Source organism: Rosa chinensis, chromosome 1 (assembly GCF_002994745.2).
Source record: "Rosa chinensis cultivar Old Blush chromosome 1, RchiOBHm-V2, whole genome shotgun sequence".
NCBI lineage: Eukaryota > Viridiplantae > Streptophyta > Magnoliopsida > Rosales > Rosaceae > Rosa > Rosa chinensis.
The window spans coordinates 6,333,870-6,390,754 of NC_037088.1; the positions used below are offsets into that span (position 1 = coordinate 6,333,870).

The 56,885-nt window shown below is 36.4% G+C and overlaps 4 protein-coding genes, 1 long non-coding RNA gene and 1 pseudogene across 7 annotated transcripts; 2 read left to right on the top strand and 4 right to left on the bottom strand.

The window, feature by feature from the left end:
* Nucleotides 1–3,936: 3,936 nt before the first annotated feature.
* On the bottom strand, nt 3,937–7,046 carry LOC112173921 (structure-specific endonuclease subunit slx1). The gene is made up of 3 exons (XM_024311608.2): nt 6,778–7,046; nt 5,819–5,925; nt 3,937–4,373 (listed from the first exon to the last, which is right to left on the bottom strand). Exons 1-3 carry the CDS (start codon nt 7,005–7,007, stop codon nt 4,180–4,182), a joined length of 531 nt encoding a protein of 176 aa, XP_024167376.1. The 5' UTR covers nt 7,008–7,046; the 3' UTR covers nt 3,937–4,179.
* A 679-nt stretch (nt 7,047–7,725) lies between these two features.
* LOC112199173 lies at nt 7,726–9,290 on the bottom strand (annotated as a pseudogene).
* Nucleotides 9,291–9,379: 89 nt separating this feature from the next.
* LOC112199180 lies at nt 9,380–11,249 on the bottom strand. Its single transcript, XM_040518685.1, has 4 exons — nt 11,066–11,249; nt 10,787–10,801; nt 9,516–10,688; nt 9,380–9,414 (listed from the first exon to the last, which is right to left on the bottom strand). The coding sequence occupies exons 1-4, from the start codon at nt 11,247–11,249 to the stop codon at nt 9,380–9,382; spliced, it is 1,407 nt and encodes a 468-aa protein (XP_040374619.1).
* A 1,084-nt stretch (nt 11,250–12,333) lies between these two features.
* On the bottom strand, nt 12,334–12,798 carry LOC121052184. Its single transcript, XR_005808318.1, has 3 exons — nt 12,735–12,798; nt 12,531–12,637; nt 12,334–12,413 (listed from the first exon to the last, which is right to left on the bottom strand). It is a non-coding gene; the product is annotated as an uncharacterized LOC121052184 (long non-coding RNA).
* A 7,864-nt stretch (nt 12,799–20,662) lies between these two features.
* Nucleotides 20,663–27,547, top strand: LOC112199190. 2 transcript variants are annotated; one of them, XM_040514768.1, is made up of 8 exons: nt 20,663–21,317; nt 23,126–23,243; nt 23,798–23,908; nt 24,173–24,249; nt 25,477–25,513; nt 25,732–25,806; nt 26,440–26,555; nt 27,313–27,547. In XM_040514768.1, exons 1-7 carry the CDS (start codon nt 21,247–21,249, stop codon nt 26,455–26,457), a joined length of 507 nt encoding a protein of 168 aa, XP_040370702.1. In that variant the 5' UTR covers nt 20,663–21,246; the 3' UTR covers nt 26,458–26,555; nt 27,313–27,547. The 2 variants fall into 2 exon arrangements, with proteins under 2 accessions (XP_040370702.1, XP_040370704.1); XM_040514770.1 differs by lacking the exon at nt 25,732–25,806 and having other exon boundaries at nt 20,665–21,317.
* Nucleotides 27,548–36,113: 8,566 nt separating this feature from the next.
* On the top strand, nt 36,114–38,116 carry LOC112199195 (UPF0481 protein At3g47200). Of its 2 annotated transcripts, none has more exons than XM_040512488.1 (2): nt 36,114–36,259; nt 36,366–38,116. In XM_040512488.1, exon 2 carries the CDS (start codon nt 36,409–36,411, stop codon nt 37,954–37,956), a length of 1,548 nt encoding a protein of 515 aa, XP_040368422.1. In that variant the 5' UTR covers nt 36,114–36,259; nt 36,366–36,408; the 3' UTR covers nt 37,957–38,116. The 2 variants fall into 2 exon arrangements, with proteins under 2 accessions (XP_040368422.1, XP_040368423.1); XM_040512489.1 differs by having other exon boundaries at nt 36,116–36,233.
* The last annotated feature ends 18,769 nt before the right edge of the window (nt 38,117–56,885 follow it).

Below are 56,885 nucleotides of genomic sequence, written 5' to 3' on the forward strand. Positions count from 1 at the left end.
CTCTCATTGCTTAATTCTTGGAAGGCTGGTGGTTTTAATGATTTTTTCGGTATTGCCATTTTCATATTATCTAAAGTTGGTAAAATTATAATAAAATTATAATTTCAATTTAAGAAACTAGCGAGATTTTTTACAATAAGGTTGAGGCGCGGGTATCTCACTCTCTTTAAGGAGATTCAAGCCCTCTGCATATTAATACCGGTGCACAAGAAATCCCTTTAGGATACAACAGCCCAACAACATATATGGCTCACACCAATCTGCATAAATTGGAGGAACCCAAAACTCCACCGAATGAACAACTTTCTTTGGCCACAGAAATACACAAGACACTTTGCGAGATTTTTGATGGAAAGTTGATGGGTGAATAGCTGTACGTAGTAGTGTTTTGTAAAAGTTGGGTGTATAGATTTATGTTACAAATGGTGATATTTATAGGCTTATAGAACACCCCCTATAATAAATAGGGTAGTAATCAAATGCCATTGGTTACAAGAAATAAATACAAAATAAGTCAAAATAAACCATCATATGTTACACTATTAAAATTCAAAACCTTTCAAAATAATTTCTGACACACAATTAAATTCACCCAAATTAAATTTAAAAAAAAACAAATAAAATATTAAAATGTCATAATATTCAATGTGGAATTAAGGGTGAAGACATTGATATATAGAGGGACAGTTGGTTACCGGACTCTTTTCCAAGATGCCCGAATTCGCCGCAACCTAGAGACGCTCCAACAAGGTTTCAGAACTCGAGTACTAGAACATGGGATGTGGAGAAGATTGCTAAATGGTTCACACCTGTGGTTAGAGATTTTAATTCTAAGTATCCGACTTAGTCGACATGCTCCAAGAGACATTTCATATTTCTCTCCAAATAGCGCTTATTGTGTTGCTAGAGATATATCTTTGGGGCTGGTCTTGGCTCCTCCATATATATATCACCCCCAGATCCATATAAAAAATTATGGGCAACTATCCGGAATGCAAAAGTGCCAAATAAGGTTGCTCTTCATGTCTGGAGATCTTGTGTCAACATATTGCCAACTAGACATTGTTTAAGCACAAAAGGTTATGTGGGAAATATGGTTTGTCCGCTGTGTGAGTATGTGATGGGGAAAGCCATTTCAGATTTGAGTCATCGGAAAAGTTGGGCCTGTATTTAGAAATCTCACGATCTTTGTTGCATTACAATGCGATCAAGAAATTGAAGTGTAGGTGACTTTGGAGGAAAAGCAAATGACTATGCTAGAAAAAGATACTAAATTTCTAATATTCGATCGCATCTCCAAATCCCTTATTTTCAACCACTGCTCTTTAGTTTGGTGATGATTAATTCACAAATAAGTTTCGCTGATTTTGTAATACACCTCATGTAGAGTTTTTGATACTTTTTTATGCTTTCTTTTATCTGGAATGTTTTCTTAAGTGATTTTTATAGCTAATATTTCAATAAATTTCTTTTAACATAAAAAAAAATAATTAGCTATGTTCTTTTTTTCAAAGTCATTAGCTGTTTAGCACGAGACAAGACTATATGGGAATGTTGCAAGAGGAGGCATTCAGTTATATATCATAAAATAGAAGATTACAGACATCCCCTAATCACCACCTGTTATATTCAGAGGCAGAAAATAATAGTCACTTATCTTCGAACAATTTTACTCCAATGAAAATCTATAAATTTTGCAATGACAATAGTAGCTGAGGAATTGCAACTATGAACCCATCAAGCTGTCTTGAAATGACTTATACCATTAAACAAGGCAGCTAAGGCAGCTTGCAGCTTTTTTTTTTTTTTTTGACAAAAACAAGGCAGCTCGCAGCTTGAGCAGCCAAAGCAGTGGCTGGTTGGCTGCTCGTGTAGCTCAGACAGAACTAGAAGCTTGTGCATCATGCTCAGCTTTCAGAGGTCAGGCAGCTCAAGCTGTTCAAGCAGATCTAGCAGCAGGAGCAGCCTTGAGTTGGAAATGTGGGGTTGCTCTATCTTCTGTCCAGTTATGAACAGACGCTGGATGTAATTAGATATAAGAGTACGTCTGCCATTTTGGAATGGGAGCAGACGATGTACAAGATAAATTCTTGATACTCGAGGGAAAACTTAATCGAGTCGAATCACCTGAAGCAACTCGAAAGAAGATGGCCTCAAACTTTGTTTCCTGCCATGGATGGGACCAAAACATACATTTATTCAAAACAAACAATCAAATTAAAGAGCCGTACGTATCACTCTCAACCAAAATTTTGAACATCAAATCAAATGACTGTAAAGAGTATAATTGGTAATGAAGAAAATGATCCAGAAGTGGACACATGTTAAGCTAGAATACCTTAAGGGTCTTAAGTCTCTGTTATAAGTCTCATTGAATCTCTTCCATGATCCATCCACTACTAGAATTTTGCGCATATACATCGGATCATGGCCGATGTAAAAAACAATCTGTACCGATGTGTTAGTGGTGTTAAGATGATGATTAACTCTAAAGCTGATGCTAATGCTGTTGATGGTGATGCTCGTGATGTGGTCAAGAGTAAAGGTAAAAAGAATGATTCTTGTGCTAGCATGGCTAGTAATGTTGCTAGCTGTGGCTAATGATGCAAAGCTTACTGGAAGGAATACGAAGTCAGCTCAAGTCAAGGTTCTCAGTCAAACTAGTCAAGCCTCTATAAGAATCTATAAATCCGCAAAAATTCTTGTATACACGGCAAAAATTCTTGTGGCAAGTTTTCTGCAGCCAATCCATGGATACCAAGAGCAACCCAATTACGTTGATGCTTTCCCTTTTCTTCTTGTGCCTATGTCTCAAGTCCCATATCTGCTTTGGAGCTGACACCATCACAGCAAACCAGTCTCTCTCTGGTGAGTGGTGACCAAACCATTGTTTCAGCTGGTGGGAAATTTGAACTGGGTTTCTTCAAGGCAGGTAATACTGCAAACTACTACATAGGCATGTGGTACTACAAGAAACTAGTACCGGACCAAACCATAGTCTGGGTGGCCAATAGGGTGCAGCCAGTCTCTGATAGATTTTCTTCAGAGTTGAGAATCTCAGATGGTAATTTGGTACTGTTTAATGAGTCCAAAACCCCAATTTGGTCAACAGAGGTCAGTTCAAGTTCAGCTTCTTCTATACATGTAGTTCTTTTAGATAATGGAAACCTTGTGCTAAGAGCTGGGTCTTTGCCTTTATGGCAAAGTTTTGATCAACCAACCCATGCTTTTCTACTCCTCAAATATAAATGAAGTAACTTAGAAACCAAATTGGTTGGTTTGTTGGTAAAGCCTCTAAAGCCTCATAACGAGGGTTTGAGTCTCCTTTCTCCTCCACAAACGCGTGGGACCCAGCAAGAGTCAGCCAAAGCCCGAAGTCAATTGGGTCACGCTTTGAGTATCAAATTGATCACCCTAGTGTCAATTTGCTATCTTGTGCAACTTTTGCAAAAATCTTAATCTTATTGAACTTGACAAACACGGAAGCTACGTGCGTGCAAACATGACAAAGGTGGTTTGAGAAAGCCTGCACGTGACATACAGTGCCTAACACATCGACCAAATTGGAAGTAGCAGCTCAATGTTTCCGGGGAAACAATGCGTTGGGAGGCAATAACACATCGACCAAATTGAATGCCACTTAAAAAACCAGACCAAACTTAAGGTCTAAGAACACAATTGTTACAAGCAACCAACCCAGTTTAGAACGGCAAACCAAACCAGCCGGGGCCCAAGCATAGAACTGCAAACCAGGCCTAGGCTGAATTGATGGAAGTTCTATTCATGAAAGGGGGTGCTGAACTGATGGAAGTTCTGTTCTGTGTGTCCATAACATGAATATGATAAAAGATACATGAGACGTTTAGTGGTTAACAATTTAACATATTACAAAATGCTGTACAATTAACTAAAATGTAAGAATAAAATTGAAGAAGGTTGAACAAATAATTAAATACATTCTCTTGATTCATTTAGTAAAAGAGTAATAATACATTCTAGTAGACCTCTTCTAGACAAGAATTTCCCCATCATCACAATCTGGTTTAAGTATTCGACCAAATTGTATGCGATTACAGCGCTTCATATAAGTATACAACAACTTTAGATTAGTAATACTCCCAAGAATAAAGTTCAATTGATTGTTCTCAGTGCTCGACATGGGGGTTTATTTTCCATACTTTATAAAGGGTTCAGTTTCCAGTCAATTTCTAAGTGAGTACAATCAAATATATCTTTAACTCTATTTAGAGCTGCTTGCCTATGTTGTAGTAGAGGAAGCGACAAATCACTTACTTGCTCTACCTTGTTATCGTCCTTTCTTTTGCGAGGCAAACTCCTTGATAAAGTTTTCCATTTTGATTCAAATGCACATGCTACACAACAATGAAGAATATTATTTTTATTAAACAAAAGTGTTAATAGCATGAACTGAGAAATGACAAGGCATCAGAGATCAAATAGCTGAGTATAAAAACAAGCTTTTGATCTTTACTTCTGCATAAATGTGTATCAGTCTATCAGAGCAAGGATCTTAGTCCAGGAACCGGAACAACCGGTATGAGTAGACATTAGACAAGGATATTAAACGAGTAAAGTTCATTAATGTATGGATTTCATTTTATGAAGGCAAAACTATATCCATGATGAAGATGAATCAAGGTGGGTGGATAGAAAATCAGATGGTAAAATCAATGGTTCTATTTCTCAATCTTTCCGACTTGCTCCTATGGAACTAAGGTTGAAAAGATTGAGAAAAATCAGTCATTGAGAACCACTGATGAAGGATTCCTCGACAAGTTAAGGATGAATTAACTTGGTCTGCCTCTGTTGAAAATGTGGAGCTCAGCTTTAAGCCATTCCATCACATGCCCAATATAGAAAGATAAAAGGGACATATAGCTATTGCATGAAAAAGAGTTTGTCTCTTTGTCATCAAAGGAACCAAAACAATAAAATCCTAATAGCACACTAATCATAAGGCACCCTAATGACTGCAGTTGTCTGCAATAAAAAAGTGGGTCAGACTCATAAGTTGATCACTGTAGTTCAAATCCCTATTGTCTGTATCTAATGGAAGATACTTTCACTAGATTTTAAATAGTTTCGTTAAGAAGATAGTCATATAAAAATTTTCTCCTAGATGGCATTTCTTCACCATCCTTCTGATAATCAAATGGTAAATGATCAACATTTTTGAAAGAGTGGCATTTAATATGAAAATAGAAAGCTTGCATGGGTTATAAGCAGTCCAACTTGGACGGTCATTAACATACCAAGAAAAATTCATACCAGAACTTATCCCACAGTAGAAAGGCAGCCTACAACATCAACGCTCATCCTCTTACTCAAGTACTTTGAAAAACTCTTACAAGTTATCCACTAAAAACCAGCTCAGAATCGATAAAAAAATTTCTTACACAATATGGATTCCGAGAAACACTCAGATATCACCTCAAGGTAACGACTAACTAAAGCTTCTTTACTGATTTCAAAATAAAGAGGATAATCAAAACTGACCAAGCACCCCTGTTGCAGACCATGTAAAAGATAATAGACTTCATACTGATACTCCAAAATATGAGTACCTTTGTTGGCCAAAATAATTTAACAGCTGGAGTACTAAACAATCAAATGTCCAAAATGGTCTGAACTCAACAAAAAATGATGGCTTCTTCATTGGTGGCCACAATATCATGTATGCTGGAATAACTCAAGATCATTGCTTTATAATAGGCCTTAAACTCGAATTTTTAAGTAAATCATAGGAATGTTCATGTGAGAAGCACAAGCTCTTTTATCAAAGTTTCAAACCAAATACCTTCATTTTGGTCCTTGAAACCATGTATTAGGCATGCACAAATCCATGGTCTTCCAGCATGGGATGCCTTTGCCCCACCTTTTAGTTCACCATTGTGTTGTTTCAGACTGCAAAAGAATTTAGAAACTTATCATAAAAAACCTGGCCAAACAACTGAAAATGATTGCCAGAAATCACTCGAGTCTATAGTGAAAACGCAGTCATAACAGCATAAGTATGTACTGTTCAATACAATTAGAAGATAAACACAATCAACAGGTGCACCTTAAGTAAATATGTGAAAAAGGTCTAAAAATGCTGAAGATAAACACAATCATAACAGGACAAAAACTACAGAGGCAAAATCTACCCAACATGATAACAAATGTCAAGATCAATATCATAACCACATCTCTTCTCCAGCCGCAACAAATTAATGCTGGTAATCACACAATTTAGTGCATACAGTGACTTATCCGCATGAACAGGTCAATAACGATCGTTTTATCAAACCGGAAAGCAACTAGATAATTTCTAAAACAAAGTTGGAGATATCTACTATCTATTCATTTCAAAACCGCCAGTTGGCATAATACATAACCAATGGAATGCCATTCACTGCTTTAATTGACTACCTTCTCATTCTTCTCATTAGCTAATAATCAAGAGAAGCATCATTGAGCACCAACCCAATTCTGAGAGCGAAAAAGAAAGACAAATTGCTAAAGAACACAGCCCATATAAACACCTGAAAACCCAAAACGAACAAGACCCAGGTAATACTCTGTCGTAAATCTATCAAGTAGCTCATGAAAAATGAGAACTTTGAAAGACCCAGATAGCAAATCGTTCCTAAACTTATCAAACAGCTAATGAAACGGATAAATTCGAAGGAACCCAGATACAAATCTGTCCTAAATTTATCAAACAGCTAATGAAAACAACAAAACTGAAAGACCCAGATAGCAATTCAGTCATACCGGCGAGAGAAATCGGTGGTGACACCAACGTAGGTCTTGATGGGTGCATTGGTGGAAAGGATGAGATACACAGACCAAGACCTCGATTTTGGTTTTGATTTTGAGGGAGAATTCGATTTTGCTTCTGATTTGATATTGGGTAGTGATGTTGAACATGGTAATAGAATTGAGGAGGGGTGAGGGTTTGGGAGCTTTACGGAAGGGAATGTTCTGGAGAGTCGTGTCATCATATCCGATCGGACCCCCTTTGCAAGTTTTGAACTTTTCGAATTATATATACTAGCCTTCCTGCACGCACGCGATGCGCGTGAGGAAGGGCCGCGCTCGCGCGTGTGTATTGTCCTTCCTTTCTTGCTACGCATGTTTGAAATGTTACTCATGAGTGCAGTATAATTTTTGTGTTGCATATCACCTAACTCTAACCCTATACAAATATTATAAAATATTGTATATATCTTGCGCAATCCATTAGTAAAAAATTTAAAACTCTGTACAAAAACATATATATAGATTAAGAGTATTGGAATTGATTAACTACCACAAAAATAAAAATATATTTAATGGAAAAGAAACAAAGCTTAAGAATACATACTCTGTATGTTTCTTTTTGTTCCACTCGTTCAAAATAAGTTTACTGAGATAAGAAGTGTTCATTTTTATTGATTGTTTTCATGCACCAACCACATGAAAATATGGAAACACATCTCCTAAAGCTTCTGTCTCAACCATTCCTACAAATAGAAAAAATTACACAAAGTTACAGATTGTAATGTAAAAAAATTCAATCAAATATGTATGTTTATAATCAATTAAAATGTTGATGTACCTATGAAGACGATCGATCATTTGTGTTTGAATGAAGCAAAACTTCTTTAAATACTACATTCTTCGTAAATACGCCATCTTCACCAACTATGGATCCTTTTTAACCAGAACTTTTGTGGTTGACTCTGATACTCCTCTCGACAATGCAACATATAATTGTCCATGACTAAAAACATGATCTGGGAGGTAAACACCTACATGTGGGATAGTCTGACCTTGAGATTTGCTTATGGTCAAAGAGAAGCTCAGTTTGACTGGAAATTGCTTTCTTGTTAGTTGAAATGGTAGCCCAGCATTTTCTGCACTTTTCAAAGGAATTCTAGGTAGAAAAACTCTAGTCCCAGCAAACTGTCCTATTAGTATCTCAGCATCAATCAGATTTTGGTACGAACCACGACACAACAATCTAGTACCGTTACACAATCCCAATTTAGGGTCAATATTCCTTAAAAGCATGATTGGAGCACCTACTTTCAAAGTTAACTTGTGGGGTGGCAGCCCACCTGCGGTTATTGAGTTCAGAAATTCTTGTTGGTACAAATTTCTCATGTCATCTTCAACAGAGTCAAATGAGTACAATGTAATTTCTTCACCTAGAAACATATTGATTATCTTTTCATTCAACACGTCCACATCATCGTTTATAGGAGTAATCAATGCTCTGTCCACCATGTATCTTGCATCATTTACATGATCACCCAAATTGGGGAAAACTTCATCAATAATTTGATTGATAGATTGGTCACTTTCCCATGGAACCACCATGCGTTCTGGTAATCTCATCATTTCGTCGTCAATGACTTGTTTACTCCCATCGCCAACACGAAGTAGAAATTCTGCAAATTGGTGGTCATTTATGGATCTCATATTCTGTCTCAATCTTAATATCTTTGTTTGTGCCCAAAATGTTGCTTTCACAATGGAGGCTTGAATGAGTTCAGACTTCGTTCCTTTAGGAATAACAAGGAGAACTTGACGAAAATCTCCCCCAAAAATCATTATCTTTCCACCAAACGGTAATTCAACATCCATTATGTCTCGAAATGTTCAATCAAGTGCTTCAAACACATGTCGATGTGTCATAGGTGCCTCATCCCAAATAATTGCAGTGGAATCTTGTATCAGTCGTGCTAGAGCAGACTGTTTACTTATGGAACACATGGATGATGCATCTACATTGAGTGGAATCTTGAATCTAGAGTGAGCTGTCCTCCCGCCGGACAATAAATTTGCAGCAATTCCAGATGATGTTGTGGCTAAGACTATATGATTCATTCTTCTCAACTTTGCTAGCAATGCACGATATAAGTACGTTTTCCCAGTACCTCCAGGATCATCGATAAAAAATAATGCACTTTCTCTTCCCTCAACTGCGGCCATTATGGTGTTGAATGCAATCATTTGGTCGTTGTTAAGGTGGTCAATTGCATCAATATCTTCTTGCGGGATATTTATAGAAATTTCGTCTTCAATACATCTCGGTATTCCTAGACTATCTTCTGGCTCACTTGTCATTTCAGGCAGATCAAATTCTCCAGTGCCCTTATTAAATTGTTCTAGCATTCTATTTAGATCTTGAAGTAGCCTGTTTCTGACAGAAATATCGACAATATCACTTGAAGAAGAATAATCTTCAATCATGAAAGGATAAAATTCATCCCACAATCTTCGAACACCAGTTGGTTGACTATACACCAAAATTGTGACAAATAATCTTCTCAAAGCTGATGGCATTCTAATTGCAGAGGCCTCTAACAGACATTGTCGGATGCTATTGTCATCTTCCAGCAAACCTCGTTTCTCTGCCGCTTCCTTAAAAGTAGTTTGCAGAACTCCATTAATAGTAAGCAAATCATGAAATGATCTCGGTCCTCTTATATGATTGAGAATGACACGTAGGTAAAATTTCTCACCTTCAGAGGGTGAAACACTGTATATTCTTCCAATTACCTTGTAGTTGTTCCTTCTTTTCACCCAAGCTTTTTGCTTACTATCCCACCTATAGTATTGAGGGAATTCTCGATACAGATATCGTCTTGCTTCCGGATCCATACGGTTCATGGTGAAATATTCAATAAGCATAGACTTCTGTGCATGCTCATCTGCTAGAATGTCTTCTACAGTCTCATTTGCATCGAATCTGATTTGTTGCATGTTTGGAAGATGTATTTGTAATCTGTCGACTGTTGAATATATTCTGTTCATTACAAATTTAAATATCCTCCATAAAGCCTCTGGTGCACAAACCCACCTTGCATCGACAAATTGTCTTATTTCATTGAACTCCGGGTCAGATTGCACTTGAACTGCAACTCTATCAGGACCTTTGTAGACATACTTATATAAGTATTTGACACTCTTTATGCCCCCACATATTTCAACATTGATGTGACAATCATACCGTAGCAACAACCACGGGTTATAAGGAACAACCCAACTATTATCCACCATTGTGTCTCCAGATCTACGTAGAGGGACTGGTAAGCGACTTGCTCTTCTTCGATATATAGGATATGCATCGTTTCCTTGCACAGTGAAATTTGCAAATAATTTTGGATAACTTTTATTGCATCTCCCATTCTTCATACATGAAGACTGTTGGTTTAAGGTTCCACATGGACTGTGAATCATATGTTTTAACACCAGATCATAAAGTTGAGGCTCTTCATCTTTATCTGGTATTTCTGCTCTAACAATGAGGTCATAATCTTCAGGGTTATTAAGCTTATCATTTTCATCCAACATGACCAGCATGTGTACATGTGGTAGGCCCCGTTTCTGAAATTCAACAACAAAAGCATGAGCAATAACTCTTCCCAATACCCCTTTGGTGATGATGTCTTCTTTTAGTTGCTCAAGTTTCGAACGAAATACCCTGACCTCTAAATCTGGACGATCTTGTGATGTTTGTCCAGGGAGTAGCTCACTTTTAATTTCTTCCCAATTCGGGTTACACGTCATAGTGATAAACAAATCTGGTCTGCCATACTTTTGAACCAAAGCCATCACATCTTGGTACCGTTGGTACATATCACGTGGTCTTCCAACAAATGATGATGGCAGAATTGTCCTATGACCGACGTTACCTAAGAAAATGTGAATCTATATTAAATATTTCTACAATTGTACAATTGAAAAACTTACATATCTGATATATAGGTGAAAGTAAAATATTAATTCTTACCTGCATTGTTTTCCCCTGCAATAAAAGAGTCTTGAAACTGATATATAAGCAATTGTCAATTATTAACAAAAGTCGGAGTGTACTATTAACAAAATAATAAGCAATTGTCAATTATTTTAATTCCAACTATTAAGTTTAGAATTTTTGTTTCGTGTTATTAGTACACATATCCATACATCGTGTAACGGTAAACTCTAGCGATGTAACTTGTAAGTATTAAGAGAAAAAAATAAAAATAAAAACTCTTAACAGTGGCATAGTTAAGAAATACAAAAGTACCTGGAGCTAGCCTATTCCTATTACTTGGGCCCGCCTCTTGTCCATGGTCACTTATATTTTCCACGGCTAGTCGCTTTCCCCTAGCATGAGCTCGCCGCCGTGCCAAATAGGCTTCATGTTGTGTAGAACTCATCGATTGTCGCCATTCTTGATGGCTAGCACGTGCACGCTCTCTATGATCCATTTGTGTCGTGCCTGTTCCTATAAAAATATAATAAAATATTAATATTTTTCCAAAGCTGTTGCTCCGTTCATCTCTCTTTCTATACTTTTCAGTGGAAGATAACAAAAAGATCTTTAGCAAAAAGGGCTGAAAGTAAATTATTAATTTTCATATTATGTTATTTTCTTTAGTTTTTTTTTTTTTTGATGACATGTTATTTTCTTTAGTTTGAATTGTGTTGATACCTGACATTTTTATTTTTATTTTGTATTATAATAGTATCTTTTTTTTTTTTTTCGATCATAGTTTGAAAATAGAAAAGTTTGTGATTGCTAATTTCAGAAAACACATTCAATTTTAGTCTCCCTACTAAGTTTAACCCATTGTTGGGTCTGGCGGAGAAAACTGCTATATAGTTTGGTAACTATCAATTGGCAATAAACCTTAATTGTTCTTTTCTAGCCATCTTTATTTACAACTCATAGACAAAAGATATGATTCACTGATTTATAAAGAATTGCATTACTGATGAAATTAATCATATCATCACAGGTTGCAATGAAAATGTCTTTTTCAAACTCATGCTTACTTGCGGCGAATGAAATGATAAATCATTCTAAACACCATATTTAGATATATGGTTACTTTACCCACGACCAAAAACAATCTACTGGTCCATTGTCATCAACACCTTACTTGCTTTTAAACAATTAAATGATCGAGTGGTAACGGTATGTTACGGTAACACCGCATCAAAACATAGCTACAGCTCCTCTAGTAATTTTATGCTAGTTTCAGTATTAGCCATTTAGGCCAGTACGTACTTGAAGTATCCACATTCTGGGTTGCCCCTGATTCGTCTCTGTGAACCTGACTCAGTCTAGTATGTGAACCTGAGTCAGACATAGTGGTATGTGAACGCAACAGGAACCAATTTAACCGTCGAGTTGCCCAGTCTTTTGGTGTTTACTGCATGAAAAGACGTACACTATAAAAAATGCTTAATCAAGTAGAAAAATCGACACATGACAAAAATGGAACAAAGGATCTTAATATTATTAGGATTCTAAAAATGACCTGGGGCATAATTAAATAATTGAGATACCTTGAATATAGATGAACAGGTCCTTATGCTTCAGCTATTAGTTTTGCTTGGTGGTCATGATTTTGTCTGTAGTGTCCAAGCTGCCATTCATATATATATGTTGCAAGTAATGTGAATGCTGAAGCATCAGAAAAAGAGAACAAAATACAAACATATAAATGGATCCACAAACACCAAAACAAAGATCAAAAGCAAACCTTGAATATAGATCAATAGGTTATAGGTCGTCAGCGATCTGCTTTCAGTTTTGCTTGCTGACAATGATTTTATATCTACTGTCCAATCTGGCATTCATATATACATGCTGCAAGTAACCCATGATTATCGAAGCATCAGAAAAACGAAAGGGAAAAAAAAAAGAAATATATATATGGATCGACAAACCCTAAAGCAAAGCATACCTTGAATATGGATCAACAGGTCCTTATCGATCTGCTTTCAGTTCCTACCCCTATGAGTTGTCTTTCCACACAAACCAAAACTAAATATATTTAAAAGAAAAATTTTAATACATAGAAGGCATGAACTTATAAACACAGTTAGTACAATAACAACACCCAACATCTATTAGAGATTCACCAAACAAATGGACACTAGGCCAAAAAAGCTAACAGACAACGGACCAAAATCGTTGTGTGATTTGGACGATCTCCATTGTGTATCGGAGCGTTGTGTGATGAAAAATGGCACAACGGTGGAAAACCGCTGTATGAAACACAAACAGTCAACAGTTTCTTTGTTATCAGCGTTGTACCTTTCCTCGACAGATGCCAGGCACATCTGCCGCGCAGCCATGCGCAGCATGGCAGGTGCATGCGTCAGACAACAAAACTTATTTCAAGCTGTTGTTGGAAAGCCTAGTCAGACAACGTATTTTTTAATTTCACTGTCGTCTGATTTCTCCTCACACTTCAGTTGTAGAGTATGATTGTTGTGTGACTGGATTTTGGACAACAGAATTCAGTTTTTACAGTTGTCTGATCGTAAATGAGAAGACATAGTTTTTGTAAAACCATTGTGTGATATGTAAAAATGCATTGAGTATATGACCCAATTTTGTGTGTTCAGACAATGTTGGATTGCCATTATATAAAACTGTTGTACGATGCATAATAATGCTCCAATTTACCTAATGAACATTGATCAATTGGAATGAAAACACATTATAAATCAATCAAATGAGTGATCCAACCCATTCTATATACCTCAAATGTCAAAAGGGAACATTTCCCAATCATCCAAGCCAACATTCAAAGAAGAAAAATATTCTCATACATGCTGATCTAATTGGGACATCAAAAGCTGATACAAATACATATTGTTTCAAAGCATGCCTCTAATAAAGTCTGCATTGATGGTTGGCAAATTCCTTGAACAAATTCTTTAGCATCTTTGCTTTCATGTATTCTCGATTACCAAAAATGATAACCTTTAACTCATTGCTATTTGAAGTTCTACCCTCCAATGCTATCTACAAAACATATAGGAAGAGTACATTATGCAACTATACAAGAAAGTGCACAGCTTTATAAACATCCCAAAAAATTATGCAAGTAGTTAGGCCTAATCGTACCCATTAGAGTAATGGAATCACAATGACAACAGAAAAGCAAGACAAAAAATTTGGTATACTTATCAACATACAAAGTCATGGCTTCAAAAAATTAGGATTCAAAGAAGATACTCATGGCTTCATGGCCTTTAGTTCATAAAACTTCACTGCTACTAAGAAAGAAATGTAAACCAACTATCAGAGAACAACATTCAATAATATTCAGGGAAGAATGAAAAAATATATTGCTGAATGCAACATTTTAAGAAGAGATAGTCCACTGTTGCTTCTTAGTTCACTTTGAAGTTACTCAAAGACTAAGCTACATGGTGCAGGTGTAATAGATATAGCTTAATGACCATAACATATCCTTGTTCTATCATGAAATAAAAGAGGATGAGCCTAGAAGACTGATCTCTCAAACAACTCCATACGTGCAATACATAAAACTACTATACAAAGTAAATTATAAATTTCTCTAATCCTAAAGGCTCAAAAGTTAGCAAGTGCTTTTTAGAAACACCTAAGTCTGTCTCTTACACACATAACAAGAGATGAAATAAAAGATGGGAATAAAACATGATAAGGTCTGAGTAGTAATACGTACCTCATTGAAACCATGACGGGCCTCGATCACAAATATGGAGTAGAGAGAAAATGGTAAATCTGTGATTTGGTCCAAAGATGCGAACTTTCATTATCTTTGTAATCCGATAAGAATATAGATATATGTATGATCTACGTAGGAAATTATTGCACTGAAAATACCAAAGGGATTGCTCATAAATTCTCAGAAGTTATAAATCTATTAGCATTCATGTATGTACCTGTTCCCAAATCATCACACAATGTAAAAAAGAAAGCTTATGCTATATTTCATTGTTGGCATTCAGGCCAGTTAAGACAAGAAAATCTCCTGATTTCTGCAATACAAAACTTATTAAACAGTGACAGTGCATCATCAAGAAGATCTCCAGTTTTCCACAGAAAGAATCCCTATTATTAATAACCTTCCAAAACCATGGCAAAATTTATAGAACAAAGTTGCTGAGTCCATAAGTAAGGTCAGAAAACAAAATGGAAGTTGCTGAAAGTCAAGAAGAAGCATCAGTTAAGATTACCAAGGAGAACTGATGGCAATAATAATCACATGCATATACCTTATTTCAAGACAATTAGTATCAAAAACCAAATTCACATCCATTTTCTTCAAGAAACGAATCTCAGACACAAGCAAATAACATCCAGATCAAGATTCACTCTAAAAAGAGAAAAGAGAGTTAAAAAAGAGAGAAAAAAGAGTAAAAAAAAGAGTAGGAAAAAAAAGAACAAATTTAAAAAATAGAGAAAAAAGAGTTAAAAAAAAAAGTAGGAATAAAAAAGAACAAATCAAAAAAATAGAGAAAAAGAGTTAAAAAAAAGTAGGAATAAAAAAGAACAAATTTTAAAAATAGAGAAAAAAGAGTTTAAAAAGAAAAAAAAAGAGTAATTTTTTTTTTGGGTCAATAAGGGTGAAATAGTCATTTTACTGTTGAAATAGTGTCACATCAGCAAGATAACAGATTTGTTAACGAAAAATTGATGGCAGAGACTTTTTAGATGAAATTGGAAAGTTCAGGGATTTTTTAGGTGAAATTGAAACGTCAAGACCCTATAAGTATAGGGAGTAAACAGTATTTTGTCCTTTTATTTTCTTTGAAATTCTCATTCTTTGACATTTTCCTTTTGTTAATTGTCATATTAATTTGATGGTTGTTCCTTCTGAATTTACGTAATAGATAGTAGTTAGATATTTTCAACCTAAGAAATATGGTTAACTCGCAATGATAGAATACCTTTTTTTTTTAATTTTTTAGGGATACAATGGAATACCTAAGAAAGAGGTTGATGTGAAAAATGAGTCAAATAAGTACGTTGATATGAAAACTCCTAGAAGTGAGTTTTTTTTTTTTGGATTGAAATGGTACTTTATTAGCTCCAAAGATTACATCGATGAGGTGTAATATCCTCAAACTGAGGACCCCCAGAACATAGACAAGCTAACTTCCAGCAATTAACTCAACATAGAAGTGAGGTTAACTAAACATATGAGTCTAATTTTTAGGTTGTAATTAAAAAAAAAAAAAAACTATTAGCTAGGTGAAAAACTTAAACCCCTACCTTTAAGTCAGGTTTTTAGGATGAAAAATAAAAATCTAGTGCAGTATTTGCAAAACACAACGGATAACAAAAACTAATATAATTGACTGCGTTTCAAAACACAAAATCTACCTTTAAAATAGAAAATTTAAATTTCACATTCAATTTTTTTTAGAAGAAAATTTAATTTATTTAAATCTATAAAACTTTTGAATTCAAAAAAAAATGTTGAGAAAAGATCCATAATTCACGCAATAATGATCTACTCCTACTGGAATAATGGGACTAATAAAAATATACAATTACGGTATTTAAAGATGACATTAATTTTGCTAGTTCACTAATGTTTATTAGTTCTAAATAGCAGCAATATGTGTAATTTTAGGAAACAAAAAGATAATATTTTATCCTAATTGACAATAATTAGCTGTAGATTGAAAAAAAAAAATATATATATATATATATATATGTGTAGATTTTTTCGTTAAATTCGTCTACAAATTCTAAGGGCGGTCCATATTGGTATAAGCATATACTCCAATAATAATACAATGGAGGATCATAGCCTCATCAAATTTTATATTATACTCAAAGCATTAGGCTCGAGTCTTCATAATTAGAAGCTTGTTCTAAAAGTGGAGTGAACAGAGATTCCATGCACTCATAAAGAGAATAGACAAAAATCCGGACATAATTGGAGATCAAGAAACAAGAGGTTTCGATCTATTTGATTGTATAACAATCAGTGGAGGAATTTTAAATCCAAAACATAGTTTCGATCTTGTTATAAATTGACAATTTACTATCAAATTAATAGATCAAATAATAAGATGGAAATCAAATTGAAGTCGTCAAACTCATAAAAATACATACTTCGATTATGTTGGAAACATAATTGATTTTGTTGATACCAATTCGTGAGTACCATATGCCAAAATAGAGAGATATTCATATAGAGTCAATAATTAATACATGCATTAACATAACATTATAACAAAATAATCAAAAATTTGTTGTAGTCTAGTTGGTCAGGATATTTGGTTCTCACCTGAAGGATCGAGGTTCAAGTCCCGGCAATGGAATGTATTTTGTTATTTTTTCACAAAAGAACATAATCATATGAGGTAGATATGACAAAAATAATCATAAGTAATAAAGGTTCATTATGATTGCATAAAATAAATAAGTATCAAATAATGGTAATAGAATGAGAAGGCCTCCTCACCTAAGGAACAGTTTTTAAGGGACTATGAGGGACAAGTGAATCTAACGGCTGAAAATAAATGCACAATTTTAAGTTATTATAATTTCTGCTTTTATATTTAATACATGTAATTAAGATGCACTTGTCCCTCACAATCCCTTAGGTGAGCAAATCTGATAGAATGAGTTACTTATAACAAATAGAGTAGCCAAAATAGCACTATTTACTAGTTGGTGCTTGTTAGAATACATGTCTTTTATAGAGTCTCCTGATATTATTTCGAGATGTTCTCTAGATGCTTATTGTGATCAGGGGTTTAGGCTCAATGTCCCCCCCTTGTTTTCAGCAGTTTCATTAATCAAGGCTTGAGGGCAGCCGCACCAGCCCTTTCTTTCAAAAAAAAAAAAAACAATAATTATCGGAGAATGGTAGAGACAAAAAAAATGCCTAAACATAGGCTTAAAATTAATCGGTGTCAAGAGCACTACCTGTAACATCCCGTATCTTAAATTAACCGTTCACTAGTCATTTGGACGGTAAACGACAACTACTTCCACTTTTTACTCTGTTTTGATACTTTTAGTGGCCCTAAAAGTTGACTTTTTGTTCAGGTCAAAATTTGAGAAAATTTCCTTCATGAAAGTTGTAGGAGACGTTAAACCAAGCGCGTGCATATATGGTATGTAAAAACCGGAGTTTGTATGCGAAAGTTATGACCGAAATACAAAAGTTACTGTTCATAATAAGTTTCTATAAAATGGTGGAAACTACTGTGGTAAGTTTCCATTTTCGGAAACTTACCAAGCTCTTTCTCTCTCCTCTTCCCCGATCTCTCCCTTCCTCATTTTCGCCGGTTTCTTCTTCCCCTCAATTCTTCACCGTCCGGCCACCAACCGGTGGGCAGCCGGCCACCACGTGATCGCCTCTTCCCCCTTTTCACGCTGGTGCCCTTGGATTTCGGCAATTTGGTCGGAAAACCTCGAATAGAAGCAAGGTTCCTCACAGGGGCAGTTTGAGCTTTTCCAGTGATTCAGCCATTTCCGACCACCAAATTGGGACAGTAGGGGCACCTCAAGCAGGTGATCATTTCCTCTAAGGCCATTCACTTCAATTTGTAGTGTGGAGGTCGAATCGACGATTGCAAATTCTAGGGTTCGGAGGTTTTTCTGTCGGCCAATTTCGAGTGCTTTAAGGTAAAATTGGAATGTGTTGTAGTTGAGAAAATTGTTGGGACTGTTGTGATGTTGCTGCTGCCAAAATTTAGTGACCATCGGAGGTGGTGGCCGCCGGCGCGTGGAGGCGAGTACGGTAGGTTTTTAATTCCTGTTTTAGCCCAATTAAATCCTATAAATGTTGTGGAGCTTGTATGTAAAGTTTGGTGGAAATTGAAGGAGTTTTGTATCGATTGTGTAATTCCGAAGTATGGGATGTCAATCATTGAATTACGAGAATCTGACCGTCGGATTTCTCTCGGTTTTGCCCTAGAACCTTTAAACTAATGAGTTGGTATTAGGGGTGAAGTTGGATTAAATTGGAAAAGAAATTGGAAGTTTGATTTAGGGGGATAAGATATTGGAATCGTATTTAATTGCCGAATCATTATTCACGAATTATATTTATATACAGGGCGACGTACCGAGCTATTGCTCGACGAAGGAACTAGTACGCGTGATCGCCTAAATAGTACTGTGAGTGGACTTTTGTTTTTAAATAATGATGCATGCATTTATTTCTTAAAGTAATGCTCTAGTTATTTATCATATTACATTTCGAGCATAGGATTTAATTTCGGAGATTGATTTCGCTTTATCTCATATAATTGCTTTCGATAATGATTTGTTTCTGAAGTTGGTTATGATTTATAATATTATTTGACGAATTATTTATTTCTGAGGTGATTTCCGGAATTATACTTTTAATTATATTTCTATTCGTCGATTTGAGATTTTTAAAGGATTTTCGAAATGGGATTTCGATGGAGTTATATTTATTATTTATTATCGACTTTCGGTTTTGGCATTGGGAATGCCTTGATGATGATCTTGGAATTGGTTTTGTTTCGATTTATGGAGATTATGATTTATTATTATTTCTCACCTATTTTATTTTGAACTTGAGATTATCTTGGCGTGTGGGACACGTTGTTGGAAATTCATTTGCGAGAGTTGGGGAAGCCTTATGTATCTATGGATTTATTTTGGTTTTCGGATTTTCTTTTGCCATACTTTGGGTGGCTATTATCATTGCTAGCATTGATGTCCGCCTTTGTGGTGCTGGTTACTGTCTTTGTGACAGTAATGCTGAAGCCCAGTATCCTAATCGCTACACTTAGTGGCGTGTGGGTATATAACGGGAGTATATGGGAGAACTTGAGCCTGGGAGGCTATCACCCGAGCCTGGGAGGCTCATTCGTATGACTATCTTCTTCCCCTACTTTTATATTATTTATGGGCTAGTGGGGTCTAGTCCGATGATACGATACTCAGCGGGTTTGATTTACAGTTTCCAGTTTCCTGATTTTAAGAAATAAAGTTTTATAAACATTGCATGCATCGAGGTTTTATAAGTTTAAATACGTGGGAAAGTATTCAAGTTACTTCTTTTAAATTATCTTGATTATTTATTTTTGTCCACTCACACTACATGTTTTTCAATACTTTTCCTTGGGCCCTTCGGTTTCAAATGCTCAGTTTGCAGGCGAAATTAGTTGAGGTTGGGCGTACATGGAGTTGAGGCATAGACTACAGCATGGCTTCCGCGTTTGCCTTTGAATTAGGTTTACTTTGTTTACCTTTCTATTAGAATTGCTCTGATTACCTGTGGAATTAATGTTATTCAAATTGCGTTTTGTGTTATTTCAATTGGACGGTGTTGTGATTTAAGGAGTAGGGTGGCTCCAAGAGAATAAGGATGAGTGATTTAGAAGTGTAAATTTCATTTCTACAGGTTTTGGGTAGTCCATTTTTAGGGGAAGTTCTGTCAAATTTTTTGTAGAATTTTCCTCTAAGGTGAGCCCCCACTATGCCAAAAAGTGCATCAGACGACACACTTCAGACGACATAAGTTTTGTTTTATGTCGTCTGAGTTTTTCAGACGACATAATTTTTTTTTCTGTCGTCTGAATATACACTAAAACCATACTGGTTTAATTTGGAAAAATGGTGAGCATTCAGACAACACATTTGTGTAGTTGTAGAAGGTGGTGATTTCCTATCTCAAATTTGGATAAATGGTGAGCATTCAGACAACACATTTATGTAGTTGTAGAAGGTGGTGATTTCCTATCTCAAATTTGGAGGGATATCCAAAAATTGATTTGGTACTTTTCCCTCTCAAATAACCAAGCCCTAGTTGACTAGAAAATATTGTGACATTCAGACAACATTTAAATGTTGTCCGAGTGTGGAGCTTCTTTTAAAATTTTCTAATTATTTTGACCTGTGCTTGTAGAGATCGACCTCGACCCTTCACTCATTCTCTCTCCTTCTCACTCGGGCTCTCTCAGCTCGACCTAGAAACCGTGAGGAAAACTCAAACACGAGCCCTCTCTCCTTCTCACTCAGCTCTCTCAGATCTCGATTCTCACTCTCTCGATTCTTTGTTGGCTAAGATTGAACTTCTTCATCATATTTCTATCAAATCTGGCCACTTCAGTAGAAGATCTACCAACTCTCTTCTCCTTCTCTCTCGCTCCCTTGTCTTTCCAAACCCTACTCTCCCTCTCCCTCTCCCTCTGTCTGTGTCTCCGAATCTCACATTCTCTCTCTACAATCCTCTCCGTCTCTCTCTGAAATTGACGGAGATGAAGTCTATCTGCGCCACAATTTCTTACGGGAGACGATGGAGCCGCCCCAGTAGGGTCTGGCAAGCCTCCGTGAAAGCATATAGCCGCCAAGGAGAACGAGTCTCCGCCTTCAGATCTCCTCTATATGGCCTTGGATTCGAAGCCTTCGCCAGCGGCCAAGTTGAATAGTCTGTTGCCGCCACGGCCTTGAGATGCTTCCTGAGAACTCCGTCCATGGAGCCTTTGGAGAAAGTTGAGAACTTTGGCCGTCTTGCTCATTGGTTTTTTTCTCTGGCCAAATCAAGGTACAATTTTATTCACTTACACTGTGAATCTAGGGTTCTATGGTTGAGTTTTTCATTTTTCGATCACTAATTTGGGCGATCTATGGTTATTTGTTTATTATACTTGAAAGTTCTTCAATTCTTCCCATGCTTTTCTTTATCAATTTTGATGCGATTAGTCTGGGTTTTCTGGGTTGTGTTTGAGGGTTCGTGTGTATTGCTATTGATCAAAACAGGGTTTTAACTATCTATAGTTTCTGTAATGGGTTTGCTTTCCATTGTTTAGTTTCGTTTTAGTTTTAGTTTTAGCAGCACTGCATAACTGGGTTTGAGTCTCTATATTTTCATATCTGTCTTGATATTGGTTTACGGAAAGTTAAGAATTGAGATGGGTATTTGATGGGTTTGGGCTGAGTGTGAGTATTTCTTGAGGATTGGGTTCGCATCATCATTCATTATCTGTGGCTTTTTTCTCCATATTATCTATATGATCCACTATAAACCTCTTCTTTCAATTGAATTAAAGCTTCAATGGGTTTAGTCATTCATCAAATAGAGTTTGGGGGCAATAATATGATTACTGGATCAGTTCAGCATGCATTTACATGAGGACAATTAAAGACTATGCCTCTATACATAACAATATTAAAGAGGGCGTGCCCTATATTTTCAGTTTTGAGTCAGGGCTCTATAAAGCTCAAGACCTGACATGTACTCGAGCTGTTGGGACTAATAAGTTTGCTAGTGTGATGCAATTGTCTGGTTCTTTTAGTAATGGAGCTACAGGCTATTTTGTTCTTGAGATTTTCAAGTCTCGATCCAAAAGTTATATTCTATATATTCAAGGATCATGAGTTACGTATTCATATCATCATTTGAAGGCTTAAGTTCCCAGGCCCCAGAAAAAACTCTGTTTCTTTCTCCGTAGATTGAATTGCCATCTTCCATATGGAATAAAACTTTCTTTTGCTGCATGAGTGCATGACTGTTATATTTTTCAGTTTTACATTACAGCAGATGAAAATATTTCATCATTTCTCCATCATTGTAGCTAAATGTTTAGTGCACTAAATTATATTCTGAATGGAAATAACTGCTCTGTTATCTTGTTTATGGCTAGAGAAGTCAAATTTGTTTCTCTATATGCAGTGGTAGTTTTTACATATTGAAGTGACTATTTCATGTTTGGATTCTAATGAACCAGCATTATACTTTCATGAGTATGTATATATGCTGCTCTCTGTATGGGTATGCATGGGAGTTCATGCTTTGGACTGATGGAACTCTGAAGTTGTTAAGTATGGTTTCATAATTTTCTGGACTTTATTGATGAAACTCCAAGTAGTGTGCATGTCCATGTTTTTGGGAATTCATGCTTTTTTATTGATGAAACTTCAAGTAGTGTTGGTGGGTGAATGTGGGAATTCAGGCTTATGAATATGAAAGTCCAAACTAGTTTAGTATGATTTTCACAATAACTTGGAATCTATTAATGAAACTCCCAGCACTGTGTGTAGGAATGTAACTGATTCGTGTTTTAGATTATCAATTCTTAGTATAATAACTCACAATTCTCTTTCCAGACCTCTAATTTCTTGGTTTGCCTTTTTCTCTGTTTAACTATTATGTTCTTCAGTATGGAATATATTGTATATCAATAACTTTGTTTGGATATACTCTATTTGACCTCATTTTAATGAATGCTTGACATTTCCAGCTACATGTTTTGATTCTTAAATGGTCTGCATTGATATTTGAGTGCGGTATATGCTCTGTTCAACCTTTCGCCTAATCTTTTTGCTCGTGGTTTTATGACCTTATGCCCTCAGAATAGATGCTGAAGCCTGCAGCATAAGGGAGGAACTTGATAAACTGATGACACTGCAGCAGCCTTTAAGTGGAAGTTGTAACAATTCATCGGAGACAGCAAAAGATGCAACGGTAGAGGTATACTTGATTTTCCTGCATAGGCAAATGAGCATAAAATCCATATAAACAGATCCGTACTGCACAAATGTTGTTTAAGATAATTTTTATACATGATCCAACTGAATTTCCATTTTAGTAAGGCACCCGATTTCTGTGTGCATGCTTGTTCTAATTTGTCTTCCAATTTTTCTATGCCTCTGTAATAACCATTTAATATTAGGTGCTCCCATTTATCACATCAAAAGGCACAACATACATTTTCGCTTGCTGTATTTTATCTCTTTATTCACAACTAAGCACTTCTGTTGGTCCTTTTGTTTGAATAGTGGACCATGTTCAATCAGTTTTCTCAAACATGGTCTCAGTTAAATTTTCAAGGAAGGAAAAAAGTTAATGGACTCTTTGGGTTCAGTATGTTTCAGCTGTGCTAAACTACCTGTACGGTTCAGGCAGTTGAACCTGACCATTAGTGATATTTGTACCTGATACAGTTGTGTTGATATAAATTTATTTCTTTATATAACTAAAGAAGTTGTGACTCATCAAAACTGAAAGCTCTAATTTCCTTGCAGAATTTAAAAGCAGCACTCGTAGAAATTCAACTATGTTCCAGGTTGGAGTCTCTGTTACTAAAGAAGAAATCCTTGAACAATGGGGACTCACCTGAGCTGCACACTGAAAAGGTCCCAATTTGATGTCATTTCAGCTATCCAGTAAAAGGGCACTAGAACAAGCATTTCTTGGTTGCAATGGATAAAAATAGTACCAAATAGGCAAATATTAAGACACTAAATTTGAATTATACTATAATAGTTAATCTAAACGCCATACTTTTCATTTATCTGGAAACTGAGTGATTCCTCTGAGGGGCACTGCATGTGCATAGTTAATAATGAACAATCTTCTTTTTCCATATTACTATTGAACTCTCCTCTTTTAAATTGCAGGTCGAAAAATTGAAAGTATTATCAGAATCTCTTGCTAATTCCACCTCACAAGCAGAAAAGCGCATTTTGGACCACAGGTTTGAAACGGCCTTTTAAAACATATTGCCTGTATCTATTTGGTCTAGTTCTTTTTTCTGTTTTTTGGGACAATATCTATCTACTCTAGTTTATGTGTATAGGTTTCCATGTCTTTGAGAAGATAAATGTGTGTCCAAGAGTATTAGGTTTTCTTTTGTTTTTTTTGTTTTTGGTCTGCCAAGAGCATTAAGTTCAAATGAGTCAGCATAATTTTTATTACTTTATTTATTTGAGAAAACAGATGTGCATATTTAGATGAACTTTAAAGGGAAGATTAATTTATAGGATTCTTCTATCAAATATGGTGTTGAGTACATTTATCAGTTATATTTCATTTAAGTATAAAGGGATAGAGATAGTGCACTTCAGTTCAATACATTTGGTGCATGCGAGGATGTGCATCTTCAATAAGATATTTGATTAGTTGCTCTCTGGTATGGGTAATGTGAAAATTTTGGCCATAGTAAAACACCGAGTCTGGATTTTGTTTGACTTTGATAAATCTGGTTTTATTCTTTTCTTCAATACTTCAAGCAGATTTCAAAAAGAAGAAGCACTTAACTTTCGTGTAGCTAAAGCTAATGAAGTAAGCCAACTTGAGAAGGTATGCCTATAATTAAAGATATTTGTCCAATTAAGGAACTCTTTCTTTTACAGATACATTGTAAGTCATGGATAAGCTATATGAGTTAAAGGAAATCTTAAATAAAAAGTTGCACCGCATGAGTACCCTTATATAGTTATATCTGTAAATCAAAATTTAATAAGATGATATTTACTTGCTTTAGTATTTGGTGTATTCAGTTGAAGGTTTTCATATATATGTTCTTTTTAAATTTAATCATGATAGTTTTGCACCTTACATTTCAAATTTTCATCATACTTTAAGATTAATGTTGGTGGCATGTGTCCATCATAATATTTTGTTTAATTGCATGTACCTTTGATTCTATCCGAGTTCTTCTATTAACAATATGATAAAGCTCCATCTTTTACTAAATTGTCAGCAAACTTCAAATTCATATGTTTGTCAACAAACATGAATTTTTATTTATTTTAGTATTGTTTAGTAAATGCTTAAGTTCATCGTTTTGAATGGAAAACTCTGAAATCTTAAGTTTTTACTTTGATTTTATTCACATTTTAATGTTTAGTACTATTTGGTTTGGTTCTCCAAATTTGTTAGGATTTTATACTCACTGACAGTGTTATTGGGTTTCAGATAGGGAAAGCTTTTTTGAAGCAGCTGAAAGTGTTCCTGAGGTGAATTTTTTCAACTTATTTCTCTGTTATTTAGATTTGGTTGTATGGAATTCAATTGTGATTTGTGTTATCGATTTTGTGAGAGTTTTGGATGAAAGAAAGCAGGGAAATAATTGTGAGGGGCTGACACTACATACTACATATAATGTTTATGTGGTTGGCAAATAATTGTAGTGTTTGAAATTTTATCTGAACCATTGCTACTGCTTTTGTATCAGAAAAATTACTTAGATGTGTATCGCTTTGAATCATGGGGAGGTTCACTGCTACCAACATATGCTGTTGGACAACAGGTTTGCTATTGATCATCCAACTAAGCTATGCATCTAAATTTATGATTAGAGTTTATGATTAGTTCACTGGAAGAGGAAGACAAACAACGATACGGTTGCAAGTAATATAAAAAAGATTTGGTATATAGTGTCATTATATGATGAACTAGATTTACATAGTTGATCAGAAGTTGGGATTTTTTGTCTAATTCTTCAAGTCAATTACCAGCCTTAAAGTACTAATTCGGGTATTGCTGTTTTACCTCCACAAATGCAAATGTTTATGGGTTTAGTTATGCAATATGAAGTTTTCACTGAAAAGGGTTGTGACAGGAAGCAAATTAGTAAACCTGTATTGGTGATGGTAGCTTAGCTTTTTGGTTTTAGATAACCTCGGAAATGAGCTAGCTTTCAGCATTCTTTTTGGTCTTTCTATCATCCATCTTCCCCTAGATTTACTTAGTAATTCCTATAGTACCTCAAAACCTTCAGATAAGCACTTGTAATTGTAAAAGGCATGTTAGGCTATGTTAGTTTTGACTTGTGTAGCAACTGCAGCTTATTTAGGCTTTAAGGAAAATGGAATTGTCTTCAGAAATCGAAGACAATTTAGGTAATTCAGCTTTTCTTTTACTTGTATTGTTCTCTTTACAGATGAGGACCGAGTTCTAGCAACTGTGAGGGTTCAGCCATCTCATGGTTAACTAACGACATTTGTGGAACATCCTAGAATGAGCAGGCTGATCCCCAACTTCTTTTCCATTCAAATGGTAATTTATTTTCCACCCACTTTATTAACTGATCAGTAAAACTATACATTTCTACCTTAGTTATACCATGCTAGCCTTAATTTTCACTACATGCATATGGTTCTACCCTAGAGGCACATGATTTTGAATACAGGTATCTTAGATTTTAGTCTTATGAGGTGTTAGTGGAGCTTATTGAGATGTGGTTATGTCTTCTGAAAATACTGGTTCTTCCCTAACTTTATGTCTTTTATATGTCTGTAACTTGTCTGAGTTTCTTTTTACGTACCATTTGGCTGTACTTGTTTGAAATTGTTTTTGGTTTTGGTTATGTTTGTTGAAGTTCGCTGCAATTAGTAGATTTTTGTGCTTTGTTTTGGTTGTTAGGTGTAGTTTGCTGAAACTATTTTTGGTTTTGGTTATGTTCGTTGGAGTCTGCTATTTAGTTTTGGTTTTGGTTAGTACTGACTCTTGAGTTTAAAGAGTCATTTTTGTCAGAACCTGCTGGGTTTTTTTTTGTTTTGCTTAGGTGGTGTTTTGTCTATAGCATCACCTCAGTTATTTCCTTTTACTGAAACTACACGTGTGAAAGTTTATCTAATTATATTTAGTGTGGCTATACTAACTCATAGTTTGATGCCCTAGAATCTATCAAAGATGGAGGTAAAGAAGCTCTTTAATAACATCAATAGCTCAGAGTATGTGATAGTTATCTAGACATAAATGTACTAAAAGCACTAGCAAATATAACTTCATTCTATGTGCATATTATCTACAGGGTTATGCATATATACTCACGCAGCCTGGAATACCTTCCGTTTTCTATGACCACTTCTATGATTCGGGTGATTCAATTCATGATCAGATTGTGAAACTGGTACAGCAGTGTAGCTAGGTAGTTCCTTTATTAACTTGTGTCTAGTAGATTCTTCATTCATTAAGCATTTGGACTTGTCTGCAGATTCAGATTAGTAGATATGGGACATTTTGAACTGATCGATGCTCATGATTAGGTTGTGTACATAAGACAATGGTGGATTAATAGAAATTGCAATGAATGATTTTGGATGTGGGTTTCATACTTTCATGAATGGGCAATTTTAATTTCCAGAATGCATGCATACCAATTGTAACAGGGAACTACTAATATGTGTTATCTCAAATTGCAAGCTACAACAAAAGCACACCAAAATGTGTGGTTGCAGTTGCACAAAAACAACACAAAACCCAATTGGAATTCTATTGTCCTTTTGGCATTGGTACAATAGAAAATTGCAAGCTCCAACAAAAGCACACCAAAATGTGTGGTTGCAGCTAAACAAAAACAACACAAAAATCAAATAGAAGTCTATTGTCTTTTTGGCATTGGGACGACAGAAAATTGTAGTCTAAAGGGCAAAACAACAACATAAGTTAGACGAAAGTGTTGGCTAAAACGTATAATAACAACAAATAAGTGTGGTTGGAATCAATCACAGACAATATAAAAAGACCTCATAAAAGACCTTTCACACAACACTTAAGTGTCGTATGTATGTACCCTAGAACGACACTTAATTGTTATCTGATGCTCTTTACGACCACATATAATTGTCGTTTAAAGTAAATTAGCACAACCTTTAAATGCTGTTGTATGAGAGAAGACACTACACAAGAGTCTTCATATTTCTTATTTAAGGGCATTCAGACCACACAAATAAGTCTTGCAAATATGCTTTACACAATAGTATTTAAAAAATACTGTGGTTGTTTTGTTTATCAGACAATACAAAACTGTTGTTTGAATGCTTTTAAAGAAACAGATCACAATGTTCCCAAAATGCAAAACTCATCAGACGACACAAGACTTTTATTTTTTTATGTCGTCTGAAAAATCAGACGACAGAACACTTCTGTCGTCTGATGCCCCCAAGAGACGACACCGTACTAGACGACACATTTTTGTTCGTTCAGACGACAGAACAGTTCTGTCGTCTGATGCACTTTTTGGCATAGTGCCCACAGGGCCACTTCAGATTTCAGGGGGAAATTCGGGGCAGGTCCTGTCACTTCTGCTGATCATATCATCAACATGTTTTCCATTGTCTACCAAAAAAACAGAGACGTTGAGCTTGTTATTTTCAATTCTCCACATAATATTAGTTGGGAGGTAATCTGATTCTCCACATAATATTAGTTGGGTGGTAATCTGATGTATAATGGAATTGAAAATCAGTGACAGAGTTAAAGTTCTAAAGGTGCAAAATGTGTCCATTCATATCGTGCTCTAGGTAGAACAATGGTTTTCTGGTGAGCAAATCGATCAACCAATGCTTGCCAAATCTCAAGTGGGTTTTTCACCGTAAGGCACTCATCTTTTAGACTCTTGTCAAGATGATGACGCAAGAAAATTATAGCCTTGGCGCGATCTTCCACAGATGACTTATTGTCAACTTTGATGGCATCTCTAAAATTGTTAGCCATAAGGTGAATTTTGGCATCAAGAACCCAGCTCAAATAGTTCTTGCCAGAAATTTCAAGAGGATCAAAGTCCAACTTTGTTACATGCGTCATCTTTCTACAAAGAGAAAAGACGAGATATATCAGGATCCATAAGTATTAGAACTATATGTTCTATGAACAATGATAAAAAATCATATACGAAACAAAGGTTTCGAAGTGTTCATAAATATGAACAATGGATATTATAAGGAAAACGCGAGAAAAACATTCGTGTGATGTCTGTAGAACCTTAGGTCTAAGACTACTCGGTCAGCTGACTTGAGTCTTGAGCAATGGAACATGTAGTTCTCATTCTTGTATATGAAATATAAATTTTCAACAATTATATGAACGCATACAAAAAATTGATATTCATCTATAGAGAAAAAAAGAAACTCATAGATCATTTGCCTTGGTATAAGCAACTATGTTGCACCATAAGACTTGCATATCATCATGGAGTTCAAAGAAGAAGAAAAAATAAGAGCAAATGCGTGCTGATAACGTGTTATAAACTAGAGAATAACATAGAGATAGAATAGAGAAATGGAATGTAGGAGGAGGTAGAAGTGTATATTATTCATTCTTATTGACCCTTTTATATAGGAGTTGGTTTTACATCATTAGGACATAAAAGATGAGAATTTATGTGGACAGCCACATATTTATAATATTTACAACATTTTCAATTTTTTTAAAGGTGAAATCTTCAAATTTTAGACTCGGTATGACGAGTCTATGGTAGTTTTTATTTTATTTTATTGAAACTGAATAATTTATTACTTGAGAGAATTAATCTGCCATAGATAGTACATCATTAAGCCACTATGGGCTATTACATATCCAAATGTGAAAGTCAGGAATCACAAGCGCATGCTTAGCAATTACATGCGCTGCCTTATTACAATTACGTAGAGAGAACATATATTGAATAGAAGTAAAATAATAGAAATAAGACTTTACTGCCTCCACAAGAGCCCCATCCACATCCCAATTTTCATTGGAAGAGGATATACATGACATACAGACATAGCTTCCTTACATGACGAGTCTATGGTAGTTATTGGGAGATTTTTAAGAAAAGGGATCTTGACCAAATGCACCAAAATTGGCCAAATTTATCACACTTACTCTAGCAACAGATTTTTATTCCCACTAACCAGATTTCAAAATAAATGACAAATTTACCCTCAACTTAATTAAACAATTACATCAAAGCCTCTCTCTCTCTCTCTCTCTCTCTCTCTCTCTCTCTCTCTCTCTCTCTCTCTCTCTCTCTCTCTCTCTCTCTCTCTCTCTCTCTCTCTCTCTCTCACGATGTCAGCGTTTCAGCATGATCTCTTTCCCCTCTCTTACCCATAGTGTCAAAACGGCGTTGTCGTCATCAATGAAGAAATTTCTCCGACAGGCCGGCGGCAACAGTAGCTCTACATGGTCCACCTCCTCTACGTCGAACATGTGGAGATCAATAAGGATGGGAAGCCAGTGCGTCTTTAAGTACCTCGACATTGATTTGAAGAAGTTTATTGATTCCGATGACCGATGACGGGATTCAGGCGAAAGTTGGCCTGATTCCAACGGCCGATGACGGGGCTCCGCGCGAAGTCTTCTTTAATTTCTCTCTCTCTAAGTAACAAAGGGGTGAGGGTAAAATGATATTAAAAAAAAAAAAAATGTTAATGGGGTATTTGAGCAAGTTCATTCATTGAGGTCACTGCGTCAATACTATTCATTGCTTTTTGTCTTTCATTTCCACCATTTAGGTCATTGGGTCAGATACTATTCATAAAAGGTCACTCTAGGTCACTTTCTGGGTCAATTTCGTGATCTGCCAACTGACATTCGGTGACATTTTCTGTGTTATCCATTTCTACTTGGTTTCAGATCCGATTTGCAGCCAAGTATTGAAATTCAATTTAGTGTGGAAATTCGCTGAATGATTCAGTCATAAATTCGTGCTACGCTCTCCAATTGAAACTGAAGGAGTTTTGAATTGGAGGGTTATCCAGAGAGTTATGAAGGAGTTTTGAATTGGAGAGTTATTCAGATAGTTATGAAGAAGTTTTGAGTTTTGAATTGCAGTGAGTTATTGACAAAAAAAAAAATTGCAGTGAGTTGTCCAGAGAAATAAATAAGGGTTCTGTTTGTCGTTTTGTAAGATTTGTTTTACCGGAATCAGTTCGTTAAGTTGGCAATTACATCATATTACAGAAGTCATGGACGGAAATGAACCACGCGCATGGGGTCCATAGACGTACCCTTTAGAGTAGGCTTATTGATTGCGCTTGGCCGCTTGCGTCTGTCATCATATTTGTTCTCTCGTGCATCACAACCCCACGTCACTCGGAAGCAATCATTTTTCCATGGTACGATTAGTTATTGATGGCCCTACCAATTAATTTTTGTACATAATTTTTTAGTTTTTGCACAAAGACAACGTGCGATAAAAAAAAAGGAAAAAGAATCTCTAAATTATTATGATACCTCTAGGCCTCGTCAACAGGCCCGGCCCGGCCCATACATAGCGAGGCTGGGCCTAATTACATTTTTAAATAGTGTCGGGCCGGGCTTCATTATAAATCATAAGATCCAAGCTCATCATTATAAGGCGGGCCTTCCTGGCTTTTTCAGGCCGGGTCGGGCTTTTCTATATCATTCTGAAAACATATATATAATTTTAGTATTTTACATAATTTTTTTTATAAATCTATATTTATATATCATACATATACTCCAAAGAGCAACCTCTATAAATTCAAAGAAAATGGGAAAACCGATCGTTGGATGTGATTATTACAATAAATTGTGCTTGTGGTTAAAAATTTAGTCAATTTCACCATAGTTTTCAACCCGATCGGATTGGTCAACCGTAGTCACTTATACATTTTCTTGGTTGACCGATGACGTGACAACTGCGAAACGTGCTTATTTTTTCACATCACGTTTGTAAATATTCCATCGATGGATGTGCGTGGACATAAGATAAAAAAAAAAAAAATTAATTACAAACACATAGGCCTATACCAATTTTCCTTCTAAAGTTGTATGACTTATACATTGCATTTAAATGATTGAGGTTCATTCTAAAGCAACCATGAAGTGGAAAATGAATTCAGAGAAATCAACCGCTCGATTGAGAGATTGTAATGTTTTATGGTGGTTGTAGAAAATCCAGCCAATCTGGTTCTCGTTTCGAACTCTATCAACTAGGTCAAACTTAGTTACTCTTATAAACCTATATTTATATATCATACACTCCAAATGGCAACCTCTATCAATTCAAAGAAAATGAAAAAACCAAACCGTTGGATAAGATTATTATAATAAATTATGCGTGTGGTAAAAAATTTAGCCAATTGCACCATATTTTCGAACCCGATCGAATTGGTCAACCGTAGTCACTTATATGTTTTCGTGGTTGACCGATGACATGACGACCGCGAAACGTGCTTATTTTTTCACATCACGTTTGTAAATATTCCATCGATGGATGTGCGTGGACATAAGATAAAAATAAATAAAATTTAATTACAAACACGTTGGCCTATACCAATTTTTCTTCTAAAGTTGTATAACTTATACATTGCATTTAAATTGTTGAGATTCATTCTAAAGCAACCACGAAGTGGAAAATGAATTCGGAGAAACCAATAGCTCGATGGAGAGATTGTAATGTTTTATGGTGGTTGTAGAAAATCCAGCCAATTTGGTTCTCGTTTCGAATTTGATCAACTAGGTCAAACTTAGTTACTCTTATAAACTTATATTTATATATCATACACTCCAAAGGGCAACCTCTATCAATTCAAAGAAAATGGAAAAACCAAACCGTTGGATAAGATTACTACAATAAATTATGAGTGTGGTAAAAAATTTAGCCAATTTCACCATATTTTCGAACCCGATCGAATTGGTCAACCGTAGTCACTTATATGTTTTCTTGGTTGACCGATGGCATGATGACTGCTAAACGTGCTTATTTTTTCATATCATGTTTGTAAATATTTCATCGATGGATGTGCGTGGACATAAAAAAAAAAAATTTAATTACAAACACATTGGCCTATTCCAATTTTCCTTCTAAAGTTGTATGACTTATACATTGCATTTAAATTGTTCAGGTTCATTCTAAACCAACCATGAAGTGGAAAATGAATTCGGAGAAACCAACCGCTCGATGGAGAGATTGTAATGTTTTATGGTGGTTGTAAAAAATCCAGCCAATTTGGTTCTCGTTTCGAATTTGATTAACTAGGTCAAACTTAGTTACTCTTATAAACCTATATTTATATATCATACACTCCAAAGGGAAACCTCTATCAATTCAAATAAAATGGAAAAACCGACCGTTGGATGAGATTATTAAAATAAATTATGAGTGTGGTAAAAAATTTAGCTAATTTCACCATATTTTCAAATCCGATCGAATCGGTCAACCGTAGTCATGACTGCATGACATGTAGAATACTAGAATATATATGCACATATTCTATATAGAAATATGAGAACTTCCAATTTCACCATAAACCAAATTACAACAAATTCACACTCACACAAAGACACACACACACACACACACACACACATATATATATATAAACACACACATATATAAACATGTCTAAAAGTCCTGGATCTTCAATAATGATGATGTGACATACTGAAGATTTCCAAATATATGTGCTGGGCCTTCTAGATGGGGCTTTCCGTGCATATTGTAAAAGATGTTGTAGATTCCAGTCCAAGCTGAACTTTCTTAACTTAAATTGCCATAACTCCTTCTAGAAAAGTTAGAATCGCAAACCGTAAAATTCTTCAGAAACTAGACACATGGGGCTTTCCGTGCATATAGGGTACAGCTCCTAATTCCATCCGAGCAGTTCCTAGTAATTCAGCGAAGTTAGATTCTAGACATGAAAAAAGATGTTGCAGATTCCCGTCCAAGCTGAACTGCTTTCACTTAAATTGCCATAACTCCTAGAAAAGTCGGAATCACAAACCGTAAAATTCTTCAGAAACTAGACACATGGGGCTTTCCGTGCATATAGGGTACAGATCCTAATTCCATCCGAGCAGTTCCTAGTAATTCAGTGAAGTTGGGTGTTCTGCACAACAATTTCTGTGTTGCAAATTCTCGTTCAAGCTGAACTACCTTCACTTAAATTGCCATAACTCCTTCTAGAAAAGTCGGAATCGTAAACCGTAAAATTTTTCAGAAACTAGACACATAGGGCTTTCCTTGCATATAGCGTACAACTCCTAATTCCATCCAAGCAGTTCTCAGTAATTCAGCGAAGTTAGGTGTTCTGCACAACAGTTTATGTGTTAGTTAGCTCAGCTTAGCTTCTTTTCTTCTTTCTTTGAAACACACCTACAAAGATACTAAACTGACGTAAATGAACCATAAATAAGGAGAACTAAACATATATACCAAGAGAAAGAGGCATAGAAATATAAGAATTAAGAAAATATGAGCATATCAACATGACAACATACATATATAGATATATATATATATATATATATAATAGTTTACGGACTTTAATCGAGCCTGGCCAGGCTTTTGCGGGCCGGCCCTCGGCCCACCAAGACGGGCTTTTGAGAGTTTTTTGATTGGCCAAGCCGCGCTTTTGGCCCTCCGGGTCGGCGGGTCTCCATCGGCCCACTTGATTCGCAAGCTTTTTGATGAGGCCTATGGTAACAGTGTCGGTGCCTGTGGGGTTAATAATCTTTTCACTATCAAATCAGTAAAATTTTTAACATAAACAATAGTCTTAGAATATAATTTCGAAGGAAAATTCATTATAAACTCAATTCCTAGAATTCGATCGTTGCTATGCTATTTGAGAGTTGAAATTTAAAAGTGCAGGGCGAAAATGATGAGGGCAAAAAAAAGACGCATGAGCTGGATCGGCCAGAACATGCTCGACGGCTCCGACACCATTTTAAAGGTCGCTTTTGAATTGGTGGGCTAGTTGTTTCAGGAGTTCGATACCAAAGGGATGAGCAGACTCGCTGGAGATAGTATCCAATCATCAGGTTCAGGTTGATTCCGGGGATATGATGGTGTAGTCGGAGGAGGAGTAGTCGTCTAGGGTTTGGGTGGTGGCGGTGATGGAGGAGGTGGGGCTGAGAGGTTGACTGGTTGAGGATCCGTCATCATTTTCTTCGTATAGTCGAGGAGGAGGAGAGTTTATTAATATTATTCTTTTTTATTCTTTTTTTTTTGTCGACGACAAGTCTTAGAAGAATTTCAAATTTCTTTTTTATTTTATTTTATTTTAATAATAAGTTGGAGTCAAATGACAATTTTATCCTTTAAAATCCAACGTCACGTGGTTATATTTAACAGAGTCATAACGGAATTTTGACGGATGTACGACATTGATAAGAAAACTTGAGTCCATGTATCACCTTGATCACTTTGAAAGTACATGTATCATTTTAAAAGTTCTCGAAGAGTTCAGACAAGGTTAAAGTAAAAAACTCAAGACTCAAAGTGTGCTCGAATCGCTTTAGCTAACTCCAACCGTTGAGCTTGAAACATAATTTTTAGAAATTGTGGGGACTTTTGACCAATATCAAGTTTCTAGATCATAACTATTTTTATTATTATTTGTAAAACAGGTTATATGACTAGTTAAATTGTGTCGGTAGAACAATCAAATTGATACAAAATATCTTGTGATTTTGGTACAAATGAAGGTTGATAGCCTGAAACTACAAGAACACTAGAGTAAGAAAACTTAATTTCGTACAAATTTTAATAGAATTAATTTGATTAAACCTAAGTCAGACTAGTTTGAACTGGATCATAGAGCATAATATTAATTTGACAGCGGCGATTACGTTCATACAGTTAAGCATGTGCTAGTATCGTTTGGTGTAGCTACCACTCATGGAACAGTAATTAATTAGCGAATATTAAAGGGGGCAAGACCTTCACTCACGATTTTCGAGGTCTTCGCAATTGCAAGTGATCAACTTTACTTCAATTATTTAATGCCTACCTAAACGACAATTACTTTCAACAACTTTCCCTCATCAGTCTAGCATTTCTAGATCCATCCATCCTGTTATAAAAGGAGCTGGTTTGTTGCAAAGAATCACACTAACCCAAACCAAAGGTCCAAACCCCATCAATTTCTATAGATTCCCCTTCTCACCATTGATCTACTGCAAAGTTCTGTCTCAACCCTCATCAGCTAGTTACAATAAGTAATGTTTTCCTTTTTCATTGCTAGGTATATATGGACATTACATGCAGTTTGTATTTTATTCATTTCGTTTTCATTTCTAGATAATTTGATTATATGTTCCATTAATTGCAACATGTTTCAACCTTTTCAGGAGATCGAACTGATTAGTCGGGGATTGATCATATATAGCACTTATGGCCGCAAATCATAGAAGTGGTACAGATCATACAGTTATCGATATTATCGATGACCGCGAGAAAAGCAAGAAATGCATCTTCAGAGTTCCTAAAGTGCTCCGGAGACGAAACCCAGAAGCATATACACCTGACAGTTTTTCAATCGGACCTTATCATCATTATCGAGAAAAGCGAGGCGAGGAGGAAGGTAAAGGAGGCAAGGAAGGCAAAGGCGAGGAAGATTTCCAACGCATGGGAGGAGCGAAAAAGAGCTATTTGGATGAAATTCTCGCGCGTATGAAGAATATAACTTTGGAAGAGTTAACCGCAAAAGTTATTGGGCGCTCAGGCCAGAGGAATGAAAATGAGTTTGAGGAACGAGCCCGCAGTTTTTATGATGAACGATTTGATATTTCTCCCAAAGACTTCATCAAGATGATGATAGTTGACGGTTGCTTCCTAGTTCAACTATTTCGGAAGTGTAACCATCCCGATCGCATGGCATTGGATGACCCAGTGTTCACCACCGACAGCAGTTTTCATTTCCTATGCCATGACATTTTGCTCCTAGAGAATCAACTTCCTTGGTTTGTTATCCGCAGTTTGTATAGCCTTACTCTTGAAATATACCCTGATGAAACCTCCCTTCCTGTTCTCATCCTTAACGCCTTCAGCATACTAGCACCACTGAAGCAAAGTTGCTCATCTTATTTTAAGCATCTCCGCAGAAACAAGTGTCATTGTGATGCTGATTACCTGCACATACTTGATCTGGTAAGAGATTCCATAATTATTCCAATAAAGACCATAGATGAGAGAGCACAGAAAGCAGCTGGTAGAAAAGCAAAACATCATCAAATGCATGCTTGGAGAAAAGACTCCAGAGGCTATAAAGCTGCTCCTGAAGCTCTCTTTGACCCAAAACAGCATCAAATGCCTACTGCTACAGCTCTTTCAAATGTAGGCATAAAATTCCAATCGTCCACCAAGAGAAGCATAATGGACATACGATGGGCACCGCGCCAGAATCTCAGAAAAAGCATAACAGACATACGATTCAAAGTGCGCTGGCCATTCAGAAATGAAGAAGTTCTCAAAATTCCGCAGTTAGACGTTGATAATTTGTTTGAATGTTTATTCAGGAACCTGATTTATTTTGAGCACTGTTGCCATGGTTATTCCAGCGAAATAACATCATTTTCCATCTTCATGGATAAACTCATCTCTTCCAAAGATGATCTGGAACTACTTTGTAAGGAAAAGGTAATTATAGGTAGCTGGGAAAGCAATGAAGAAGGTCGCAAGTTCTTCAGAAGTCTTTACAAGGACATACCGCAGAAGAATTCCGTCAAGTTCTACTATGCGGATCTCTGCGGGGAACTGAATAATAGGTACAAAACATTGAAAAATCACCGGCTAGGAGAGAGCACAAGACAACAATTGATTTGGTTTTCAAATCCATGGAACGCTTTTTATGTGATTGTTGGTATTTTCCTTCTGCAGATAGTTCCCACCATACTGCAGACCACATATACCATTAAGCAATACTATTCTCCTAGTCCTTAGTCACGGAGTTGTTAATAATGTTATTTGTTGTTTAAGTAGAGTATAAGCTTTAAATGTGCTTCAATTACAAATGTATTTTGATGTTCTGGTTCTAGGTATCAGTATCTTAAACATCTGTAGAATTACAGAAATTAATAAGAGTTCGTTTGCATTTTTGTGATGGTTCTAGGTATTTTGATGTTTTGGCTCTGGTACGTGACTCATGGTTGCAAGTGTATTAACAATCTTTTACCTTTACAGATTTATAAACAGTACGGCACCAGAGTTCTTGGGCTTTCCTCTATATATAAAAGAGCTACCCAGCAAAGCTTGATAGTTCACTGAAATGAACAGCTAGTCTAACCGTGATGCTTTTCATCGCATATTAAAAAAAAAAAAAAAAAGTGATACTTTTCAAGGTTTCTTGTTCACTGACTCACGATCGATGATATTAATTTCCTTCGATTCCTTACCTCCGTAAGGATGGTCACCAAACAAATTTAATTCTCCTCCTGCTACTTCTAGTCCATCTCAGTCTGTCAACAGTGTTGAGTAGTTAGTGGGAATGATTAACTCATCACTTACAGGGTGTTTGCTTGTGACCAAGCTTGGGCTAGCAAACAGTCTCTTTTTGGTGATATAATTGCACAAGCGTGCCAACACCGTGGGCTGTAGTTGTCGGGCCGTTTATTGACCTGACTTCTTCTTCAAATGTTGTGGACGAGGAGAGCACCAACCTCATCAGAAGATTTTTTCTTTTGCCTTACGGATAAGAACTTTGGATGTGATCGATCTCTTGCGTCACCGAATCGATGCTCAACGTTGCAGGTTGAGCAGAGCAATCACCGGGAAGTAGGAGAAAATAGGGTTTTGCTAAAGCGCGACTTTAGTTTCGCTGGTTTGCTGGGGCGTTACCCTAGCTTCGCTGGTTTCAACTAGGTTAAAGTAGGCCTCATCAAAAAGCCCGCGGATCAAGTGGGCCGATGGAGGCCCGCCGGCCCGGAGGGCTTTTAGCCCGGCCCGGCCCGTCAAAAAACCCGCAAAAGCCCGCCTTGGTGGGCCGAGGGCCGGCCCGCCTAAAGCCCGCAAAAACCCGGCCCGGCCCGTAGGCCCGGCCCGCCAAAGGCCCGCTAGGCCCGGCCCGTAAAAGCCCGTAAAATATTTTATATATATATATATATATTTGTAGTTATGTGTGTGTGTGTTTATAAATATATATACACACACACACATAGATATATATATTTGTGTGTGTTTATATATATATATATATATGTGTGTGTGTGTGTGTGTGTGTTTATATATATATGTATATATATTTATATATGTGTGTGTGTTTATATATATGTATATATATATATATATATTTATATATGTGTGTGTGTTTATATATATAATATATATATAGAGATATATATATGTGTGTGTGTGTGTGTGTTTATATACATGTATATATATATTTATATATGTGTGTGTGTTTATATATATGTATATATATATTTATATATGTGTGAGTGTTTATATATATAATATATATATAGAGATATATATGTGTGTGTGTGTGTGTGTGTTTATATAGAGGATATATATATAGAGATATATATATATATATATATATATGTGTGTGTGTGTGTGTGTGTTTGTTTATATATATAATATATATATAGAGATATATATGTGTGTGTGTGTGTGTGTGTTTATATATATGTATATATATTTATATATGTGTGTGTTTATATATATAATATAATAATATATATAGAGATATATATATATATATATATGTGTGTGTGTGTGTGTGTGTGTGTGGAAGTTCTTATACTTCTATTATTCTATATAGAATATGTGCATATATATATATATATATTCTACATATCGGTAATCGGTTGACCAATTAGATCGGGTTCAAAATTATGGTGAAATTGACTAAATTTTTAACCACACGCATAATTTATTGTAATAAACTCATCCAACGGTCGGTTTTTCCATTTTCTTTGAATTGATAGGGGTTGCTCTTTGGAGTGTATGATATATAAATATAGGTTTATAAGAGTAACTAAGTTTGACCTAGTTGATCGAATTCGAAACAATAACGAAATTGGCTAGATTTTCTACAATCACCATAAAACATTACAATCTCTCCATCGAGCGGTTGATTTCTCCGAATTCATTTTCTACTTCATGGTTGCTTTAGAATGAACCTAAACAATTTAAATGCAATGTATAAGTCATACAACTAAAGGAATAAAATTGGTATACACCAATGTGCTTGTAATTAAAATTAATTTTTTTATCTTATGTCCACGCACATCCATCGATGGAATATATACAAACGTGATGTGAAAAAATAAGCACGTTTCGCGGTTGCCACGCCATCGGTCAACCAATAAAACATATAAGTGACTACGGTTGACCAATCCGATCGGATTCGAAAATATGGTGAAATTGGCTAAATTTTTTACCACACTCATAATTTATTGTAATAAACTCATCCAACGGTCGGTTTTTCCATTTTCTTTGAATTGATAGGGGTTGCTCTTTGGAGTGTATGATATATAAATATAGGTTTATAAGAGTAACTACGTTTGACCTAGTTGATCGAATTCGAAACAATAACGAAATTGGCTAGATTTTCTACAATCACCATAAAACATTACAATCTCTCCATCGAGCGGTTGGTTTCTCCGAATTCATTTTCTACTTCATGGTTGCTTTAGAATGAACCTAAACAATTTAAATGCAATGTATAAGTCATACAACTAAAGGAATAAAATTGGTATACACCAATGTGTTTGTAATTAAAATTAATTTTTTTTATCTTATGTCCACGCACATCCATCGATGGAATATATACAAACGTGATGTGAAAAAATAAGCACGTTTCGCGGTTGCCACGCCATCGGTCAACCAATAAAACATATAAGTGACTACGGTTGACCAATCCGATCGGATTCGAAAATATGGTGAAATTGGCTAAATTTTTTACCACACTCATAATTTATTGTAATAAACTCATCCAACGGTCGGTTTTTTCATTTTCTTTGAATTGATAGGGGTTGCTCTTTGGAGTGTATGATATATAAATATAGGTTTATAAGAGTAACTACGTTTGAACTAGTTGATCGAATTCGAAACAATAACGAAATTGGCTAGATTTTCTACAATCACCATAAAACATTACAATCTCTCCATCGAGCGGTTGATTTCTCCGAATTCATTTTCTACTTCATGGTTGCTTTAGAATGAACCTAAACAATTTAAATGCAATGTATAAGTCATACAACTAAAGGAATAAAATTGGTATACACCAATGTGCTTGTAATTAAAATTAATTTTTTTTTATCTTATGTCCACGCACATCCATCGATGGAATATATACAAACGTGATGTGAAAAAATAAGCACGTTTCGCGGTTGCCACGCCATCGGTCAAACAATAAAACATATAAGTGACTACGGTTGACCAATCCGATCGGATTCGAAAATATGGTGAAATTGGCTAAATTTTTTACCATACTCATAATTTATTGTAATAAACTCATCCAACGGTCGGTTTTTCCATTTTCTTTGAATTGATAGGGGTTGCTCTTTGGAGTGTATGATATATAAATATAGGTTTATAAAAAATTAGTATCTTTAAAAATTTATTTATCAATAAATTAGTATCTATATAGAAATATAGATTTTTTTTGGTACAATATAGTTATATAGATCTATTATCTTTGGTTGTATTTGATTATTATCCATTGAATTTCCAAAGCTTGATTAAAAAAAAAAACTTGTGTCTTTAAATATTTATTTATAAATAAAGCCCGCAAGGCCCGGCCCAAAAAAGCCCTCAAGGCCAAGCCCGGCCCGGCCCGAAAAAGCCCGCAAGGCCCGCTTTATATGGACGGGCTTGGATCCTTTGATTTTTAATAAAGCCCGGCCCGGCCCGGCCCGTAATTATTTAAAAATATGGCAAGGCCCGGCCCGGCCCGGCCCGAGCCCGCTATGAATGGGCCGGGCCGGGCCCGGCCCGGCCCGTTGACGACCCCTAGGTTAAAGGTAGGTTGCTCCGGAGAGACTTTGGATAATCTGAGCGATTAGTTGATTGAGAGATTGTGTGTTGTATTTCTTCTTTAGCCTCTATATGTAGGCTACTTAGTTACTGCAAATTCACCTTCCTAATAGGAGTGAAATATCTTCAAATGATATACTATATTTTAGGCCACAGTTATTGGCCTTAAATACAATCAAAACACTTATTAGAAGTGATAACATATCGTAGGCAATAATTAATAGTTATTTGCCTCTTGATGTAGCTAACTTCTAGGCAAGGTTAATTGCCTCTTTGGAGTTCTAGATGACCATATTGCCGCTTGATAGTTGATACCTTTTTTAGCATGTGCACGTCCTACATATATACCCATTTATTCATGCAATTAAGAATGATAGCTTCCTTGACCTTCTGCCATGCATATATGTGAGTATGGTAACCACGTATTGGCATCTTTCATGCAACTAAGGAGAATCAAGGGATGATTCACCTTCCTTAATTGATTAAAGCCTTGAGAATCCTAACCAAAAGCATGCACATAACCAGCACTCCAACCTTAATGCAAGATCTTTTGCCAAATACATGCATTAGAATCCTAGCCAAATACATACATGAGTCCATCTTTAATGCAAAGATCTTCACATATATGATCCATATTCGTAGCCAAGTAAATCACCATTAGTTATCAAATATCTTGATTATTAATAATAATCCGATAAATACCAAGATTTGCCTCTAGATTGCTTGGTCTCTAAGTAGACTTTATTAGCCTCTAAACAATAATTTCGAACTTGTTGAAAATATACAGCTCGGGCCATAGATATTGGCCTGGCTTTCTCTCAAGACGCCCTTGTTAGGAAAAATGTTAATTTGAGTCCCAAACATTACCCCTAGACGTTGAAGTCATAGGTTCCAGTCTTGAGTGAAAATGTCTTGTTTCAGCACTGTTCTTGCAATAATGTCGTTGTAAAGCCACTTGTATTGGCTCAATTGATAAGTACAAACTTGAAATCCATATAAGCCTCTAAGTAGGCCATGAAGCTAGAATGCCACAATCTAAATCACCTTGACGAACAACGAGATAGATTTAAAGAATGGCACATGCCATGTAATTAACATGAGTCCCTTAGACTTTAATCACATCTGATGTAGAACCTGACAACCTGACAAAGATTTCGATGGGTTCTGAACTTTTCTTCCCTGCTCAAGCTCTTGAATTCAGGCACCAAAGAAGTATTCTTTATGGACAGATCTCTCATAGACCTGCATATAAAAAGGCCATGGGTATTGGCCTGAAAGATTGGTGATCGAACATTGGTGCTTTTGCTGAATTAAATTGACCATCAGGGAGTTCAAAAACCACAGGTTTGGTTCTAAAAGTTCTTAGCTAGCTAGCCCCATATATTAGAGCAAGTGCACTGGTTTCACCTTGACTGGTCATAGTCAAGAAAAAGCTGATGTGGTGACCGGCCATGGAAGAAACGAGTTTGCAGCGGAGGAGTCTTGCCCGGGCAAACTTCACCCCTTCATGACTACAGCCAAAGAAATAGTCAATTCCATGACTATTTCCATGACCGATCAAGGAAGGAAGGCCACACAAGCCCAGCCTTCACGTGGCTGACGTGAGCATGCTGCCAAAACCCATCGACGCGCCTTGGCTTGGAAGTGGACAACACCATGAAGACGCGTGGCGCCGCAACTTGATGGAAGGCTGGTCGCTTGTCGCGTAGCGGTAGAGAGAGGGGCCGGCATCCACGTGGAATCCAACCGTTGGTCCAATTTGAAATCTGATCCCAACGGTCATGAAATCTCAGCCCTTTATTTCAATTAAATGGGAAATCGTACGGCTGAGGATTAACATGTATATATATGTTTGAATTCGAGGCCCAACGGTCATGAAATCTCAGCCCTTCATTTTAATTAAATGGGCAATCCTACGGCTTACAATTAACATGTATATATATGTTTGTAACGTTAATAAACGGTAACTAAAAAAATTTTAAAAAATTCTAAACATTTCTCTATAAATACCTACCATTTATTTTACAACTCACACAACAAAATTTATCTTTCATAGTAACCCAATTTTTTGCTTCCTCCTCTTCATATAGCTCTCATCTTCCAAATTTATTTATATCCAATATGGCTGAAGAAAGGGGAAACACAGGTCCAGTGGCCGGACAAGAGGGAGATCAAAATGAAGATGATAATATTCAAGACAAAAGGAGATGGACGGATGAGGAAGATGTTTAATTGTGCAAGTCTTGGAAAATTGTTGGGCAAGATCCGGCTGTGGCACAAATCAGAAAAACAACGACTTATGGATGCGTGTGACGCGACACTTTGTCGCAAATTGGCCCCAAAGCCGATCAGCTTCCTCTTTGCAAGGAAGGTGGAAAATTTTGAAGGTTGAACTCTTTGAGTGGCATTGTGCATTAAGGCAAGCGAAAAATTGGTACAAGAGCGGTTCGAATGCGGTTGATGAGGTATGAATTTTTTGATAAATCATTTAATTTTTTTATGTAGTAATTATAATATCGTTTTAATTGTAGTAATTATTTTTCGTTATAATTAAAATATGTCTTCATTAAAATTATGACCTTTATATTTGTTGATAAATCTTATTGATACATTATAGTAAAATATGTCTTGATAAATAATGTAGTAATTATAATATCGTTTTAATTGTAGTAATTATTTTTTGTTATAATTAAAATATGTCTTCATTAAAATTATGACCTTTATATTTGTTGATAAATCTTATTGATACATTTTAGTAAAATATGTCTTGATAAATAATGTAGTAATTATAATATCGTTTTAATTGTAGTAATTATTTTCGTTATAATTAAAATATGTCTTCATTAAAATTATGACCTTTATATTTGTTGATAAATCTTATTGATACATTTTAGTAAAATATGTCTTGATAAATAATGTAGTAATTATAATATCGTTTTAATTGTAGTAATTATTTTTCGTTATAATTAAAATATGTCTTCATTAAAATTATGACCTTTATATTTGTTGATAAATCTTATTGATACATTATAGTAAAATATGTCTTGATAAATAATGTAGTAATTATAATATCGTTTTAATTGTAGTAATTATTTTTCGTTATAATTAAAATATGTCTTCATTAAAATTATGACCTTTATATTTGTTGATAAATCTTATTGATACATTTTAGTAAAATATGTCTTGATAAATAATGTAGTAATTATAATATCGTTTTAATTGTAGTAATTATTTTTCGTTATAATTAAAATATGTCTTCATTAAAATTATGACCTTTATATTTGTTGATAAATCTTATTGATACATTTTAGTAAAATATGTCTTGATAAATAATGTAGTAATTATAATATCGTTTTAATTGTAGTAATTATTTTTCGTTATAATTAAAATATGTCTTCATTAAAATTATGACCTTTATATTTGTTGATAAATCTTATTGATACATTATAGTAAAATATGTCTTGATAAATAATGTAGTAATTATAATATCGTTTTAATTGTAGTAATTATTTTTCGTTATAATTAAAATATGTCTTCATTAAAATTATGACCTTTATATTTGTTGATAAATCTTATTGATACATTATAGTAAAATATGTCTTGATAAATAATGTAGTAATTATAATATCGTTTTAATTGTAGTAATTATTTTTCGTTATAATTAAAATATGTCTTCATTAAAATTATGACCTTTATATTTGTTGATAAATCTTATTGATACATTTTAGTAAAATATGTCTTGATAAATAATGTAATAATTATAATATCGTTTTAGTTAGTAGTAATTGTTTTTATTTATTTCGTAGCGAGATGAAGCACATAAATTGTGGCATGCCGGGATGAAGAGAAAAAAGAAGCCAAAAAAACACAATTTTCAGAGTTTTGCTAGTTACGCTGTTGTGGAGGGTTTTCAACAATTTAAAGACATTCCTAGTCATACATCTGGAGGAACATCAAATGAAGGAAATCAACATACACCTACACAACCAATTCCTGGAAATTCTCCCATCAACTTGGACATGGATGTAGATGAGGTAATTGCAGGTGAAACTGCAAATCCCAATGTGAGGCCTCAAGGAAGGAAGGCTGCCAAAGAAGCAATACGGAAAGGAAAGAAGGCAGCGAAAGATCAAAGTCCTTTGTCAAACAGTCTCGAGAGTATAGCGAACAACCAAATAGAGGCAACCAAGGGCAAGAAAAAACTCGATGACGAATTCGCTCGAAGTCTCCAAGAGGAAGAGAAAAGAGCATGTATCCTCTTGCAAATCGAAATACGAAAAGAGCAACTCCTATTTCAAGAAAGGCAAGATCGAATTAACGAGAGGGAAGAGCGAAATAAAGAGAGGGAAGAGCGTATTATGGAGATTGATACAAGTAAAATGACGCCAAATAAAAAGCGTTATTGGTCAAGAAAACAAAAGAAGACAGCGGAGAAAGAAGATCTTGACGAGCAGCCGCCACCTTCTATGGGTGGATACTATCCGCAACCAAATTTTGGTGGTGCATACCCACAACCTCCTTACCCCGGTGCATACCCACAACCACCTTACCCCGGTGCATACCCACAACCACCTTACCCCGGTACATACCCACAACCACCTTACCCCGATGGATTCCCACAACCTCCCTTAACCGGTGGATTCCCACCACCTCCCTTCACCGGTGGATTCCCACAACCCTCTGCTTCTATGGGTGGATTCCCACAACCCTCTGCTTCTATGGGTGGATATTATCCGCAACCACCTTACCCCAGGGGATATCCTACACAACCACAATTTTCACCTTTCTCTACGGATAATTCCACCAACCCTAACCCTCATGATGACCATTCAAACGCAAATTGGATGTCTAGAGAAGATGAGGATTATGATTATGATTTGAATAATTAGTTGATTATGCATGTTGTTAATTGTATTGTACTTATTCATAGTTTTTCATTTATGTAAGCTACTATTTAATGAAATAAAAGTTGTATTTTAAAATTCCTATTATTAAAGCACATTCCTCTTATCAAAATCATAGCACCTAATAAACATAATACAAACCAAATAAAATTGCATAATTATGACATTAATTATCCATAAATCCATGTTAGTAGCATCAAATATATTTTATTTAAAAAAAAAAAAAAAAAAAAAAAGAACCCAAAAAAATTAACAATGAACAGTAAAAATAAAACAGTGCAGAATTCAGACTAAAAACTCAATGAACAGTGAAATTGGTGAACAGTGATGATTGAACAGTGCCCGCGATGAACAGTCTTGACCGGTCGAGAAAAACAACGGGTGCTAACCCATGTCCAGTGACAGTGAACAGTATCTTGACTGGTCGAATTCTTGACTTCTCGACCTTGACATTTCTTGACTACGGGTGAACTTGCTCTTAGGCCTCGATCAAACTTTGAAATTTTAAACCTTGCAAATATTGGCTCGTAGTACCCCTCAGACTTTCTCATCGAATAGAGTAGAACTGCAGAACAACACGTAGGAAAAGAACCTGGAAGTGGTCCATTCCCTAGCAACAACATCATCTTCTTTTAATTCTGCACCTTTGTCATAAAGCGAAACATTCTTCACCGACTTTGCTGCCCCCCAGACATGAACCAAGAAAAACAGGAAGTCCTAGAACTTTGCTTTTTACCTCGACAACTTTGTCATGGTCTCTTTGCAGCACAAATAGTCTTCAAAATCCAGTTTGACAAGGCATGCGTCCCCATAAGTGGCTTTCTAGGTAAGAATGTATTTTCTTCATAATTGAACCTTCAATGTCATTGTACTCGGCGTTTAGATCATCTCAGAAAGTAAAAACTTTGTAAAATTTTAAGGCCACAAGTATTGGCCTAGGTGATTGTTTGAACCAATATTTGGCAAGGCTCACGTGGCAGATAGGTGGGCCCGACCCACAAAGCGTAATGAATATCCGCGGCACAGTAAAGATTTTCAAAGTTGATTCTCAATTAGCCGTGGCACATTAAATGTTTATTGTCAAATTTATGACCGAAGATAACGTGTGCAGAGAGCCGTTATTAGATCGGGAGAGACCAAATTAATCACAAGGCGTAATGCATGACCGCGGACCTACACGTCGTAATGAATGGCCGCGGCTAATTAGCCGCAACACATCAAAGAGATTGATTGTTAGGAGAAACGTTACCAAAGTTTGGGGCAATTAACTTGAATGAGCATCAGGATGTGTTATTGTCAATCATCAGTTACAAGACCTGATTGATTGCTCATGAAAGAATCAATCATTGATAACGTCAAAAATATCACAAACATGAATACTACTGAGATTGCCTCTTTTCCTTCATTCAGTAGTTTAACGTACTTCACTATAAAAAGGACCATAGAATTCATTGTTAGAGGTTCTTGACCAAACGCTCTACGCGATTACTCAAATTTTATCTCAATATAATTCAACAATTCAGCAATACTTATCAATCTTTACGTGTTTAACTTATCATTTTCTTTACCGGTATTTATCTTTCCTGCATTTTACATTCTAGCAATTTATCTTTTGGCTTATTACTTTGCTGCACTTTATTTCCCGCGGATTACATTCTTGTTCTTTATCTTCTTGCACTGTATTTGCTGCACTTTTACATTCATGCACTTTCGTTTATGTTATTTATTTGGTGTTGTTTACTTTACGTCATACAAAATCTCAAAAAGCATCATCATCACTTCACTTTCACCTCAACCACCGAGTTACACAGCACGAAGACTGCGGCTAGATAAGGCCGATCCGTGCTAAAGTCCTTGCACTCAAGGCAGAGAGAACCCCGCGGTTGAGATTGATCCTTCCTCAGCCTACAATCAACTAAATCAGAAGTCAGATCGGCGCAAGATCTACAATCTAGAACAAAACGTCGCTTAGCTTACCGGCCGTGAGTTGGCATGCCCGCGCACACATCACCACTCCAGAAGGACACGTGTAAGCTAAAGAAGCTCTTGGCCTGGTGATAAAGAGCTCCTCATTTGGACAACTGGAAGTATTCCCTGTTTTTCCTTTTATGTGATTCAACTGCACATTTTCCTGCTTTGCTGGACTGACCTTGCTGTATTCAAAGTGGAACTAGGAACGCATATGAACTCCGAATCCAGTTTTGTAAAAACCAACAGAAACTAGACTCAGAGATCTCTTTCTGCATATATGTTACGTCGTCTAATTCCATCTGAGCTGAAAACTGAAACCATCCAAAGTTGACGAACTGTGCAGCCTGCACTCTATTTCGTGTACAGCTTTGAGTCTTTCCTTCACTTTTCCTTCCTATCTAACCTGAGCACACACTAAACACATCAAATTGAACAAAATACGAATGCAAATAAACAGAAAGAGGTAAAATATTGGGTTGCCTCCTAACAAGCACTTGAATTAACGTCTTTCAGCCAGACGGTGTCCTCTATGGATCATCCAAAGGCTCCACATGAAGCCTTATCAAACAACCTCGCCATTGCCTTGGTGTATGAATGCTTGGTTGAATCTGGCAGGTCACCTTTCATTGCACATACCTTTTGTAGCGTTGGACTTCTGAAGTGAGCCCTATCAACAAGAACACTCTTACAATTAGTTAAAGGTAAATGAATATCAGAATTAAAATTACCTTTATTTTCATTATTCAAGTTCTTCAGAGAGTGTTCTTCCTTCACTTTAGGCCCCTTCCAAACCCTCAGAAATCGGACTTCTTCTCTTAGTTCCTTATCCTCACGCCCCACCATGCCTTTCGTAATGTCACTATGCTCAAAGACTTGAAACGTTACGCTTTCTCCAAGGACTTCCATAGTCAAAGTTCCCTTGTAGACATTGATTTTCATGTGGGCAGTTGCCAGGAAGGGACGCCCTAAAATTAAAGGCAAGGATATGGGGCTTGACGTCTCTTCCATGTCAATCACAAAGAAGTCAGCAGGCAAGACCAATCCATCCACCCTTACTAAAACATCTTCAATTACTCCTAAAGGATGAACAGATGAGTGATCCGCAAGCTCAATCACCACAGAGGTCCTCTTTAGTGTACCTAAATTAAGAGCTAAAAACACAGAGAAGGGCATTAAATTTATAGAAGTTCCTAAATCTAGCAAAGCCTTATCAAACCTCTTTACACCAATTGTGCATGGAATGGTGAATTGTCCGGGGTCCTTGAGCTTAGGTGGAAGCTTTCGTTGAAGAATACTTGACACCTCCTCACTAAGAGCTGCTACTTCATTCCCCTTGAACTTTCTCTTCTTGGTGCATAAGTCCTTCCAGAATTTGGCGTACTTTGGCACTTGTTTTATGACATCCAAAAGAGGAATGTTGACTTGAACTTTCTGGAGAATATCCAAAACATCCCTCTTGTCTTCTTCTTCCTTTGAATGAGAAAATCTACTTGGAAAAGGTAGACAAGAAGAAAGAGAATTAGTAGGAACCGGAATTGAAGAGTTAGGAATTTTACCTTTGGTTTCTGGTTTCGTTGGGGATTGCAATGAGTCTTCAATCCTCGAAGTTGCTAGGTCTGGGATTGCAAGTTCAGTTTCAATCCTGGACGGGTTAGAATCACTTTTATCCATCTTTTGTGCCTTAGGGATGTCATTGAGTACTCTTCCACTTCGTGTTGTTACTGCTTTGGCGAACTCAAATCCTCTTGGATTTGGTATTGTATTGCTTGGAAGTTTCCCTTGATCATGTAATTGATTCAACTTGTTGACACATTCTCCCATATGTTTCTTGAGGTCTGAAATTTCCTTCCCTTGACTTTGCTGTGATTGAATGAGTTGTTGAGTAGAGGATGTCAAAGCTTCGAACATCTTGTCATACTTATCCAAACTTGGAGTCAATGAAGAACTAGAAGCTTGATGTGGCGCAGAGTTCTGTGGAAATCCCCCTTGAGGACGTTGAGTGAACCTTGGAGGTGTACGGTTGTTGCCTTGAGATGCTTGAAAAGGGCCCAAGACATTATCATTGTTACTCCACCGAAAATTTGGGTGATTTCTTGAGCCAGGATAATATGCATATGGATCATTCTTTAGATGTTGTTCTCCTTGCTGAAAATTTCCCACAACTTGTACCTCTTCTTCCTCATATAATTGAGGGCAACGATCAGTATGGTGGCCTTCCATTCAGCACACACCACAAGCCATAGCTCCTTGCTTCTTGTTACCCAAGACCTGAGATAACATAGAGGTTAGATTTGATAATTGAGCTTTAATTTCGGAATCGTTACCTCCTTTTGAAGAGAAAGTTTGAACACGTCTTGAGGTATTATTGAATTTTTGTGCATTCAATGTACGATCTGCTATGAGCTTCATTCCATCCTCATTGTACTTGTCCATAAATGATCCTCCAGCTGCTGCATCCAAGATATCTCTCTCAATGGGTATGAGGCCATCATAAAAGGCCGTCAACAAGCTATCCTCACTCAAACCAGGTTGAGGACATTGAGTAAGCAAGGTTTGAAACCTCTCAAAGTATTCGGAATAAGACTCCTACATTCCTTGCTGAATTCCGGTAATTTGCTTCCTCAATGCAATAATTTTTGAAGTGGGGAAATACTTCTACAAGAATGTCTTGTGCATGATATCCCATGAGGTTATATAGCCATTTGGAAGCCTATACAACCATGTCTTGGCCTTGTCTACGAGAGAAAATGGGAAAGTCTTCATCTTCATGATATTCTCATCTGCATTATCTGGTGTCATGCTTGAGCAAATAAATTGGAATTCTTGGAGATGCAAATTAGGGTCTTCATTAGGTAACCCGTGAAAAGTGGGTAGCTTGTGGAGAAAACCAGTCCTAAGCTCAAAATTCCCGGTCTTTCCTTCAGTCGGTTGAGGGTAACGAATGCATGATGGAATACCTCCAGCTATTAGGGACGTTGAGAGCTCCCTAAAGGCCCTTCTTGGTGGTGGTGGTGGCAGCAGCTCCCGATTGTCTTCGTCGTCCGACATTTGAAAAACAAAAGTGGGGATGATGGGTTCGGCCTCTTCTTGAACAGCTTTGGCTTCTCTTTTCAACCTTCTGTTTTCTCGTACTAGCTTCTCTAACTCAATATTCAAAGGCACTAACTCCCCTTTTGGGTTTTTCCTTGTATGCATGCACTAGTGAAGCTTCCTTCAATGAGAGAAAAGAGACGCAAGTTAGTTCAATAAGAAGCTGGAAAGAAAAAGAAATTAAGAAGAAATTTGAAACTAATTGTAAAAACTAAAAGAACAAAGACACAAAAACATAAAAATCAAGGTAAAATTTGATCCCTGGCAACGGCGCTAAAATTGCTCTGCTAAAAATAGCACGCAATTTAAAACCCTTTTTGTTGTCAAGTTGTAGTAGTGAAAGTAAGGGATCGTTCTACGCCAAGGATCAAAGGTTCACCTTCAATTTATGTAACCTATAAAACAAAGAAAACTAGAATGTTAAACTAAAGGGCTAAATACTAGTTAGTACCCTGTGGTTTAGGTCCAAAATCAATTTAGTCCCTGGACTTCTAATTTCATCAAAAACACCCCTGCACTTTCAATTTTGATCTAATAGGTCCAATTCGTTAATATTCTGTTATGGGTTCAAGTTATAGTTGGATTATTTGTTGAAAAACTATTTATTTTTATTAGTAGGACTCACTCCTAAATTGACTATGCAGACCACCTCGACACCACATCATAAAACATAGGCCATATATGAGCCACATTAACAAATTAAATAACTCAATTGTCGGAAAACTAACAAATTAGACCTATTAGATCAAAATTGAAAGTGCAGGGGTGTTTTTGATGAAATTAGAAGTTCAGGGACTGAATTGATTTTGGACCTAAACCACAGGGTAGTAATTTGTATTTAGCCCTAAACTAAAATATGAAACAAATTGAAACACACAATTTGGGGGGGGGGGGGGGGGGGGGGGGATGGTTGATTAATTTTACTGAAAATAAAGTAAGAACAAAAGATGAAACTAAAGTAAAGTTTGTGAATATGATGATGAGCAGTTAGGAGCTTGTTATCCACCACTAAACACAATCCAAGTTCCAATTTTTCTTCCTATGTTTATTACTAAGTCATGAGAGAGAGATTGACCAAGTTACAAAGCTAGAAGTAAGCTAAGTACCTTATATTACTTCCCTATAATGTTCTAACAGATCAAGCGCCGTTATTAGAACCTTTTGATAACATGCAACATAGAGATCACAAGCGGCTCCTACATTTAGCAAGTTCTAAAGCATTAAGCACATATGGAAGGCTGTCAATCTAAGTGTACAAACTAGTACCACAAGCGTGTCTAGTTGCATTCCTCATCTTTGGTACACACCTAGGCGAGAGGCTTTACTACTTCGGTTAAAATCACAAAACTATTAGGTGAATTGCTATTTAACCTAGCACCAATTACATGCATATCCTATATGTTTGCAACCACATAAAACATACATATAAAAGATTCATCTAATCCAGAACCAAAGAACAATCTCATCGACAAAGTAACTAAAACATAGAAATTTATTATGAAACTTAAACCATAGTTTAGGGCTTCAAACTAGCCCCTAACACAAAAGTATTTAACTACTCATTGTTCTAAGGTAAACACACAGTAACATATTGAAAATAAAAGGACAAAGTCGCAGAAAAAGGAGTGAAGAGGCACGGTGGATGTTGCTTGAAGATGGATGTTCACGGTAGTGGGAGATGGCGACTTTGGCGGCTTCTTTTCCTTATGCTTGTATGGAGCTTCGAAAATCAGAGCGCTAGGGGTGTTTTTAGGCGTGAAATCTGTATGATATCCTTTGCTCATCTTTGCAGCATCATAACTTATGCATTCCACCACCTTTCTGGATGATTCTTGATTCTAAACTGTTCTACAACATATATTCTTCGAAACTGAGCAGAGAACTTCATGATTTTCATCCCTTAAGCCCAGTAGAAAAGTCCTTGAAAAAACTTCCTGAAAAGCTGATGGAAACAGTCTTCTCGGGGTATCAACTTTGAGCACAGCCTCCAGCTTCCTCTTTATCATTCTAGACTAACTCTTTGCCTGCAGTTATAGTAGAACATGTGATCTTCAAATGCTGCCATGCCTTTCTTCATAAATCCACTCCAAAGGTCTTCAAAACAGCTTCCCAAGACTATAGACTCTAGTACTCTGTTTTCTGCTTCTCTGCAACTATTTTTCATGGCAACATTCTCCATCTTCTCTTGAGTTTTAGGACCAATGAATGACCAAAATCCATCCTTTGCATCACTACTTCATGTGAAGTGCCTTGATTTCACCATTGTACCTCTCTTTTCTCCTTAACAGCTTCTCAAAGTACCTAAGAAAATAACAAAGTTAAATTGATCTTTTCAAGGAATAAACTAAGCAAAAGTATAAAGGTTTGAACTATGTCGCATTTTATGCTCCTATCAGTGACACGCTGCTGAGACTAATTTTGAGCGAACATCTTTTGGCACGCCCAGTGGGATGATACTCGGTGAATGTTATCAAATCCCTACGCCAAGTCTCGAGGGAATCGTTGTTACAGGTGTAGGCAATAAGGCCACACCTCTTCTTTTTGTCCAAATAGATAAGCTACCTCTAGGGATCCCATTGTACCCATGTCAAGTCTCCCAATGGCATCAGCTCAACCATCAGCTTTGACGTCAAGTGGGATTTCTACAAGTGGAGTCATGGTACATCTTGCATCATCAGTTGCTATGACCGCCACGGTAGTGTCAGCCTCCACTACAGCTAGTCATCCATCTTTCAGTCAGCAGCCGCAGTTCAAACCTCAGGGACAACAAATCGAGTTGATTTTACAACTGCGGTTGGTACTTGACCGTATGATCCTGTAACTTATCCATGGGGCCTGCCACCAGGGTATACCCCTCCTTATGAGTTAGTCAGTGTACCAGCAGCTACAACCAGTACCGGATCGTTTCCTTTGGGGGTTCTCTCTGGGCTATAATCCGTTGTATGAGCCACTTAACATGTCTGCAACAGTTGGTACAGGACAGACTCCGTGGCCATCAGGATTTAATCCATTGTATGAACTAGTACCTATAAGTGCACTTGCAACCACTGCAGCAGATGTATCTTGGCAGAGTCTTAACCATGATCTTGATAACGTTGAAGATGGCATCAGCCGGTTGGGTCGAAGTCTTGAAAATTGTTTCACTCGGCTTGACCACAATCTTGAAAATAGTTTTGGGCAACTCAACCGCCGCATGAGAGTCTAGTTTGATATGATGAATGCGTGGCTACGTTGGTTTCAAACTGGAACAGGAACACAGGTGCCGTATAGTAATCAAAATGAAGGCAATAGAAATTGGTCTTTTGAGCAAGGTCAAAGCAGCCAAACACAACAAGTACCACATCCAACTGGACAGTGTGCACCAATGCTGATAAGACCAGCCGCGACCGTTCATTCTTTAAGTCAGCAATAATCTTTCTTAGAGCCGTGACAACAGTCATTTCAACAACACTTAGGGCAAAATACAGGCAACCAAAATCACGTACACCAGATTCCACGGCCTCAGAACCACCTGGCTCATCAAGCCCTCAACCAGAATAATGTTATGAGACTTGTTAAACCCCTCAATTAACATGTATATGCGCAATAACAAAAGATTGTTCCACAGCCCTGGCTGAACCAAGCGGCAAATCAAGGATATGGCCAATAAGTTCCCCTGCATCACAATCCACCACATCACGCGGAGCATGGAATACGATGGTAGCCTATCCAAAACCCGCAACAACCAATGCAGCCATGGCATGGCGATCATAATAGACATGTTCTCTTTAATGAAGTTCAGAATCTGGTGGAAGGCATGGTAGATGATTTGCGCCAGCGGGTAGATAGACCTACTTATACGAAACCGTATCCACCTCATATCGACCAAGTTCCCTTACCGCATCGATACCGTGTTCCCGCTTTCCAATTATTTTTTGGAGATGCTTATCAGTCCACTGTTGAACACATTGGGCGGTTTATTTCACAGTGTGGTGAGGCAAATAGTGAAGAGAACCGCATGCAGTTGTTCGTCAATTCTCTTACCGGTCTAGCCTTTTCGTGGTTCGTGAACCTACCACCCAATTCTATTGATAGGAGCATAAATATGCCATGTTAATAGCGTTAATCTCTATACTTTCTTTGTTAGTTTAGTGTATTTTCTAGTTATTTATGTTGCTTATTTGTTTTATAGGTATCCTGGAGCAAATAAGAAGAAAAGAAGTAAAAGAGGGATTGAAAAGCAAAATAGGGAAATCTGCCTGTGCAGATCAGTTAACTTCGACAGAGCACTGAGACCAGCTCACAACCATCCAGACGATGATCTTTATATTGATGGAAAGCCTCGGATGTCTAGTTTCACTACACCAAAAACGTTAACATACAACACTTTTTGCACAACGAAAAAAAAAATGTGTTGTGTGATGAAGAAAAGTGAATCACACAACATGTTTACAAAACTTCCGTTGTATAAGGTGATTAAAATTCTGAAGTTTTTATTTAGAAGGTCATTGCACAACGGTTACAAGAATAATCTGTTGTGTGAATCATAAAAAAAATAGCGGCAGATTTCTCTCCTAGATCGACTCAAATTAGGCTCCAAATTGGTACTACATAGTACAACAGTATAGTTATATCTGTTGTGTGAGAGTAGCATGCAAAACATGATACAACAGTTTTTTACCTTCTGTTGTGTGATAAAGTGGGAAATATTTGGATGTGCCTTTATTTGGCTCAAAATGCATGGCACTGAAGCCCCCCAAAAACCTCCAAGTTTTGATTGAAATATAGCACCAGATTGATGATCCCACAACCAAATGAGTTGTTTCCGTTGTGTGAATGAGCATTGCCTAGCATGTTACTTTGGTTGCATATTATAGTGGGAACTTTTCCCTCTTTGGAACCTTAGCTGAGGTTTAATTTGTTCACAATCAGACAACAAAACTTCGT

Excerpts from the sequence above, each read along its gene's own strand:
- LOC112173921 (XM_024311608.2), bottom strand. The coding sequence starts at position 7,007 with ATGATGACACGACTCTCCAGAACATTCCCTTCCGTAAAGCTCCCAAAC. Across the intron at positions 5,926-6,777 it reads ACCACCGATTTCTCTCGCCG|TCTGAAACAACACAATGGTG; the intron begins GTATGACTGAAT and ends ATTCTTTTGCAG. Across the intron at positions 4,374-5,818 it reads TTTCAAGGACCAAAATGAAG|CATGTGCATTTGAATCAAAA; the intron begins GTATTTGGTTTG and ends ATTGTTGTGTAG.
- LOC112199180 (XM_040518685.1), bottom strand. The coding sequence starts at position 11,249 with ATGGATCATAGAGAGCGTGCACGTGCTAGCCATCAAGAATGGCGACAA. Across the intron at positions 9,415-9,515 it reads CAGTGTTTCACCCTCTGAAG|GAAGCGGCAGAGAAACGAGG; the intron begins GTGAGAAATTTT and ends ACTACTTTTAAG.
- LOC112199190 (XM_040514768.1), top strand. The coding sequence starts at position 21,247 with ATGGAGCCTTTGGAGAAAGTTGAGAACTTTGGCCGTCTTGCTCATTGG. Across the intron at positions 23,244-23,797 it reads CAAAAGATGCAACGGTAGAG|AATTTAAAAGCAGCACTCGT; the intron begins GTATACTTGATT and ends ATTTCCTTGCAG. Across the intron at positions 24,250-25,476 it reads AAGCGCATTTTGGACCACAG|GGAAAGCTTTTTTGAAGCAG; the intron begins GTTTGAAACGGC and ends GGTTTCAGATAG.
- LOC112199195 (XM_040512488.1), top strand. The coding sequence starts at position 36,409 with ATGGCCGCAAATCATAGAAGTGGTACAGATCATACAGTTATCGATATT.